The sequence below is a fragment of the Protopterus annectens genome, chromosome 1.part1, assembly GCF_019279795.1.
Source record: "Protopterus annectens isolate FY-2018-M chromosome 1.part1, PAN1.0, whole genome shotgun sequence".
Classification (NCBI taxonomy): domain Eukaryota; kingdom Metazoa; phylum Chordata; order Ceratodontiformes; family Protopteridae; genus Protopterus; species Protopterus annectens.
This window is the reverse complement of record NC_056726.1, coordinates 1,471,625,993-1,471,698,081: the sequence shown is the minus strand read 5'-3', so window position 1 is coordinate 1,471,698,081 and position 72,089 is coordinate 1,471,625,993.

Here is a 72,089-nt window from a genome sequence, read left to right as displayed (position 1 = left end):
TCTCTAATACTGAAAAGGATTAGCTATTGCTGTTATTTTGACAAGGATGAACTTTTGTCAGCATAGAAGTAGACGGAAGACATTCCCATCAGTTTTGCCAGTCATCGCCTGCATCTATCTCACTGGACTTTCACATACTATTTATGACTACCATAGTGCCTTTTTAGGCAATGTCAGTCGGTTCAGGCTTCTGACCTAGTAAATACAGATTCCAGGCTGTCAAATATCAGTGCAGCACTGTCCAACTAGAAGAAGAATACCTCCATTTAGGCCTTCCTAACTCTGGAAAATGTTGCTGGTTATATTATTACTACAGCCTAGTTCTCCAACACTGACAACACTTCCTACAAGGGCAGTAATGCTGGTGGTGGCATGTCTGTCTTTATCCGAAACACTGTCACCTCCAGAGTAATCAATCAGGATAATTACGTTAAACTCCTTTATGTCCCAGGATCAATAAACAAGAGCTCATATGGCATCCTGACCACTACAGAACCGAATCTGTGACACTCACAAATCAAGAAAATTATCTTAATAAAACAAAAGCACACTCCATTTACAAAAATACTACCTTTCTATGGGAATTCAACTACCTATCCATAAGCTTACTTCTCTACAAAAGCATATGCACAATGCTTCCTTGAATTTATCACTGTAACCTCCATCAGACACATAGGATATCATGGTATATCACAGTGGGGCCCTTAAATACTTAATTGTGCCCTGACAAACACAGTTCACATTTGCTTTTTTCCCATTGTCATACCCTCCCTGATCAAATCAAATTACTGTGCTGTGTTATTCATCATATGTTCCCAGTAGAGATCAACGAAAACAACAGCCATCGTTAGAGACTTCTCATATGCCAGTCTTCTTGCACTTCATCCATCCATCTATCTATCCATCAGTCAGTCCATCCATCCATCCATAACCCACTATTCCCACTTCTGTGCCTGGGGTAACTGTGTCACTTTATCAGTGGTAATCACCTACAGCCAGTGTTCACTTTACACTGTTGGGTGGATAGCCCTGCCACAGTTGTCCTTCCATATCTCTCTCTCACACACACACACACACACACACTCACACACACACACACACACACACACACACACACACACACACACACACACACACACACACACACACACACACGCACACACACACTATATGTGGCCAGTTTATAGTGTCCAGTCCACCTACTGCATGTCTTTTCGGAGTGGAAGGAAACCGAAGCATTCAGAGGAAACCCATGCAAACACAAGGTGGACATGCAGACTGCACTGAAGGCACCCCAGCTGAGAACTGAACCAAAGAAACTTTCTGTGAGGTGACAATGCTATGACAATTTGAAATGGTTCCAGAGTTCACTTCCACAGAAGACCCTTTACAGAAAATCGCACCATATACCAAATGTCTGCTCCCATCTCGAGTCTTGCACAGATGCTTATGTTCATATTAACCACAAGTAGAGAAGCTGATCCTTCTTGTAGTACTCTACTATAAAAAAACTCAACCCAAACATGCTCATAGCCCTAAAGAATAGGAAAAACGCAGTCCATTACCTAAATTATGGCAATAACACCTGTCTTGTATGCTCTAACACCCATTGTTTCTTATGTCAATATGACTTTTTTTGAGGAGGGGGGCTAGATTCCTTAATTAATTGACTTATCAATTAATAATAAGCAGCATAGGAAAGGGTGTGGGGTACAAAACAAATTTGCACAATGATTGTTCATCTGGGATGCACTAAAGTGACAACACTAACCATTATTTGACATTTCCTATTCATTATTTCATATTTACATTCATATTTTCATAACTGAGTGAGCTGCATGTAATTGAGGGACAAACTATGCAACATTATGGTATGGAACAGGAGACTACACTGTCCATGCATGATGCACTGTGCTACAGATATCTGTCCATGCATGATGCACTGAGCTACACATATCTGTCCATGCATGATGCACTGCACTACAGATATCTGTCCATACATGATGCACTGCGCTACAGATATCTGTCCATGCATGATGCACTGCGCTACAGATATCTGTCCATACATGATGCACTGTTGCAGATATCTGTCCATGCATGATGCACTGCACTATAGATATCTGTCCATACATGATGCACTGTGCTACAGATATCTGTCCATGCATGATGCACTGCGCTACAGGTATCTGTCCATGCATGATGCACTGCGCTACAGATATCTGTCCATGCATGATGCACTGCTCTACAGATATCTGTCAATGCATGATGTACTGCACTACAGATATCTGTCCATGCATGATGCACTGCATTACAGATATCTGTCCATGCATGGTGCACTGCACTACAGATATCTGTCCATGCATGATGCACTGCGCTACAGATATCTGTCCCTGTATGATGCACTGCACTACAGATATCTGTCCATACATGATGCACTGCGCTGCAGATATCTGTCCATGCATGATGCACTGCGCTACAGGTATCTGTCCATGCATGATGCACTGCGCTACAGATATCTGTCCATGCATGATGCACTGTGCTACAGATATCTGTCCATGCATGATGCACTGCACCACAGATGTCTGTCCATGCATGATGCACTGCGTTACAGATATCTGTCCATGCATGATGCACTGCGCTACAGATATCTGTCCATGCATGATGCACTGCGCTGCAGATATCTGTCCATGCATGATGCACTGCACTACCGATATCTGTCTATGCATGATGCACTGTGCTACAGATATCTGTCCATGCATGATGCACTGCGCTGCAGATATCTGTACATGCATGATGCACTGCGCTGCAGATATCTGTCCATGCATAATGCACTGTGCTACAGATATCTGTCCATGCATGATGCACTGCACTACCGATATCTGTCCATGCATGATGCACTGTGCTACAGATATTTTTAGATGATTGCAGATAGTTATGCAGATGTCCGAGATTTCCATATTTACATTAATACTAACAAATCTAACTGACTTACATGCTATACAATATTATTAAAAAAAGATCATTGCTACTGAAAAACAAGCACAGTAACTGGACAGCCCAACCAGTGAGCTTATTGTAACTACAGCATATACCAACAGAATAAAGTCCAGTCTTTCCACTGGAATTTGCACCGTAACACTATTTGAAAGATAAACTTAATTTCTCCTTGCCTCTATGCAAAGAATTCAAACTATCTTAAAAAAATCTAACACTCTACTCCACTGAGCAGTTTATAACAATATAACAGGAAAAGAACACTCACAGCTTTACATGTCTTCAACACTTGCATAATCAATTCCATGGCAAACCAGAACAGACAATCCCCCGGATTCACAAAACCTCCGCGTAAGACTTAATATGTCTTACTTGGAGGCTGCAAAAGAACGGTATGACGTCAGCGTGCCATGAATATTCATGACGGCACACTGACTAATCCGTAACTCTTACACGTACTGAGTACGCAAGCAGGGGGCGTGTCCGAATGCCGAGCAGTTTAAAAGCCCACGCCCCTGCAAGGTTTTAAAAGCATAATGTCAACAGGCAAGAGCGAGTCCACTCAAATGTACTTGCGCCCTACACCACACTCCCTGACACTGTAAACCCCCATCACAGTTATAAAACGTAAAATATTAATTTTATTTTTTTTTAAATCCACGATATAGCTGCCCGTATTTGCGCTTGTATGAGCGGGTGTGCCCATTGCTTAACCACAGTTAGCAATTGTGACATTGAAGAGCATATAAGAACTACTTATGCAAATAGCAATAGCGTAATGGTGGGGCATATGCACAAAAAAGAAGGCATTCATGGTTAGAGTCCCACCACTCCACTTCTTATTTATGTTTTAAATCAGTATTTGAAATAATACCAAACATATATGATTAAAATTTTATTAAAAGCAGTGACATGACCAATGTATCAGTGAACAAAATATATATTTTTAAAGGACCCAGATATATAATAGCCTGCTGTTAAGCAATGTTTTACACAGCTAAACACAGGTGCCCATAGTTTAATAGCACTTTACCCAGCTAAACAGAGTTGCCCATAGTTTAATAGTGCTTCACCCAGCTAAACAGAGTTGCCCATAGTGTAATAGCTCTTTACCCAGCACAATAGAGTTGCTCAAAGTTTAAAAGCGCTTTACCCAGTGCAATGTGTTTGCGCGGATGTGCACGCCGCACCAACCAGGGCACCGGGGAGTAATGTAGAGCTAAGTTGCTTAAACGCAGCCACACCCCCTAGCCTGTCTAGACAGTATTAAAATAAAAGAATGGCAAGTTTTGAACCCAGGACCCTTTGCATCATAATCAAAGTACAGAACCACTAAGCCATGACAACATAGGAGAAGCAGCCACTATTAACATTCATAAACTTACGAATGGTAGTTTAACCATTACTAAGCAGGTCTGCAGTCAGCTGAGAATTTTACAAAATGGCCAATCACAAAAAAGTGCAGGAAAAGTGGCATATTTAAGCCCCATAGGTGGGAATACATGCCATAACTGATTGTAGCTCACATTTGCAGTCAGAATGGCAGGTGCAGGAGAGGGTTCACGCTTCCGAGTGCAACGTTGGGGCATCGAGGAGTCCAAATACATGGTTTGGCTCCTTGTCCACCATCACGAGACAAGACTCCTGCAGGGCCAGTTCCAAGGGACGGAGTACAAGGCAGAGGCTTGGAACCGGTTAGCTCGTGACCTCACCAGTGCCACAGGTGTTCCTCGGACTGGTGAGCAGGTCCGTCACCACCATGCAGACCTGAAGAGACGAAAGCAGGACCACCTGAACCAGTGGATACAGGAGGCCTGTGGGATGCAGAATGCCCCACAACTGACTATGTAGCCATGGAATGCAGTATGTAAGAATTGATAATGGAGTATGTATAATGGATAGGTATGTCTTAATATCCCTTAAAGTACTTTACAGCTGCAGGTGACCATGCTGCGAATCAGCAAACCTATGCTGATAGGCTGCTAAGGTTGTGCCACCAGGCAGGTTAGTGATTATTCTGCATGCATTGTTATATAAAATATGGGAGGGAGCATGAAAGAATGTGTTGTAGTACAGTAAAACAGCCATAGAATTGCCTGAATAAGTCCTTTGCATGTACTGTCAGATAAAACATCAGAGAGGCAGAACAAGAGTGTAGTAACCCATTAAGAAAGGTAACATATGTCTGGAATAATATCCCTGCAGGCACTGTCATATAACATAAATGAGTGAGCCTGAAAAAAGAATCTAACCTATTAATAATGGTATAATATGTCTTGAACATGTCTGCCATAAACACCGTTAAAACAAATAAAGGAGTGAGCCTGTGGAAAAGTGTGCAATGTCATTAATAAAGGTCTAAAACCCAGAGCGTGCCTGTGTCACAGAGTCTGAAATGTTGCTGTACCTTTGCATTATACAAACAGTACTGTTTGAAAATGTGCTGGCAACCCAGAGTTATGCAGTCCCATATAAAGTGGGTGATGGCAGTGCTAGTAGCTGTGAAACATATATACAGTCCACAATAGTCAGTTACTGGCTGGCATGAATAAGTAAACCTGGCACATGTGTAGCATGTAATTATCCACCAGAAATGTGACTGTGTGTCAAGAAATGCAGGGTTCTGTACAAATCGAAGTGAAAATGTCATGTGAAAACATCCCAGATATGTAGATAAAGAAATATAAATGCAAACAAGAAATATGTAGCAGTAACATCTGCATCCTGGACAGTTAGTATGTCAGATATAGGTCAGGCATATATTGAACTAGCCAAACCCATGACACAACCTAATGTATGGTGGCAAGTGTAATAATACAGGTAGGGGATATACACTTGCAGTCACTGGGAATGTAGTGTAGACTAAAAGGTCATTATAAGATGTTAACCGAGGTTTTTTCTACACCCTACCGTATGTGCATAAACCATGCAATTCCACACCTCAATGGGTATGTGTAACCTTAAATATTTGTTGGTACATCTGTCCTATTGTTTTATAAATATTTGCATTGATGTTGATGCATGTGCCCTGTTCAAACACCACGTTCATGGTGGCCTGTTGCTACCAAACATCCATGCATGCTGTTGGAATATCCACTGTCGTTCAATATATGCATGTGTTATGTTTGCTGTTCAACTGTTGGAACCTTGGTGTGTTGGATTAATGGGAATATTACTGCATGCTGTTACAACTAATCTGGAATGCTGTTGTTTATGTTGTAATTAAACACACCTAATCACAGAACGTATGGGAAGGCCGGTCCAAGCGGACCCACCTGTCCCTCCTCAGTTGGTGGGTGCACCTGGCATCAGTAGCTCCAGTGCCCAGCCCCGGCTCCCCTCCTCCGTTGGTCCTGTGCCACCTTAGGGTGGAAGCACTGCAGTTGATGGGGCTTGTCCCCCCTGTGAAAGCATGGGTAGAGAAGGGCCACCTGTCACCCTTCAAAGGGTCCGGGCTGTGGTGCGTAGGGAGATCCAGCGTTCAGTCGCTGATCCCCTACGCCAGCTTGAGATGAGAGTGGCGCGTCTCTCGGGCGAGACTGCCCATCCTACTCAGCCCCCAGTACAGCATATATGTATATGTATGTATATATATATATATATATATATATATATATATATATATATATATATATATATATATATATATATATATATATATATATATATATATATATATATATGTGTATATGTATATATATATATATATATATATATATATATATATATATGTATATATGTATATATATATATATATATATATATATATATATATATAAATATATATATATATATGTATATATATATATATATATATATATATGTATATATAAATATATATATATATATACATATATATATATATATATATATATATATATATATATATATATATATATATATATATGTATATATATATATATATATATATATATATATATATATATATATATATACACATACATATATATATATATATATATATATATATATATATATATATATATATATATATATATATATATATATATATATATATATATATATATATATATATATATATATATATATATATATATATATATATATATATATATATATATATATATATATATATATATATATATATATATATATATATATATATATGTATATATAGTGAGAGAGGGAGACATGGGGTCAGACGTATTGCAAAAGGTGCCTGGTGACCAAGGTATGGACTGAACACCAGTGTTGATACTGCAGTGCCATAGCCCATTCCAAAACACTTTACCCACTAACTACCAGATAGGTGGTTGCCTGCCTAACACTGAAGGTGTCAGAAGGGAACATGGTACACAGGTGGACAGTAGCCTCCCCTTTGATATTCACAGTGCCACACTAGTCTTGTAATCTGTCTACATGGTACATGTCATCACAAACGTTGTGTCATGTACGGAAATATAGGTCAGTGTTCCCCTGTACTCATCACAATGCCCCATGTGGTATGTACCTCACATGACAACTATAGCAAGTGGAAAGGCCACAGACATACCTCACAAAGAGTAATACTGCTCTCAAACACATACCCTATGCAGACTGACATAACCACAGCTACAGTGCATTGCATACTGGCAACCCAGAGGTTACCTCTGCCGAACATACAGAGGTATGTCACACTCATAGCAGTCAGACAACCACTATGTCAACACCTCACAATCCCGCCAGGCTACACGGCCTAGGTCCCTAATCCCCACCACCTCACTAAACAGCACATGCTGGAGGGATAGGCTCCTATTGTCAAATATGCCATACTCTGGAGTAAATCACCCAGCATTAACAAACAAGGCTCCTCAGTAGCAGATGTCATACATACCCCAGATGATTGTCTGGGGGATAGGTAACATGCCCTGGGAATCACCTCTCTGTATCCGGTTGACAGGAGCAAGTGAAATCAAATTACATGTGTGTCAAAGGCCACGGTAGCATATGGCTAGGCTGCTGTAGGCCCTAGGGCCAATAGCGTATTACCTACCTATGACACAATGCACACACACATGTACTCAGTGCAATACCTGCTGTGTGAGGTAGAATGAGTCTGACAGTGAATGTGTGCAAGGTCTGTAACGGTGTGATAGCTTAGTGTGAGGTTATTTCCGTCATGGTCATTTGTGTCCTAGGTGTGAGACCAGAGAAAGATGTGCCTGTTATTGGGATGCAGACATAGTAGTATGGCATATGTTGTGACGTGTATGACTGTGGTGACCCATCATAGGCTGAAGCAATACATGTATGCTCAGTAAGTGGTACTGCTGGTGAATCCAGCTGACATTTGAACTGTTGTACTACCTGAAGCTGTAGGCCTAAACAGCACAGTATGGTGTATGTTCGCATTCCCTGGTAACACTGTCTTTTGTGTTTCCTGTAGTCTGCACAGATTACATACCTCAGGCATAGGTATCTGTAAGTAGGGGCACAGTACTGTAATGTACACAGGAAATGCTCATCTGTGTCAGCATACATTTGTGTGTTGTATGAATGTCTGATGTGTGTGTAATGATGCCTGTACCATGTCTGCAATCACATGTGTGTTGCAGGGTGTGCTTGTGTACCTAGCAACATGTATACTCTGTTACAGCAGTATGCCAGCTATATTAACAACTGTGCACATATGGTAGGTAGGGGTATGGCATCAACAACTAGGGTGGGTTATTGGTTATACTATAACTGTACTTCACATTCATTGCAATGGATGACATATTTATTCATGCATTAGCTTGATATGTACCCCCATGGTGAGGTTGGGCATTGGATCACAAACAGTGTGCCGAGTACTGGTGTATACTGGTTTGTTATATGGAGTGTGGCAGGCACTGTCAGCCAGTTGTGGGCTGAGCACTGATATGTGGTATTGAATGTGTGTATCCTCTGACAGACGAACAGATGCTATATATGGCAGTTAACTGATATCTGTACTGTATAATGTTAAGTGTGCCACATGAGTTGCTCACACATATCGTTTACTTGTCTTCCAGGCTTATGGCTTATCAAAGGAATCCCTCCTACACAGCTGCAGAAGAACAGGAAATCCACCACAGCCTGGTTCAGCACTATACCCTGCTGTTTTCCAGGGCCAGCCAGCACCAGCATGAGCGTACTGCACTGTGGCAAGAACTTGTTCATTGGGTAAATGACATAGGCATGCATAACCAGACATATGAGCAGGTACGCCATCACTGCAGTGATTTAATTAGACATGTCCGGCAGTGTGCATCTGATATCCATAGACAACAGCTGGACGCAAGTGGTGGGGTGGCCATACACCCCCCCCTCACCAGAGTGGGGGAACTGCTCCTAAGAGTGTTGGCTCCTGGCCTACAGCAGCAACAACATCACACATGTGTCATCATGGAGGCCGGAGCCACCCAGCATGGTGACATGGAGCATGCAGGCAACATGCCCTAGCTGTCGACTACTGTTACCTGTATTGTTAGATTATGCATATGTGAGATGTGTACTGTGTTTAGCAGTTGTGCTGCCTATTGTGTGCAATACTGATATTTTGAATAGTATCCATACACCTATGCCTGTTGTTCTACTATAGTTTAGCACACTCACAGTAGCAATGCCACAGTTGTGGCCACTGACAAACTGTGTCATATTCTTGTAGGTCCCTCTGGTGTGACAGTAGGGCAGACAATACATGCTGGTGAGTGTGTTAATACTTTAAAAGTGGTATTGAAATGTGCATGTCATAGGTGAGGTGTAGGCCATGTACACATAACACAACTACGCATAAGGCATGCTGTGAGACGTTAAACATCTCAGTAAAGTCAATAGCTGCCTCAATCACATGCAATGCACAGAGCACCAGACACAAATGTGGCAACACTGTACTGCACATTGGATAGGCATAGTTGACACACATGTACACAACATAACACGTTTGTCATACGCAGTACACCACAACATGCTACACATAGTGTAACCGGACACCCGCTGCCAGGTCACACATCAGTATTCCACATGTCATTCACACACCACACATAATATGCCTGAAGGGTAGGGGCCTAGCACGGGGCTGTGCAACACTCTTCAACACATAACACAGTCATGTTAGGCAATGCTCTCTATTGGGCACCTCGCACACCCTTGTGCAATGTGGCTGTGTAATTGCGAACTTAGCCATGGCACTGCGGTTCAGGTACAGCATGTGCTAGATGGTGGTCTAGCACACTTTAGTGGCCTTGAATGACCACATGATGCATGATGATGATGGCTAATGGTACTACACCCCATACAGTTACAGTGACCACAGTACTACACATAGCTGTCATTGCTTTGCACCTCAGTGTTGTGTGTGTGCACACATATGCACCTATACACATTATGCATAGCATGCTGTGTGTGTGCAAACATATCCATCTATACACAATATGCATAGCAGTCGCATTCTGTACAAAGTGACACATCTTTGTCCTGGAATGATATTGGGTATATAGGTCACATGACACACATTGGGTATGTGTGATGTTGAATGTTGCAGTCATGTACCATGCAATGTCATGGCTGCCACTGGCATTTCTGGAATATGACCAACACTCACCATAACCACTGTACAATGGCCATGTCCAGGATTGGTATTCCATCATCATTATTAGTAAAAAAATACGAGCACTCATAAAATCAACTAAGGCCAATTTTGAGAGAAAAATTGCCATGGATTCAAAGGACAATCATAAGGCCTTTTTCAGCTATGTTAGGAACCTGGGTGGAAACTCACAGATATGCTCAGAATTAGTCCAAAATGATACAAAAATCACTGAACCCACAGACATTGCCAACATACTGGCAGACAGGTTCAGTGCAAACTTCACCCCTCTCCCCTAAAGGAGAGATAACTATCCCAGCCGAGTGTAGCCTCCCGGACATCTCAAATGCAGGTGAAAGCTGCTCTCTAAAGCTAAAACACAGCATCAATGGGACGGATGGTGTCCCGGCTGTGTGCTACTGAGCTAAATGAGGAATTAAACCCGCATAAGGCAGCTGTTTAATCTCAGCCTTACCACAGGATACGTGCCCAAGGAGTGGCGACGGCAACTGTGGTCCCACTCCACAAAGGTGGCGCCTCTACGGACCCTGGTAATTACCGCCCCATAAGCTTAACAAGTCTAGTCTGCAAAGCCATGGAGAGGATCATAATGGAGCTCATAAACAAAGATATAGGGGACTTGCAGACATTGGACCCGACCCAGTTTGGCTTTGTCAAGGGAAGATCATGCCTTTTGAACTTGGTCGACTTCTTGAAATAGTCACCAAGGCCATTGATGAGGAAGGCAGTTCATACAGCCTACCTTGACCTTGCAAAGGCTTCGACACAATACCCCACTCGGGTATTGTAGAAAACTTACCAGCTTAAATGTAAACCCATATTTCACAAGATGGGTTGCAAACTGGCTTAAGGACAGAACCCACAGGGTTAGAGTTGCTGGCGCTGTGTCAGACTCCAAGCTGGTCACAAGTGGTGTCCCACAGGGCTCGGTCCTTGGCCCTATTGTTTGGCATCTACTTCTCAGAAGTACAGGCCAACATGGGAGGACTTTGGCTGACAAAGTTTGCAGATGACTGCAAACTGGGCCATAGTGGAAAGTGCATCGGACACTGATATCCTTCAGAAGGGACTCACGGAAACAGATAGCTGGTGCCAGAGCCATGGCCTGAAGTTAAGCCAAAAAATGTATAGTCATACCTTCCGGGAAAAACAAGGTAACCCCAAGCTACCATATAGGTGGCAATCCACTAAGCACAGAAGAGGTTATCAGGGACCTGGGGACCCAGGTTGACAGTGGCCTTTCTTTGACACTCACATTGCTAAAGTGGTTAGAAAGACCTTCTACATTGCCCACCTGATCATGAAGGGATTCACATCCAGATCTAGTGAGGTCATTGTTCCCCTGTACTCTTCACTTATCAGACCAATGATCGAGTACAATGCCCCATTCGGGATGTATCTCACCCGACATCTGCAGCAATTGGAGAGACCCCAAAAGTTCCTCACCAAAAGGATAAAGGGACTCCAAAATCTGTCATATGCTGCCAGATTGAAGAAACTCCAGCTCTATTCAGTCGCATACCGTCTGCTCAGAGGTGACATGTGCCTGACATACAAGGCCATGTCCAACCCGAATTAATGGACATGCTCCACCTCAAAAATCCAAATCCACCAAAACCACTAGAGCAAGCGACTTAAACCTTAGCACGGATATAAATAGGACGTGCTGGAGGGATAGATTTATCACTCAGAGACTCCCTATGCTGTGGAATAAAATCCCGGTCCATGTGAGGCAGAGCACCTCGCTGACTCTGTTCAAGAGAAATCTAGACCTGTGGATGGGAGATCGTAGGTTTACCCCGGGAATCATCTCTGGGTCACTGCTGGACAGAGGCACAACAAACTAATGGGCACAGTATTTTTTTCATATAAGGGGTGGCGTAAGCCACAATAATTTGGGCTAGGCTTATAAATGCCTTAGGGCAGATAGCCTAGTATAAACCTATGAACCTATGAACCTATGAACCTAATCATGTATACATGCACAACTCATCCTGTCTGTGTACATAGCATGCATGTGCTACACCTGTGTCCACAATTATCTGCTACAGACACAGACACTGCATTCAGACATGGAAATCCAGGTGACACACAGATAACACATGCAGCCATGGTATGTATACCTGTGAGTGATGGTGCACAGGACATTGCAGAGCTTATAATACTTGCACAGAAATGTCGTGTCCTTGTACACATTGTGTTCCAGTGTGTAGACAATCACTGAACATGTACACACATGCACCACAACCATGTACACTGTCATTAACTATGGCTGTCTGCACTCACACTGCATGGACTTGATCAACACATATTCTGCATGCTGACACATGTGATGTGACTGTTTACCTTGTGAGACTGTCACCCACCTTCAACCACTATTGAGTATGTTTTGGATTGCTGTTGTGTGTGTGTGTATTTGCTGTAGTGAGGAGTGTGCACGTGTTCCTGTGTGCATGTGTTCCTGTGTGCATGTGTGCATGTGCAGACCGTAAAGTGTGTTTCCTGTCTTCCTCTCACAGGTGCTGAGTTAGGGGTTGGAGAAACCAGCAGGTGACCTGAAGCCACTGCTACGAATAGTGGTGATGATGACACATGTATTTTGGCACAGGGAGATTTGACAGGGTCTGTCGTTGGTCCACCAATCGACAGTACACAGCGTTCAACCCCATCTATGCGCACACTCATACTGTCAATACATCCCTCACCACCAATGGCCATAGGCAAGGGACAGCATACAGTTGGCATTGACCAGGAGAGTGTGGTACCCATGGCATTTGCACCCCCTCACAGCAGCCATAGCCATAGACCCAGAACAGTACCACATAGGCAGAGGTCCAGGGGTTCTCAGGGGAGCATCACTGGTTGTATTGCCCCTGGCAGGTTTGCCCTCACAGGTCTTATGACAACCAGTATGTTCCGGACTGTAATGGAGGCTCAGGCATGTATGGAACAGTACACCAGGCAGGGACTTAGGGTGCAGAGGGCACATTACACCGCTATCAATGACAGCATCCGTGACCTAGCCGGTGCCATCCGGACTTACACCGAAGTCATTGATAAACGTTGGGGGGAGACAATAGATGCCCTCCACAACATGTCTTCCTTGAGCCAGGACCATGCGGGACGGTTGCAATGTCAATGCGGACAGCTAGCAGTGGTCGCGGATGACCCACAGTTCACAGCCGCTCCTGTAGTGGCAGCACCAGCCCCAGCCCCAGCAATGCTGGGGCTGGCCTATCCATTGACCATCCCAGTAGACCACGTGCACGTGGCTCTGGCCAGTCCCAGCAGGGACATGGGTCCAGTCATCATACCTCTGCCTCTGATGACAGTACCCAGTCAGGGTTGGTACCCGATACTGTCCATAGCACCCCTGCCAGGCACAGGTACTGTGTCCATGGCAGGAGACAGTGATTTGTACAGCCTAGCAGGTACAGTCTGTGGCTATCCCACAAACTACCGTATATGGCAGCCACATGGTGGAACTGTGTGCATGCAGACACACACACACACACACACACACACACACACACACACACACACACACACACACACACACACACACACATTAAGTAAACAACTAGGGCTCACACATACACACACACATTACATCGACATTGGCCCATGCTGTATTGTTGTCCCTCACACACACACACACACACACACACACACACACACACACACACACACACACACACACACACACACACACACACTCTCACACAGACATGTCGATTGGATGGGTCAGTGTCAGGCTCTGGCAAACAACAAAATGCCCTGTGCATATGATGATACATGTGCCGCCTCCTGTCATCTGCATTATTGATGGAGGGACAGGCTAACATGGTGCTGATGCACAGGGTGACACTATAGCAGTGTAACAATAATAGCAAGTTGTCAACAAGAAAGTGTAACTACATCCTTGTAGGTATATCTGAGCAGACATTATGCATCAAAGCTCTGATTGTCAATGTAGCATTGTTTACAACACTGTTAGGTCTGAGTATGTATTATCCACCCATGTGCCACTTGGCTGAAGTGTAATGTGTTGCCAGCATGTGTTAGTGAGTAGACAGTACATGTGTGATGTGTGCAGTACAGATTAGCAAGTGTACATCTGTGAACATGGTGAGTGTGCACTGTCTGGATGTACGTGCACAGTGGACACATGGGACATGTGGCATACCCTGTCGTACACATTGTTATCTCATAGCATCTTTCAATGGCCAGTATGCATTCTACTACAGTTATGTACTAACATGGGTAGACGTGTGTATGACATGGGTTGACACTATGCTGTGGGTGATACCATTAATATCTGACAATGATTTGTGGTCTGGTAGTATACACAACCTCAACAGCGTGACTATAAGCAATCTTTGGATGATGTCCTGACAAATGACACACAGTAGTAGGGAACCCAGTATCAATTGGATCCTTCCAGTGCTACACTATAACACTAACCAGTGGTAATGACCGCCACCCATTGCTGTCACTACACCTGTTTGTCAAATAGCCCCCTTAGGTACATGCAGACACACTAGGGATGTGTCCATCCAAATCTGGAAATGCATGGATTGGCCTACAATGCATTCCCTGGATGGGAAGCATATCCTACACAAGGGTATCATACAGACAGATACCTGTTGTCTGATACATGCTGTATAGCAGTAAGCCGACTATGGCATAGTCATCCTCATGTACTATACATACTATCCCATCAATACCACACAGGTGGTAGCCCTCAGCATGTATGTTGGGTACCATTGTGTACATACAGACCCATTTTATGTCATGTGTCCCTTGGTATCCACATATCCATAGGTATTGTGGAGTCCCAAGGTGTATCACGTAAGACATTAGAGGCCTGAGTGCATATCCACAAGGCAGTCGTACACTTATAAAGACTGTCCATTCTTGGCAGACTTTGTTGTGTATGACCATGTCTGACATATACCCCAGGCATATACCCTCACTCACACTACTCTTAAGTAACTGTCATGGGTGTGTGTGCCACAGAACATGACAGTGGACGGCCTTGTCACATACATACATATGTGACCTACGATCTGAGAAGCAGCGGCACAACCTGTCAATGGAAACAGATGTATTCATGTAGTATGCAGGCTTCACACCTATGTACTGATTGAGTGGACATGTACACATATATATTTGCCACGCAGATACCTGATGTATGCAATGCACTTACTGTTGTAATCATACTATGTCATACCATAGTAAAAGCAAAACCCACACCGCATTGACAAACAGTGACACACACACAGTCAGCATTTGCAGGATTCAAACCCCTACCTAACCATGTTATGATACTAGAGAGAGACTCATTAACAGGGTGCACTATTTGCCTTACTGGCTGGTTTCCCTTCTCCGGCTGTATTTGTAGGATGGTGACATCATCAGTCTCCAAAAAGGGGACACCTCTCAAAGGAAACTGCACACATACACACACCCCCCTACACACACACACACACACACACACACACACACACACACACACACACACACACACACACACACACTGTTTGCAGAATTCAAACCCCTATCTAACTATGTTATGATACTAGAGAGAGACACAATAACACGGCATGCTATTTGCTTTACTGGCTGGTTTCCCTTCTCTGGCTGTATTTGTAGGATGGTGACATCATCAGTCTTTCCAAAGAGGAATGTACCTCTTTTAGTGAGCTTTCCCAGTCTCCAAAAAGGGGACACCTCTCAAAGGAAACTGCATACCTACACACCCCCCCCCTACACACACACACACACACACACACACACACACACACACACACACACACACACACACACACACACACACACACTGTTTGCAGGATTCAAACCCCTACCTAATTATACTATGATAATACAAAGAGACGCATTAACACGGTACGCTATTTGCTTTATTGGCACGGTACGCTATTTGCTTTATTGGCTGGTTTCCCTTCTCCGGCTGTATTTGTAGGATGGTGACATCATCAGTCTTTCCAAAGAGGAATGTACCTCTTTTAGTGAGTTTTCCCAGTCTCCAAAATGGGGACACCTCTCAAAGGAAACTGCACACATACACACACACTGTTTGCAGGATTCAAACCTCTACCTAAATATGTTATGATACTAGAGAGAGATGCATTAACACGGAGCACTATTTGCTTTACTGGCTGGCTTATCTTCTCCGGCTGTATTTGTAGGATGGTGACATCATCAGACTGGACATGGTGATGTGTGTACACTTTGTTTTATGCCATTCCAGGAATGGACCATGTGGGTCAGCAGGTGTCAACAGCTTGCACACGACCTCAGAATCCTTACCTTGTGTGATCTATCTGTGGACACATTGACATTCCATCATATGTCAACACATATTTATGCACAGCTTGTTGGTTTTATGGATACTACATGTGTCTGAGATGTTGATAAAGGGCTATTCAAAGTCTATGTGACACATGTAGATGTGTTCATTGATGTATGTCCTGGGTGGCTGCCTTGCAAACAGTCTAGCATGTTTGGGAACCATGAGCCGCACATGAACATATCACGGTTGGTAGGGTTGTGTGTATGTCAGCTTCCAATAGCTCTGTTTATGACTGCAACCATGGTGGACTTCATGACCTTGCAGATCAGACTTCATAGGCGTACTGGACTTGACTTCCCATGGTGTGTTGTGCACCAACACTTGTGGGGAGTGCCATATGTAGCTGTGACACATTCAACGGTTCCACATCCTGTGTAGGGGTGAGGCTCAGCTGACTGTTCAGGTGCATGATCAGTTTGTTCTGTAGTTTGTGCATGACACATATTGGGAATCAATGTATTCCACTTGCTGCCATGCTTTTGGCAGTGGGGGTAGCCGTAGCTGCTCATCCATTCTACATGTGATATCTCCTGGTATGATGATGTGGACTATTGTCAGTGGGAGATGGGTATGTACATATGGGCCTGTCTGTCATGATGTTGGCATTGTCACTCAGGTACAGTTGGCCCTGACTCAGGACATATATGGGTGTACATTGCTATTTATGACATAGCTAAAAGAGGTGTCATGATTCAGTCTGGACTCCTTCTCAGCTACTCTTTACAAAACACGAATGAACATGAGCACTAATCCCTGTTATACTCTTTTACATGCTTAACACCCTACTGATCCTTTGTGATCAGGCTACAGAGCATGTCATGATAATATCCTGGCATGTCCAGGGGTCGGTTTCGTGTGTACTCTTCAGTCCAGCTGGTGGGTACTGTGATATTGACACAATGTCACATCTGCCTCATGTACACAGACAACCCTCTCCTCCTCCAGACAAACTCAGATATATGTGTGAGATGCACCTATATAGACACACAGGGTGCTGAACTCTCTCGACCCATGACTGGCACAGTCTATCAGGTGGTGAAGATAACCACACACACCACATATCAGTCTCACATATCCTCTAGCAACAGCACTCAAACCACATTCTCACACATAGACATACTTGGATGCTGTAAATGTACTCTACCTAAGCAGCAGAGACCTCCAAAGCAGACACACACACACCTGCTACCCCACTACAATACCTACATATCACATAGTTCACAATGTCAGTGTGCCACACAGTCACTGCCCGTCGGGCTTAACAACACACCTAATACACTTGTAATAGGCAACACTTATTGTCAGACACACTGACACACCACTCACCAGCCCTAACAAGGGAATAGTCACTTTGGGCTGTCTCCTGGGTGCCAGGATCTGCTGCATAAAACAGGCAGTCAGCTCACTCCAAAGCAAGTACAGGACTGGCACCATCATTTTCCATGCTGGTGTGTACAACCTCAGACGTTACTCCCTGGACCACATGACATGAAACATGGAGGAACACTCTGATCATGTAGCCCAGGCCAGTATGACCCTGACCTTGTCTAGCATCTTACACCCACGAAGTATGATGTCACAGTATATGGACACACATAACACATTTAACAGTTGCCTAACAAATTTGTTTAATTCATAGGGGATACAGTGTCTGTCAGTCTATGGTGACATGCTCAACATGCCACATAGCTTCACTATGGATAGCTTGCACCTGTCACCCTTGGACTTTGGAATGCTGGCTAAGGCTCTTGCTACCACCATAGTGCCTTTTTTAAGCAGGGCTCAGAAGACAAACACACCTCCATATACATTACAGGTTAAATGAAACTAAGGGTAATGCTGCTCAACAACAGTCGTGTTAACCTCATATTGCGGCCACTGAGGACTCTCCTCAGTATGGAGGATAGCGATATCTCTGCACTGACAGACGCCTGGTTCAGGCTCGCTTATGCACACCAGCACTACCAGGTTATGTTTCATAGCATGCTGTCTGACAACAAGACTTGGAACAGACAACACAACTAGGGGAAATATCCATATAAATCACAGATACACACACCTCCAGGTTAGTAGCACTGCAGAAAGCATCACAGACCATACATATACAACTACCATTGTGCAATACTGCCTTTCAGTTTATTGCCTGCTACAGAACACACTCCCAAACTCAGGGACCACTCTCGGCTTTCATGGGAACTATGGAGAATATGAAGGCCTCCACAGACACCATTATATTGTGTGTCTTCATATACACAAATATTGACTGGGGATACTACTCAAGCCCCGACACCCTCACCCAACAGTCACTACAATTTGTGGACTCATATGCTATGGCACAACCAGTCAGCACAGCCACAAGGGGGAATACATATTGGACCTGATCATCACCAACATGGGGACTCTATGTTCCACACCAGCAATATACCCCTCATTGGTAAGGTCAGAACATACATGTATCTCACTGGACATACATATACTCTCCACACACCCATCCTGGGTAATCTTGGTGAACTTCTCATGAGCCAACGTCTCACGTCACTGAAGCAAGGTGGTATCCTTCAGAGACCCTGAGACAGTGTCAAATACGGTTCACACTGCTGCATCCTTTACATATACATTCTATGGACACCTAGTGGACTGCATGGATTGTGCTATCCCAAATAACAACAGGACTCACTACTCCAATGGCTGGGGACCTGTGTGGTAGACCCCAGCCATTAGTAAGCTGTACAACATCATGATAAAGCACAATCCCAGACTGGGAAGGCATCTGTGATCTGTACTAGCAGACAGCTACGATCACTCATGAACTTTTCTAAGGGACGCTTCTACCAGACAATTGCAACAGACACATAGGACTATCACACGGCCTTCTTCAGTTATGTCAGGAACCTGGGTGGACACAAACTGATATGCTGTGAGTTACTGCATACTGACTAAACACACCTTGAACCCACTGGCATTGCCAACATCCTGGCAAACAGGTTCAGTGCAGATGTCTCCCACCCATCCCCCCTAAGGAGCAACTATCCATCCCAACAGAGTATAACCTCCCTGACATCACACAGTAACAGGTGAGTGCTGCCCTCTCCAAAGTGTACATCACAGTATCAATGTAACCAGATGGTGTCCCAGCCTGCATCTTACACGAGCATCAAAGACGCAACCCTCACATTACATCACTGTTCAATATCGGAGTTACCACAGGATATGTACCCAAGGAATGGCATACTGCAAGAGTGGTCCCACTCCACACAATTGGTGCCACAACGGACCACAGACAATATTGCCCTATAAGCCTAAGTAGCCTGTTCTGCAAAGCTATGGAGCGTATTGTCATGGGACTCATACACATAGACATTGGAAACCTACAGACACTGTGTCCTTTACATTTCAGCATTGTTGTGGGCAAATCTTGCCTCTTGAACCTGTTTGTATTCTTTAAATGGCTAACAGGTCCATCGACATAGGGACGGCTGTCCACACAGCCAACCTGAACCCTGCAAAACCCTTCAACACAATAACCCACTGGGCCATTATGCATAGGCTCACCAGCGTCGATATGGACACATATCTCACACGATGGATTGATACCTGGATCAGGGATAGCACCTACATAGTCAGAATTGCAGGTGCCATGTCTGTCTATACACCAGTTACACGTGGCATCCCATACGGCTCGGTCCTGGGACCTCTCTTGTTCAGTATATATTTGTCTGATGTACAGGCTACCACAGGGGGAATATGGCAGAACATGTTTGCACTTGACTGCAAACTGGGTGCCATGATCAACTGTCCAGCTGCCACATGCGTACTCAAACAGGTTCTCACAGAGATGGATGACTGGTGCCTGAGCCATGACCTACAGCTAAATGCCATTAGTTGCATAGTCATCCCCTTTGGGAATAACAACATGCCCACACATTACCACATAGGTAGTACTCCATTACATATGGTAGGAGCTGTTAGGGGTTTGGGGACATGACTTGTTCGTACTGTCGCCTTTGATATTCACGTTGCCAAAGTGGTTGGACACACCTTCTATGTGGACCACCTTATCCCATATGGTTTCACATCTAGATCGAGTGAGGTCATTGGCCCCTATACTCATCACATCCATGCTTGGTTACAATGCCACATTTGGGGTGTACCTTACCCGACACCTGCAGCAACTGTACTGGCCACAAAAGTTTCTCACCAAGCAGATCTAGGGACTCACACAGATGCCCTGCACAGTTCAGATGCAGTAACTCCAGCTCTACTCAGTCACTTAACACCTACTCGGATATGATGTGTGCCTGTTGTTTACAGATATACCCAACCCAGAATTACTGGACATGGTCCACCTCAGGATATCCGACTCCCTTGGAGCTACACACTCCAGGGACGTATACCTCAGCACAGATGTTAATAGGACATTGTGGTGGGACAGATTCTTATCCCAGAGGATCCACTCACTCCAAAATGAACTCCTAGTTTCACATAGGCAGAGCCACCCACTGACCATCTACTGGAGACAACTTGACGACTGTATGGGTGATCATATGTTTACCACTGGGATATCTTCTGTGTCCCTGCTAGACAGAGGCACACTAGCCTAAACGTACATGGGCTATCTTGTGTGACCTACTATTCACACACACAGTGTAGTAATCTGACAGGACTGCGAATGCCAAACACATTCTGGCTAGGCTTGTACATGCCCTAGGGCAGATAGCCTAGTATGGACCTCTGAACCTATGCTAATGTTCAAGATGCACAACGTTTATTGCTGATACTGTTTGCAGGTCTTTATCATGTTTGCTTTACCAGTTTCTATGGGCAACTTCAGTATCTGCAGAACATATTTGATTATGACAGGGTTCCACTATATTATAGATGTAACTGTTTTCATATGACTGTGTGCACAGGGCAGATTGCTGTATAGTGACAGGTTCCTGGGTTAACACATGCAACTGCCAGATATGCGTGGCCCACTGCTGTACTCAGACATGGCCTAAGTGTGTGAGCATGCCCAGTTCTGCCATTCCGTGTTTTGTTGCCTGACATTTGTCTCATTTATTCAAGTGTGGGAGCATGCCCAGTGTGACCCTTCAGTATGTTGCTATCTGAGGTCCACTACATTGGTTGATGTGTGCGAACATGACCAATATTAACATTTATACTGTGTGTGTTGGAAGTCGGGTTCTGTTCTCACTGCAGGACTCAACTTTGTGTCATAACTCGACAAGGATTATGCTGTACCTGCAGGGTTTCCATGAAATACTTTGCATAGACTTATCAACATTCCTTCACACAGGCTGACCACTGCAATACTGTCATGGTTTAGTGGTTCAGTACTTTGGCTATAGTGCACAGTATCCTGGGTTCGAGGCCTATCACTGCTTTATATTTTCATACTGAGCAGACCAGACTGCTTAAGGGCCCGTTAAGCAAAAATGAGCATGTTGGCTTTTTTTCAGCTATGCCCTACTTAGACCAGGCTTGTCCGACATTGCTCAATATTCACCAACATTGCTGGACGTTGCCCAATATTACTGAACATTGACCACAGTTGTGCTAGTTGGTGTGTGCAATTTTGTTTGCATATACTACATGGTGGTAAATGCTGTTTAGCACTGCTTTATATTGCTTAACACATGGCAATCTTACCTTAGGTGGTGCTGCAGAGCTACCTATGTCGGATGCACATACTACATCCCTGTACATGTTTGAAAGCAGGTAGTGTCAACTTAGGCATCCCTTTTACACTATGTGTGAATCGGAGAGAGGTTTCATTTCCAGGGTTCCTACTGAGCCAGTGTATGTGCTATGCGTTGTCTCTTTGCCAAGGCCAAAGCATACTGGGCACGCCTCCTTCTGCCTACTGGGGCAGGCTCAGGTTGTTCCTCCTCCGAGTCACGCTCTGCCTGTGATGGCCTTGGCAATGGTGGGGGGGCTGTTTGGCCCAGGCCTGTGCTGGTCCTGCTGCAGCTGTTTTTGCAGGATCATATTATGTAGCATAGCACATGCCATGACAATTTGGGTACATGTAGTTGGTGAGTACTGCAAGGCTCCACCAGATGTGTCCAGGCACCGGAACCGTGACTTGAGCAGCCCAAACACATGCTCTATTACATTGCGTGTTTGTGCGTGTGCCTCATTATGGCATTCCTGTTCAGGTGTGTGTGCATTTCTGATGGGTGTCATCAGCCATGGCTCCAGTGCATAGCCAGCATCCCCCACTAGGTGACCGTGTGGGATGTCCCCATTGGCAAATGTCTGGTGCAGCTGCATCAGATACCAGCTATGGGAATCATGGTAGCTTCCAGGGCAGCCTGCACACACATTCAGTATTATGCCCTGGGCATCACATATGACCTGGCAGTTGGTGGAGGGGAAACCCTTGTGGTTGAAGTAGACCCTACCCCACTCGCCGGATGGTTTTTTGATGCATATTGCATATATGCGTGCAGTCTATTGCACCCACTACCTTAGGGTATTCCGCTATTTGCTGGAAGAGACGCATATTGCTGGCCAATACCACATGGGAATTGGGGAAATATACATGATCACCGACATGTGCTGACATGGCATCCAGGAACTGGTGTAGTACCCTGGATGCTGATGCCTGTGATATCCCCATCATATCACCAGTTGGTCTCTGGAAGGTACCTGCTGCTAATATTCTTAGGCCAACACATACCTTGGTTTCCACTGAGATGGGTTCCCCTCTGTTGGTTCTGTGTATGAGGCGTGGCCTGCACAGCACAACAATTTGCTGCAGGAGGTCTCTGTCCACTCTATAGCGCTCCACTATCTCCAGCTCATGTAGCCCCTGGTAGGTTACCCTGGGCCTATACACTCTTCTCCGTCTCCTTACTGTGGGTTGTCCAGCAGCATTTCCATTGTCACCACCTTCAGCATGTTGCATATGTCGCCTTATAACAGCAATGGCAGTCCCGAACATTTCTTTGTCTCAGTAAAGCTTTTTCAGTTTTCACTTCTATTAGCTTGCTGCAGTGTCTGTTGTGAGAAACATAATGGACTGTTGTTTGTAGAGTTTTAAGTGCTAGGCTGGGCTGGGCTAGTGTACTGCCTGTGTAATTTTCTGATTCTGATTGTTTTCATCTCCTAGCTCTGCTAGTACTCCCTGGTAGCTTCCTACTATTTGTTGTTCTTCCTTTTTCCTTTCTGTTTCCTCAGGAGGGGGAGCAACGCGCACACAAGCGCAAACACGTGCACAGCAGCTAACATGCATGCACACATGCTTACACGGACTAAAACTTGCTTATTCGGGTTAAAACGAGTGCACACCAGTGCAAACACGCTTACAACTCTTTAAACAGCTTTATACATGCTTACTCCAGCTTAAACGCGCACACTCACGCTTACACACGCACACTCTGTCTTACTCGGGTTTACATGCGTACATACGCACGCATACCTGTTCAGCAAGAAACTTTGGTGTTATCCACAGCATACACCTTCCATTTCTTGGCTTTCCCTAGCCTACCTGTTGACACACCTCTTTCCATGTTGTATAAATTACAGCTGACCCATGCCACTCAGCTCCAATGAGCTTCACTTCTTTCATACATACCCCCCTCGTGATGTCACCTATCTTCTACTCTGTTACTCCCCATATCCTACTCCTACACTCCACTGACTGTGCTCATTTGCTATGTAAACTTGCGATTCACTATCCTAACACTCATTTACATAGGATTGCCTACTGATGCTTGGTTGCATGTCTTAGACTGAGCTTACCCCCTTAGCAACCTCTACTCGGTGGCCATGTTGTCTTCAGCCTGCCATTCCTTTGCATTGTACATTAACAATTTCAATAAAATCCACATTTGTGGGTTTTAATTTTTAGTATTCTGGGTTTTAGAGCGCAGCCCATTTGCACAGCGCTTTGCTACACTTAAACATCGGAAATCGGCGAAAAAAAATTATTTTTATTTTCATATTGCATCAGGAAACATTTCTAATGGCCATATATTTAGCCATTGGCATGCTTCCTGCACTGGATGCAACCTGTATTTGGAGCTGTCATGGCTCCGTTTTGCTATTTGCAGAACGGTACTCAGTTGTCAACTGAGTACATTTCTGCAAATAACACTGCTCTTACTCGGACAGGTTCGGGTTTCCTGAATCGCAAATCTACCTCATTTGCATGCCTTTTGCCTGCAATTGAGGTAATTTGCATATCCCAGCCCTGTCCGTGTAAGAGCCATTTTAGGAGCTCTCTTACACGCCCCTACATGCTGTTCCTGAATCGCTCGTCGGACATGATGGCTGCATGGAGTCTTACTCTACTCTAAGACTCCGTGCAAGCCCTCGTGAATCCGGCCCAATCTCTCTCTCTCTTCATTTACTGACTTTAGTCTTCAATGATTAGCCAGGAAAGCAATAATTTTATAAAAAGTCTTAAAATAAGAAATGATTACAGATTCTGCTAATATATAAATGTGGAGGGGCAGAAACTACAACATTATGTACAGCTATTCCAATATACATACAGATGGTTTGCAGTTCATCTATTGTGTGCTCCAGACTCTCAGAAGCTAGAGATATACTTTTTAAACATTGGCATTATTTAAAATATGTAATATTTTTTTATTTTTAAATAATGTCATTCTCTAATAGCAATAATCCATGACTGGATATATAGGTAATTTAAGATTTACCCATGGATGGCTTGGTTTAATCACTTGGGCTTTGCCCTCATGATCAAACCAAGCCAACCATGGGTAAATCCTGCATTACTCACACCCAATCACAGATTATTGGTAAAATATAAGGTTGAAACCTTAGGTACTAGGGAGAAAATTGTCACTGATACTTGTTCTATAAGTTGTACAACATGATTGATACCAAGTTTAACACCGTTAACAAAATGAAAATAGTTATCGTTTCATATTTCTGTAACTATGTCAACAAAAACACATACAAGCTTTTAGGTAATGTTAAGAAACTTTATTTACTAAATAATAGTTCTGTTGGCACTACGTATTTCACAAGATGTATCCTTTATTGCTAAAGAATTTAAGATTATGTGAAGGCTGCTGGACATATGACATTTCATTGCTACTAGGTGTTAATGAGTGAATCAGCCTCAAGGGGTTAATAATGATCTAAGGTACAAAAAATCCCGCAGATCTAATTCTGAAATAAGAATAGTTACATTGTAAAGCACCATAGGAATGATGCAAGCTAAGGGAGACAAAAACAATTGCTATATTAGAAAATTATGGCCACGACATTTCTAATGAACCCCAGAAATAATACCGAACATTGAATCAAACATACTTTTAAAGGCAACTACTCATACCCTGAGGATATAGCAGATACGTTGCCGATAACTTCATCTCTGATGTCTTATTGCTACCTACAAATATTTCACTATAAAATAACCAGACCATAACCATATCCCCATTAGTTACCTTGGAACAGACATTAAAAGCATATTTCAGCACTACAGATACCAGTACTGTGGGTTGAGATAACAAACTGAGCTATTTCCTGGTCAGTATGAAATACCACCTATCAGACCTTTTCCTAACATTTTCACCTATAGCAGTTCCCCATACATGGAGCCCCCGTAGGAATCCTGGCAACTGTAAGCTTATTGGCCACATCAGCGAGATTTGCATAATGAAGGAATGTATCAGCGATATTGGGAAAAGCAAGGTGCCCACAAATTACCACATAGGTGATAATCCATTAAGTACGGAAGAAGTAATTAGAGATTTGGGGAACAACATAGATAGTAATCTCTCCTTTGATAATCACGTTGCCAAAGTGGTTAGAAAGACCTTCTATATAGCCCACCTTATCACGAAAGGGTTCACATCTAGATCAAGAGAGGTCATTGTGCCCCTCTACTCGTCACTCATCAGGCCCATAATTGAATACAATGCCCCTTTTGGGATGTACCTTACCCGACACCTGCAGCAACTGGAGAGACCCCAAAAGTACCTCACCAAGAGGATCATGGGCTACAAACAGATGTCCTATGCAGCTCGACTAAAGAAACTCCAGCTCTACTCAGTTGCTTACCGCCTACTGAGAGGCGATCTATGCCTGACGTACAAAGCCATGTCAAACCCAGAATTAATGGACATGCTCCACCTCAAACAATCCAAGTCCCTTAGAGCTACAAGCTCCAGGGACCTAAACCTCAGCACAAAAATAAATAGGACATGCTGGAGGGACAGAATCATTTCCCAAAGGCTCCCCTCACTCTGGAATAGAATCCCAATTCATGTTAGACATAGCCCCTCGCTGACCCTCTTCAAGCAGAATTTGGATGCGTGGATGGGAAATCGCAAATTCACCCCTGGGATCTCTCCTGTGTCCCTGCTAGACAGAGAGACAGTAAACTAATCTTAAAAGGGTATCTTCTGTGACCTACTTTACAGAGGCACAGTAGGCTAATCTAATAGGGAGGTGGAAGCCAAATACACTCTGGCTAGGCTTATAAATGCCCTAGGGCAGATAGCCTAGTATCTACCTATGAACCTATGAACCTATGGATAATGAAGGAATGTATCTTTGTGGATTTCATAAACAGGGCATAAGGAAACCTACAGTCCATACAATGAAACCAGTCTGGATTGGTTGACAGCAACTCATGCCTAGTTGACTTCTTTGAAAACATGACAGAAGCAATGCATGAAGGTAACCCCTTGTACACAGCTTACCTTGGCTTAGCTAAGCCATTTTATACTACTACTCACTCTGGCATCATCAACAAAATTATCAAGCACAGAATAAATCCCTGTGTAACTCACTGGATTCCCAGTTGGCTCAATGACAGACACTGCTCTATTAGAGTAGATGTCACAGTACCCTTTAGTAGACTTGGCACTACTGCTGTACCCAGGGTACTGGTTTGTTGATGGTATAAGGCAGGTGTCTCATTAGCATAACAATAGTCTAACTTAGGAACCTCATTGCCATAATGGTAGTCAGGAAAATCATTAGCATACTAATGATGTAAATATGGTGTCTCATTAATATTAAGTATGTTGTAAATGCGGTCCCTAGCATGTTGTAGTACTTAGAAGACATATTTGGTGAGGCAGTAGTAAAAGTGGGGGACAAACTGCTCATCAACATGATGGCGGGAGTATTAGGAAATGGTCAAGTTGAAAAGAGAAGTGTTGGGTCACTGTAGCCACTATCATAAGGGAGCAGGTTTTAATGCGATTCTTATCAGGAGGAGTGCATCCTTAGAAGGGCATTCTGAACTCTCACAGTATCTGCATGACAGACTGCTGATAAGTGTGGGGAGGGGGAGCAGACAACTATTTGCATGACAGACTGTTGATAAGTGTGGGGAGGGGAAGCTGAGGACATTCACTGCTTTATGGGAAAAAGAGATCAGTAAACAGAGATCACCACCATACCACATAGAGGTACCCAAAACAGGGCATGCAGTGGTCATTGATAATTTGGGGGATGTTGATAGGTATCCTAATCAGTGATATAAGGAACATACGTTGGAGTCTGTATTTGTAAGCAGAATGCATGTGGGTTGGGAGCTAAACTGGATTCCTGACTTGGGTGTATATGCTGACATACTGCGGATAGTGAGATTTTTTTTTTTATAATTTTTTAATTGCTTAACCAGGAAAGTGAATCAGTGCATCTTGGAACCCTTTCAATCATGTATCTGTCCATAAGTGCAACAGTAAATGAAATATACATGAGCAGTATAGATTTCTCAATCATCGAACCAGAAAGACACCCACTCAAATTGGGGAGATCATGCAAATTCCACAGAGACACTGAAGTCAGAAATGAAGCCATGATCCTGGAGTTGTGAACTACTGTATTGTTCTCGGGCAAGATGGCCTAGTGCTTTTTTCACTCTTGGGTTTCCTGTCCTTCAGTAGCGGACATGATGGGGAGACTGCTGCAGGTAAGAAGCTGTCAAAGTGTTCTGTCCACCACTTTGGCCTGGCTTACTTGGCCAGCAGTGGTGATATCTATGAATGGCACACCTACATGTGTCATAGACACCTATGAATGCTTTAAATAGCCTTGGGGTACACCTGCCGTATACATTTAGAAATGCTTAAAATAGCCTTATGGTACACCTGTCATATACACTTAGAAATGCTTTAAATAGCCTTAGGATACACCTGTCACATACACTTAGAAATGCTTTTAATAGCCTTGGGGTACACCTGTCATATACACTTAGAAATACTTTAAACGACCTTGGGGTACACCTGTCATATACACTTAGAAATGCTTTAAATAGCCTTGGGGTGCACATATCATGTACACATAGAAATGCTTTAAACAACCTTGGGTTATACCTGTCATATGCACTTAGAAAAGCTTTAAATAACCTTGGGGTACACCTGTCATGTACACTTAGATATGATTTTAATAGCCTTGGGGTACACCTGTCATATACACTTACAAATGCTTTAAATAGCCTTGGGGTACACCTGTCATGTACACTTACAAATGCTTTAAATAGCCTTGGGGTACACCTGTCATATACACTTCTCTAAATTCTGGACCTGCACCTTCTCATCTCCAGGTTGACAAGCCATTTACTACATAACTCTCCTACCTCTTACCAAACTGACAGTCAGTCTTCTCCTACCTGGCCTTAGTCTCCCCTCCCGTCTTCACTCTACAATTCCATGTCTCCTTTCTTCTTTTACTCGTATATCACCTTTACTATTCTCTCAAATGGCACCTCTTCATGTATTCTCATATCTTCATATCTATCTCATGCTTATTGGGTGGTTCTACTAGGAACTTTCCTAAATTTGTAATTGTAGTTTAAATTGGGCGGCACAGTGGTGCAGTGGTTAACGTAGTCGCCTCACAGCAAGAGGTTCTCCGGTTCGATTCTCGGCTGGGGTGCCTTCTGTGTGGAGTTTGCATGTTCTCCCTGTGTTCGCGTGGGTTTCCTCCGGGTACTCCGGTTTCCTCCCACATTCCAAAGACATGCATTTGGAGCATTTCTCCCCGGGCCTCCGCTGAAAACAGGATCTGTGGAACCTAGTCGGACATTCCCGGTCAACAAATGTTAAATAAATAAATAAATAGTATTTAGTTCACTTTTGTACACGTTGAATGTATTTACTTTCCCTACAAATCTGATTTGTAATACTGTTTATATTGTTCTGCTAAAATGAAAAAGACATTTTATGCCTTTTGTAACTATCGTAACTATTAAATGTTGGAGCTTTTCTCCCCGAGCCACCACTGAAAATGGGTTCGCTTAGGCCCAGTGGGCTTTCCTGGTAAACAAATGTCAAATAAATAAATAAATACTTTAAATAGCCTTGGGGAACACCTGTCATGTACACTTAGAAATGCTTTAAACAACCTTGGGGTACACCTGTCATACACTTACAAATGCTTTAAACAACCTTGGGGTACACCTGCCATATACACTTACAAATGCTTTAAACAACCTTGGGGAACACCTGCCATATACACTTACAAATGCTTTAAACAATCTTGGGGTGCAACTATCATATACACTCAGAAAGGCTTTAAATATACTCGGGGTACAGCTGTCATATACACTTAGGCTTTAAATAGCCTTGGGGTACACCTGTCGTATGCACTTAGAAATGCTTCAAATACTCTTGGGGTACACCTGTCATATACCCTTGGAGTAGTGGCAGTGGAAAGGTGTAGTGGCATGAAGATGAGGCCTGTGAATAAGCCTTTCAGCCAATGAAGGGAGTTTTACATAAATAATCTGTGCCACAGCTGAGAAAGTTTTGCTCACACAGTATCCTGTATTCATGCTTAGTATTCTACACTTGCTCCAGATACTCCTAAACTCATGTACTTAACTCTCCCAATATCCACAGGAAATCTTTTCAACTGATTCCCCTTCATTCTTTAACAAAAAAAATCCTGTATTTTTGAACGATAATGTATTAGGCTACATAACATGTGCTGTTTTTGACCTATTCTTTATATCTACTAAGTAGAGTTTTCTACATACTGTTTTATCATAAGATTGTTGTTTGGTATATGATTAATGAGTTGTATATTTGGGAACTCTTAATATGATCCTCAGAACATTAAGAATTAAAATCAGGTTACAGAGAACAATATACCTAATTGCAAAATTGCTGTAGCTCAGAGGATTTTCATTTGTTTACTGGGGAAGTCCAACTTGCAACAAAGCCAATTTTCAGTGGAGGCCTGGGCATAAACACTCCAGACACATGTCTTTTAAACGTGGGAGGAAACCAGAGTACACAGAGAAAACCAGCACAAATGCAGGTTCCGCACAAAAGACACTCTAGCTGAGCTCTGTGGCATAGCAAGTTTGGAGTTTGTGTATATAAGTATAGACTGTGTGTTAATGATTCAGCCTCACACATTGGGGGATGCAGAGGGACTTCTCCCCTACAAAAAGTGCTTTTATAGATGTAATGGTGAGTTTGATACTTTGCTGTTATATTCTGAGGATCACACTTTTTGGGAGTTTCAAGAGACTCATTGAAGATTCTAAAATTCTAATAGGGTGGTTGGTACTTAGTGCAGATACAGACACTAAAAACTTGCCCAAAGATCTGATTTACAATGTACTCTAGGTAGCTCTGCTTATATCACAAGGAATAGTAACATGAACGACAAATTTGCACAAGTTAAAATGTTCTAAGTAATATAAACAAGAATATGCCTATGGCATATGGATTTATTTCGCTTTTTCACTGTGACAAATGAAGCGTCTTTAATAAGGCCTCCACTATGTATAAAACATAAGGACTGTAAGACATTTAAGGTCACCTAAAACGTGTGCATTCCAGTCGCACTCATACATATATATGCATGTATGACTGATGTTCATAATTTTGAACATGTTTAATGCCAGCGATCAAAGGTCATTGCTTCTGCCAGTGTTAAGTCTATAAAAGGTTGTGCACAATGAGGATCAGGGAATTTGCCCTTTCCCCACTGTAGGCAATTTCGGAGTTGGTATATTTAATTAGTGGGGCATGTGGGGAGTGCGGTATATCTGTTTTATTCTTTCAGTCATCTGGGATTGATTCTTAGCAGTTTGATTTTTGTACATTTTGACGTTTTGAAGTTCACCCATTATATGATGGCTCTGAGACTTAAGGTATTTAATTTGCTAAACTCAGAATGTGAATCTAGGTTATGGGACCACCATCTGTTTCTGAAGGATTACAGGAAATAAAATAAAGAATTCCTGCTGGGTGATTAAATATTTATTGTAAGCATTGTAAGTCTTCCCATCACAAAGCAGTACAGTACACTGTTCATGCAGGAAGAAAATCCTTTCTGACACTCTATAAAATAATAACAGTTTTCTCAACAGATTGAAAACTGAGGCTGCTGCCAAAGGTAGTCTCATGAGAAAACCAACATTAAAGTTTGATTTTTAAAACACTGTGTTATGTAGCCTGGATGTGGCAGTCCCATTAGAAATACTTTACTCTTTACCGAGTTATTTGTTTAAAGAAAATCACATATGGGATTTCCTGAACATTACACAGATTTACAAGACTTTTAAAACTACATTTTATATTTGATGAAGCAATTGAGTTTAATACATGCATGGCTTTCTCAATTTGTTCATAGAACAGTTTAAGGTTTCTCATATTTCTCATTGTGTCAAGTTGAGATTCTAGTTATTTTAAACAAAGTCAACCTGTTTTATCACAAGGCGCTTCTGCCAGCTTGCCATCCGGCAGTAACAGAGGATGGAGTTATTCCTCGCTCCTATAAAAATATGGTTTAAACAATGCACAGTTTCAAGTTAGCATTTAATATGTTGTATCATATAAAATTCATACCATAAGCTACTGTATTTCAAAGTCTAATGGAGGCCTAATAAGATACAGGAATGAATACATTTTTTTTAGTTTTTTTTTTTTTTTTTGTAAAAACATCATGAAAACAGAGGAAATGTACATAAAAGTGCCTTGTCAATGACAAAGCATTACCTGCAGTGGTTTTGGTACATATATATATTTTTTATACTGAACCACAGTTAAAACTGGAAACTTTTCTTTTACAGAAAACATAACTGTCATCACATTCATAGAGTTTTGTGAAAAAATGGGTATGTCAGAAGACTGGAGGGTATAACAGTTGGCTTGCTATAAAAAGTCTGAGCATTAGTCCAACAAAAATGCAGGATCTTGAGTAAGAAACATAGAAATCCACAGCACCAGATGGGTACAACACTGAAACTGTACTGAATTGCGAAACAGTCAACTCATATGAACACAGAAACAAGCACTGACATGGGTTCTGCAGGGGGGGGGGGGTCAAGTCTGGGATTCGATATTGTGGATTTCAGTATGATGGTGTTCAATGCCTACTATTCAGGATGCCGAATCTTCGACAGACTAATGCTCAGACTTTTGATAACTAGCTGAACAGTCATATAATGCAACCCATGTATGCCTGGTTCAATTTGTGGCTGAGGATTCTTCAGTATAAATTGTACATGGGTTTCCAATGTTCATGTGTTTTATTACTAGGTTTTCTGGTTGTATTCCATACTACAGAATATGTTAGCTGTTTGGCAATACTACATTATCTCTTGTATGTGCTTGCACTGTGATGGCTTGGCATTCCTATTATTCCTGTATCTGCCTTGAGACAACTGCCTGCTGCTATAGCCAGAAGATGCTGCAGCCCTATCTATCCTGAACTGGAAGAAAATATTTGAATGTCTAAGCATTAATCACAAGATCTATTATCTGTTTGACAAACTTACTAATACACCTCTTCAAATGTTCAATGTTCAGCATCTACAAAATACACGAGTATCTTTTATACTGTAATAGTTGCCTTTGTTTCTTATGAATGCAATCTAACTAACAGATCTATGTGCAATTATTTATGTATACTATTTAATGTTTGTTCATGCAATTACCAATTTTCTATTTAAAAAATGTTTGTAATATGTTGGAGCATTTCTCCCTGGGCCTCTGCTAAAAAAGGAGCTTTTGACTAAACCCAGTTGAGCAAACCTGGTAAACAAAAGCAAAAATAATAAAAAAAAAAAAAAAAAATATATATATATATATATATATATATATATATATATATATATAAAAAAAATAAGTTAAATGGGAACAAAACACTGATGGGTACTTTGATGTAAGACTGGTGTAAATTATTTCCTTCTTCCAAATAGGGTGGCACAGTGGTGCAGTGGCTAGTGTTATCACCTCACAAGAGGTCACTGGTTTGATTCTCATCTGGGGTGCCTTCTGTGCAGAGTTTGCATGTGTTCATGTGGGTTTCCTCCATGTGCTCCATTTTCCTCTCACATTCCAAAGACATGCATCTGAAGTCTTTCTCCCCAGACCTTTGCTGAAAATGGACTCTGTCCCAATCAGACTTTCCTGGTAAGGAAATCCTAAATAAATTCAATAAATGTTTTATAGCTAAATAAGACTTATCTCTTTTCCTGAACTACCCCAGGGTAAACTAGTCCCCCCCAGCACACTTCTTACCAGTTCTCTCTCTGAATATTACCTCATTCATATGTAAAGAACAGATATAATTTGCCTAGCCTATGTTATCTAGTCATCTCTCATCCAATTAGTGCACTCGTTATGTTTAATGTCATCTCCTTCAACTGCAACTTGTGAAATCTTTAACTTTTGACAATGTTTTTTTTTCAGCTTACCTCTGTCCAAATGTATGCACTCTATGTATAAACTCACACCATATGAAATGAAGTTGTCAGTGTTTTACTTAGTTAAATATGCTGTTTTTCTGTATTTAGGTTTTATAATAAGTATAGTTAACATTAATCTTATTTTGTTAATCTGGAACTTTTTTACCTGGGCCTACTCTAAAAATGATGTATTATCTCAGTTGGACTTTCCCTGTAAATAAATGTCAAATAAATAAACTGAGGCAATGTCTGATAAGTAGAATGCTGTTTGTTAACTTATTTCGCTCTAAATTTGCAAAATATTTGATTTGTGAGCCCAGTCTCAGGAAAACATATGGTAAAATATTTTTGACAGCAATAATTTTTGGGCTTTTTTATGACATAATTTATCAAATATATATATGGATAGATAAACAACATGAAGCAACAAGCACTTAAAGAAAGAGAGACATACACAAACACACACGGATACATATGTATGTGTGTGCGTGTGTGCGTGTGTGTGTGTGTGTGTGTGTGTGTGTGTGTGTGTGTGTGTGTGTGTGTGTGTGTGTGTGTGTGTGTTTGCATGTGAGTGTGTGTATGCTAACAACAATGTAACTTTATGTTGTCATCCATTATATTCATTGTATCACTTTTGCATACATTGCTATGGTTAATTGCAAATTTCGAACCAGATGCAAGAAGCTAAAACCTATAGGCATATAAATGCTGTTGATACTTCTTATAAGGATTTCTAAAATATTTAGACAACATTATTGTACATACTTTAAATATGGATAGAACAAGTATACATATAAAATAACTAATACTGAAGTTACGATGACAAAATGTAGAAGTCATAAAGAGAAAAGGAAAAAGGAAGGAAGGGTGAACTATAGGCTCACCTATAAACTTATTGAATAAGACAAAAATGAAAGAAACAAAAAAATACACACACTAATGTAGAGACACTAATGATCACCATGACATAACACGCATCTGAGGCACTGAATACATAGATTGAAATTTCCTTTCAGTTTTCTTGAATTTCCAATTTGCAGTCGGTACTGTGACTATTTCTTTTAAGTAATCATTCTTTACCCCCTGCACCAGGCAGCCTGGCATTCAGTCTTATAGATGATGTGGGCAATTTGCCAACATTCATACATTTTTGGGGAAATAGGACTCTCCGAGTGCCTTGTAATGCTTTTCTTAGCCACCAGTACTAATGTATGGAAGACACTAAACTTCAATAAACGATTGGCAAATCTGTAAATTGCTAAATTCTCTTTCTGTACTTCTAATATGAAACAAATTCTTCCCAGTTGTTCTCTAAATTCTCTCAAAAACACTAATTAAGATGCAATCAACACACTATGGTTACTGTTCATGAGAGAGATAATGCCAACAAACAGGGTCATTGATTTGAGAAAGAGAAAAAAATGAGTATGGGATAAAGAAGAGTTAGTTAACCATGCAATTATCCTCCTTTTTGAGGAGAATTTACTTGCTTTAGGTATAGACATTGTACAAGTATTTATGTTCTTCAAATTGTGGTTTAAATATATAGACAGATGTCCTTAAAGAGCAAACAAGCACAGAGGGATTAAGCCCTGACTAAGATCTAGGTGATGCAGGTTCAATTAGTGGGCATCTGAATGAGTGGGAGGGAGGGCTGGGAGTTACCATCCTGGGTGGGTGGTTTTGTGGGCGTCTCTTGTGACAATCCCTAATAGAGGATAGGGACATCACACCAGGTTATGTAGATTAAATGGTTAATGGGATGGGGGCAAGGTTATATTAGCAAGATGGCGGGGGTAATATGCCACACATCTCCATTGCATACCTACCCCACAGGATGTCAGGATGTACTATATAGAGTCAGGGAGGGCAGCAGATCATAAAACAGGAAAAAAGGCTAGAAGATGGAAAGCATGGACCCCCCCCCCCCAAGGACAACTGGATAACCTTAGGATCCTTGTTGGCCCAAGCTTAAAAAATTGAGGATTGAACCAGGTATGACTGGAGTGCCAGTAGACCGAGCAAAGACTACAGGAAAGAAAAGGGGAAAAAGAAGGGAAACTGTGCGCTTTATTGCAATTATTTCCTCCAATTATTTTTTTTGTAGAGCACATAAGCTAAGAGAATTATTTATTGAAAGGAATTGCAGAGTTGATTTATCACAGATTTTACATGAGGTTAAGGAAAACTGTGAAGAGCAGTTACTTGTTACCAGGTCCAGCAGTGTTAATGACAGTTCACTTCAAGAGGCAGATGACATTAGTTTTATAAGCATTGTGTTTATTACTTATAGGGTAAATATTCCTAGGATTAAGACATTTACTCCAGAGAACAGGAAAATTGTGATTCAACCCAGATTTTATTAAACCACTGGGTGAGGTTTCCCTTTTTGTGTAGAAATATATCATGAAGTGAAAAGATTTGTTACAAGGTAGAACAGGATCCTTTTCACCAGTTGGTTTTGTTTGCACTGCTAGTCACAACTTTGTCTGTTCCACTTGTACATTTCAAGATTATGTAACTTGTAATGCTTCCACTGCTGTTTGTAAAAAAATGGCTGTTCTAACACTGGTAAAGAGTTTGTAATTTGCCCAAATAGCTTTACTAAGAAGCTTACTAAAGTATTGTTCAGTCATTCTCACGGGTGTTCTTATTAAAAAAATATTTAGTAGATACTAGAATTTTAGGCATAGAAGGAGGGATCTCAACAAATTATTAAGGCAAAAAGGAATGCATTTGTAGTTCAGTTTGGATACCACTCAATGAAATAAAATAACAAAACTGCACGGCTGAACAATAAAACCAGCTAGGCCAGGATAAAATAAAAACAGCACTTTAGCGTAAAACAATATTTAATTTCCGCTTTTGTCAATACAGACTTCATCAGAAATATAAAACCTACTGAATAACACAGCATATAAATACTCTAAAAACAATTAAGTTCAATTAAAATCAATTAAACCACAATTATTAGATATAAACACTTAAAGGGATAGCACATTAGACATAGCCCGGGATTCATGAAGCTCGGCGCAAGGCCGGCGTTAGGCTTGCGCCAACCATGCGGTGTGTGTATATGGCGCAGTAGCGCCATATGCATATTAATTAAGTGAAGTAATGCACAAAAAAACAAAGACAAGCAAAGAATAATCCACGACCTTGAAGAAAGGAACCGGAACTCTGCTAAAGTCCACAAGGCTGTATTTTTATTTCTGAAGTATTCCAAAAGTCACAGATAAAATCACACAAGCGCTTTCGCTCAGGCAATCCTGAGCTTTATCAAGTGAAAACAAATTGCAGTGTGCAGTAACCTCCATTAAATAGCCTGGCAATTATACAATTAATTAATTAGTAAATCTAGTACTAAGGTGTGGTGCTTTAGAGTTGGGTGTTAAAAAAAGTTAGTCATTATATCAACCCAAAAAATGAAATGTTTGCAATAACATCTGCACTTAAATAAAAATGACTAACCATAAAAAACATTTTAAAATGCCAGTTTCCTAGGTTTCAGGACATAAAAGTCTGATGTCTGATTGGGGTTGTAGATTGTTAAAGAATATGCTTAAAGATGTGTTTAGATTGTCAGTGAATTGTTAAAAAATTTTTTTCCTTATTACTTTACACTGATAAAAACATGAAATAAAATATGCGTGAGATATTTTTAATGCCCATCCATATAACAATTCATATAGAATTTGATTTATTAGTCAGAATCCTGTAACCGTGGATGTTCAATAATTTAATATGCTGTGTGGGGATGCTGTGGTATGAAGGGGGTCAAGTGTGAGAGTTATAACCTAGCCCTCCTAAGCTTGAGGACCGGTTTAATGCTGATCATCCCATTCAGACCTGGTGGCTTCCCTGCATTCAGTCTCAACTGCCATAATAGTTCACGGTAGCCCAAGGTGGATTCCCAGTCACCACCTCTTGCATCTGGCTCAACCTGTTCCAGAACTAGAAACTGGATTTTGGGTTCTGGGCAGGAGAGTGAGTGTTTGTAGAAGGCGTTGGTTTCCTTCTTCCTGGTCATGTCATAAAGATGCTCGTAGATACGTTTTCTTAATTCCCTCTCAGTTTTGCCCACATAGAAACTTTGACATTTGGTGCACATCCCCAAGTATCGACCCTCTAGAGGCACAGGTGTAAAATCCAGTGGGGTGTATCTTGTAGTTCCTAGACGGGAGGTATGGTGCTGTTTCTTTGGATATGGCATGACATTGGGCACAGGCACCACATTTGAATGTGCCCAGCCTTGGTTGTTTTACCTTCATCTTTTTTCTTTGATTTCTTTCAAATAATTCCTTTAAATTAGCCCCTCTTTACGAACAAAACTGGGTTTAGGTGGTATGTAGTCCTTTAGTTCTTCAAAGAGGGTTAAAACCGCCAGTGATGTAAGATTGTTTCTTCCAATTCATAGGAATTTGATGAGTATGTGTGCAAAACTGTTAGTGTGAACAGTGTCCTTGTTTTGTGTATTGTTGGTCACTGGTACAAACCCCTAGTATTGGTTTGTAGAGGGAATGTCGTGCAGATTTTACCTCTGCTGCTAGAGTTAGAAATAGTTCCAGAGGGTAACCTCTCCAAGAAAAGGTTTTGAAAAATTCCACCTCAGAATCAAAATCTTTCTCCGTACTGCATATTCTACTTGCTCTGATGAGCTGCCCTTAATGATCCCCTCTTTTGATATGGTGGGTGGGCACTTTGAAGTGTAGCAAGGAGTTGGAAAATGTTGCCTTGCGATGTAGTTTGGAATGGAAAGTTTTCTGATTGTAGTCCTTGTAAAGAGTAATGTCCAGATAATGAAGTTCGTGCTGATCCACTATGTGTGTGAATTGTAGGAAATTCGTTGTTGAATTGATGTGTGTAAAGAATTCAGATAGGTTCCCTTCAGAGCCAGACCATAAAATACAGATGTCATCCAAATAACGTCTGTAGAAAAGAATGTGATCTATCCATGGGGGTATTAAAACGAATGTATGCTCCCACATGTGCAATACTACATTTGCGTAGAAGGATGCACAAGATGCCCCCATGGCAACCCCCTTGCGTTGCCGGTATAATTCACCATAAAAAAAGATGAAGTTGTTGGACAAAACCATCTCCATCATTTCGGTAAGCAAGTTGGACATTTTGTTACTAAGGGTTGTCTTCTGGCCTAGAAATTGGGCAAACCATTCCAAACCTTTTTGATGAGGGATGCTGGAAAACAGATCTTTGATGTCCACTGTGACCATTAAGGTGTCTGGGGAGTAGCAAGAGGTGGGAATGTCCCGGAGGAAGTGCCAAGAATCCTTGCAGACATGGGACAATAAAGACGTGTATTCTTTGGTCATGTAATCAATAAATTTTCCCAGGGGCTCAGTCACTCCACCTGCTCCTGATACAATTGGCCTAAATTGTAGTGGATTTATTCCTTTGTGGGTTTTAGGTATCCCAAAGATGACTGGTATTCTGGGCTTTTCCACATGTAAGTAGTTGTAGACCTTTTCATTGATGGCCTGTTGTAATAGAAGGTCACTAAGATAGTATTTAATCTCAGCAAAGGCTATATTGATCTCGTTTCGTGAAACCGTCTCGTATTGTTCGTCATTCTGCAACATAGTGTGCATGTGGGCTTCGTAGTCCTCTGAGAACATAAGGACAATCCCCCCTCCTTTATCAGGTTTCATGACCCTGATTTTTCTTCATGCAAGTGTTCAATAAAATTCATTTCTTGTTCAGAAAAATTTGGATGAAGTAGAATTTCTTGATTATTATATACTTTCCTGAAGTCGTTCTCCACTAACTTTTCAAAAAGAGGATTATTGGGTGTAGTGGGGGTTAAAGAGACTTGCAGCGTTGGGCCTGCTGCATTAAGTGTTTGCCCTTTAAAAATCAAATTTAAGTTTAAAGCTCTGGTAAACATTTTTAAATCTATCAAAGCTTGTGTTAAATTCTTGGGTTTAGTTGGGACAAAATGTAGCCCTCGAGTGAAAATATCAAAAGCATTTGTAGGAAGGTTCATGTCCGTGTAATTGTATATGGCAAAGTTGTTTCTCCTTAAAATAGTGCAGTTACCCTCAATATTAGTAGGGTTTTGATTGTGTAAACCCAAATTTGGGGCTTGGTGAGTTATAAGATCATCCAGGGATGTTAGGGTAGTTGGTGTATGGTGGTTTGTTAGTGAACAAAATTCCAAGACCTCGGTGCCTGTCTTTGTCTCTGTCCCCAAACCCCGGTCTGGCCGGGGTTCTGTTGAAAATCCTGGTTGTTAGTACCCCTTCTGTTCTTCTCTGCTAGCCTTTCACTTCTTCTAAGGGGTTCCTCTTGTCTGTCATATGTGTCACTAGCCCTATCTGTGTTTGTGGTGTTGTTTTTGGAAGAAGTTTTATTGTAACCATTGGGGCTAGGGTAGGCAAGGCCATCCCTGTATTCGATGAGATCACGTTCTAATTTTCTTAGTTTTCTGTTAAGAATCTTATCACAAAAAACATCAACATTATCAAAAACCTTGTCATAGTTTGGTTTAAAAGCACTAAAATTAGTACTAGATGTTAACTCATTGTTTAAAGTGTCTAGCTCATTCATTAATGTTTGTGCTTTCAGTTCATATTCCCCTACCATTACATGCAACATTTCCAATCCAGCTTTATCAAAAATCTCACACAAGTTAAAATAATAATCAGTACCATACTGGACATTGTTTGGAAATTTAAAAAAGCGTAGCCCTTCGGGACACGTTTACTCTCAGACATTCATTCAAGTAGTCTATCTCTAGCTGTGTACTCCTTAAGGAGTATAATTTGTCCTTGAACAAGTCCATGCTCTGATCAAAGTTAGAGAAATTGTTAGAATTGTTACTACCTTTAGAAAAGGTGAAGCGTTGTCCAGCCCATTTTGTAAAGTTTACATCTTTGTTTCTATGTTTCAAAGCAGGATTACTAGTTCCATTGGTCCCTAGTTGTACGTTAGTTTCAGGAGCTCTGGTAGCTTCATAGCGACGAGTAAAGTTGTTTCTTTTGGATCCGGCGCCAGACATGTCCGTGGAGGATATAGTGGAGCTTGTACCCTCTTCCGGGTCCGCAATTACCGGTAATCCAAAGTTATTTTGTAGTGCTTGCTGCTGGTTGCAAGCTAGCCCTGGTGAAGCAGCCGTAGTGGGTTTCAGCAAGTTAGTGAGCTCCTTGAGTGCAACCAGTACTTGGTTGAACTCCGCTCTGCTCACCGGAAGATCGTTTGTAGTGTTTTTCAGCATTTCAGGAGTTTCTCCTGGGTTAAAGGTTTCTTCTCTGTTGGCCATGGCAGACAAGATCAAGTGAAGTAATGCACAAAAAACCAAAGACAAGCAAAGAATAATCCACGACCTTGAAGAAAGGAACCGGAACTCTGCTAAAGTCCACAAGGCTGTATTTTTGTTTCTGAAGTATTCCAAAATTCACAGATAAAATCACACAAGCGCTTTCGCTCAGGCAATCCTGAGCTTTATCAAGTGAAAACAAATTGCAGTGTGCAGTAACCTCCATTAAATAGCCTGGCAATTATACAATTAATTAATTAGTAAATCTAGTACTAAGGCGTGGTGCTTTAGAGTTGGGTGTTAAAAAAAGTTAGTCATTATATCAACCCAAAAAATGAAATGTTTGCAATAACATCTGCACTTAAATAAAAATGACTAACCATAAAAAACATTTTAAAATGGGTTTCAGGACATAAAAGTCTGATGTCTGATTGGGGTTGTAGATTGTTAAAGAATATGCTTAAAGATGTGTTTAGATTGTCAGTGAATTGTTAAAAATTTTTTTTCCTTATTACTTTACACTGATAAAAACATGCAATAAAATATGCGTGAGATATTTTTAATGCCCATCCATATAACATTTCATATAGAATTTGATTTATTAGTCAGAATCCTGTAACCGTGGATGTTCAATAATTTAATATGCTGTGTGGGGATGCTGTGGTATGAAGGGGGTCAAGTGTGAGAGTTATAACCTAGCCCTCCTAAGCTTGAGGACCGGTTTAATGCTGATCATCCCATTCAGACCTGGTGGCTTCCTTGCATTCAGTCTCAACTGCCATAATAGTTCACGGTAGCCCAAGGTGGATTCCCAGTCACCACCTCTTGCATCTGGCTCAACCTGTTCCAGAACTAGAAACTGGATTTTGGGTTCTGGGCAGGAGAGTGAGTGTTTGTAGAGGGCGTTGGTTTCCTTCTTCCTGGTCATGTCATAAAGATGCTCGTAGATACGTTTTCTTAATTCCCTCTCAGTTTTGCCCACATAGAAACTTTGACATTTGGTGCACATCCCCAAGTATACGACCCCTCTAGAGGCACAGGTGTAAAATCCAGTGGGGTGTATCTTGTAGTTCCTAGACGGGAGGTATGGTGCTGTTTCTTTGGATATGGCATGACATTGGGCACAGGCACCACATTTGAATGTGCCCAGCCTTGGTTGTTTTACCTTCATCTTTTTTCTTTGATTTCTTTCAAATAATTCCTTTAAATTAGCCCCTCTTTTACGAACAAAACTGGGTTTAGGTGGTATGTAGTCCTTTAGTTCTTCAAAGAGGGTTAAAACCGGCCAGTGATGTAAGATTGTATGTAACACAGCATATTAAATTATTGAACATCCACGGTTACAGGATTCTGACTAATAAATCAAATTCTATATGAATTGTTATATGGATGGGCATTAAAAATATCTCACGCATATTTTATTTCATGTTTTTATCAGTGTAAAGTAATAAGGAAAAACATTTTTTAACAATTCACTGACAATCTAAACACATCTTTAAGCATATTCTTTAACAATCTACAACCCCAATCAGACATCAGACTTTTATGTCCTGAAACCTAGGAAACTGGCATTTTAAAATGTTTTTTATGGTTAGTCATTTTTATTTAAGTGCATATGTTATTGCAAACATTTCATTTTTTGAGTTGATATAATGACTAACTTTTCTAACACCCAACTCTAAAGCACCACACCTTAGTACTAGATTTACTAATTAATTAATTGTATAATTGCCAGGCTATTTAATGGAGGTTACTGCACACTGCAATTTGTTTTCACTTGATAAAGCTCAGGATTGCCTGAGCGAAAGCGCTTGTGTGATTTTATCTGTGACTTTTGGAATACTTCAGAAATAAAAATACAGCCTTGTGGACTTTAGTAGAGTTCCGGTTCCATATTAATTAAGGCACGCTGCCGCCACTGCCACGTGCATAGGAAATGAGCGTGAGTGCAAAGGGTGTGTCAAAGTGCCGCACAGAGGTGTGGAAATGTTGGCTGTCGATGAGCAATCTAAAATGCTTGAATATAACAATCTGCCTGCAATAGTAATCACACCTGTCAGTGTCCGTGGATATTGAAACGTATGCAAAGCATGCAAGACAGTTCTTGCGAACACAAAATTTAGAAGCAAACACAAATGCACAGTAGCGAATATCGAGTCTCCATCCCTCGAACAAATGACATTTAAAACCATGTGCCCATATTCTAACGCAGTGTAGATAGTTATACCAAGTGGAAGTGAAACGCATCATGTTAGCGCACTGCCAATAGCTATGTCTAGCCCAATGGTCAGGGTTACCACCTGTCCCTCATTGTGAGGGATAGTACACAGCTGGGCAGTTGTGTCCATACCAAAACCATTATAAATGTAAAATATCCAGCGACTGTATGACATAATTATATCCCACATCGCATGTAATAGTCACATACAGTAGGTATGTCCGTATGTAACATACCACATGTGACAAGAAATAGAATAAGCAAGAAAACGAAAGAGAAGGAGCATATAAACTGCTACAACAATAAGCTAACATGTAGGCAGAAAACAAAAGTATTATCCGTAGTACTGACCGTGGCTATATGCTGTCCTGTAAAATCTGATTTGTGTCTGAATATATCCCATCCTGGCCATATCAAAAGGTGGCAACCCTAACAATGGTCAGAGTATTCGGCCAAAATCTGCCCATATGCAGTCCAAGCCGTTCTTGTTAGGATGTGTCACAGTTGAACGGGTATTACCCGGGTGTACCTACCATGTCATGAAATTTAAGTATGCGCATGATGTACAGCATGTGGAAGGTGAAAATGCCAGGGTAGTCCACACAACCATACAGGTACCTGACATATGTAGTGTATGCAATGTGTTCCCTTGACCGAGTCATGGGCCATCAACCAAAGAAGGGATGGATGGAGTGTCAGGAATATGTGTGTGGGGGGATGGGTAATGGTATAATCCACAAAGGCGAGACTATGTTGGATGCACAATAGGTGAACTGGAGGTATATGAGGGAGCAGCGGGTGAATCAGAAAGAAACACAAAGAACAAGTATACACATCTGCAATACAACCTGACAGGCCATACTGTAGAACACAATCACACAAACATATGAATATTAAAATGTGCGATACACATATACAGAAATGTCACCGGCACATACCCACAGAATGGTCTGGATGGAACTGGCCCATCCAAATGCAACACACCTGGATGCATAATTGAATACCCATCATCCCCTCCACAGCACACAACCTGGCCCATACCTGAGCGCCCACCAAATCCAGCCATACTCGGGCTACTAGCTTGGTGCAGCCATATCTACACATAGTGACCACTACTCATATGTAGTAGGCAGTGTCAGGATTGCAAACTATGTATCCCTTGCATGTAAAACCCTAACACATTTTCGTAAAGCCAAAAGAATGGACGTTATTTGGCTTGTTCAATTTTTGGATATCCCTTATGGGATAAGTAACCTGTGTAAACATTAGAATGGGTATCAAGACACAAAGTCCAGTCCTGTAGACATCTGGACACAAGTTGAATGTGCAGTAGTGGTGCAAGTGACTGTTCAGCCTCTAGATGGTCATGCAGAACCTACTACCCAGGATCAAACACCTGCCCGTGTCGCACGTCTCCAGACATGAATAATTGAGTAAATATATTGTACACATTCGCATAGTGGCACTTGGAAATAGGGTGATTAAGGTGCTGATGTAAACAGGGTACCTCCTGACCCACTGTTTGAGGGACAGTCACTGTTTGGGTAGGTCTGTCCTGACCAAGAATGATACAATGGCAAATGTCCTGTGATTGTAGGAAATAACTATGTACCATACTGCATGTAACAGTTGTCTAAAGCAGTTATTTCTGGATATAAAATATGTAAATCGTACAAGAAACAGAATAAGCAACTAAAGTGCTAAAGGAATAGGCTCTCAGCTAGGAAAATATTGAATGTTCTAAACCCTGCACTGACCGTGGGTATGTGTTGGCCTAAACAATCTGGTGTCTCCAGAATATATCCCATCCTGTACATATGAAAATATGGCAACCCTACCAATGGTCAGAGCATTCACACAATAAATGGCCAACCTCTTAATCACTCACAAAGCCAGTGACCTTTGGAGGAAAGGTGTTGAATGAGAATGACTAATGACAATAATTAAGAGTAATAGATGCTTTTAACTGCAGAAAATAAGTATTAATACATATGTCTCCGAATCTGTCAACACGTTTTAAGTTAATAGCACTAATATTGTAGAAGTGTCCGTGATTGTCCCTGATTTGTCATTGCCTTGTCCCTGTCACTGTTGAAATTAGTCCCTGAGTATCACAGAGGTTAATACACATATGTACACCAAACAACTGTCACATTTGTTGACAGTACTATTGCATAGCTGTAGTGAATTCATAAGTGATATCCAGAATAATATTCATCGTATATATGAATTAATTAAATAGTCAAATGTGAAGGGAAACACCAGTGGAAACACCCCCCCACCCTTTATTATGTAGTGGAACCACCCGCCACCCTATATTATGTACTGCCAACCTAATAATGTGGTCAGAAGTGCCCAAATCTCTGAGCCTGTAAAAACAGGTAGAATGTTAAAATTGGGACCAAATCTGTCCATGTGCTACGTCTGACATTTGAACAGGTACAGGGCAGTTCCAGTCACCAGTCGGACAAACCAAAACCCAGACCAGCACATGAACACCCTGAAAATCAAACACACGTATGTGCCAGGACTATAAGTGTTGGAGTTCTGAATATCCTTGGAGTGAGTAAACATGCAGCACGGGTCCAGAGCAGAAGGGAATAGGGAATGTCGCATGTGTAGTACTGCGGTTTTCACAGTAGAAGAATGGATGCCTGCTGTGTAAGTGAAGTGGTGAGGTGTATGTTAGGGTAGCTATGAACCATGGGTATACATATAAATGAGGCAGAACACCAATAGTGTAGTGGTTAGAGCATCCGCCTAAGGTAAATGCATTCCTGGTTCAAGTATGACTATAGTACATATAATTTTTTGTGTAATGAATGCCTCTGTGCTATAAAGCCAACATATATATATATATATATATATATATATATATATATATATATAGATATGTGTGTATAGATTAATATCCACAGACATAAAAGAAATATGAAATTTTATATATATATATATATATATATATATATATATATATATATATATATATATCTAGAATGAACACCGAAAGACAAAAGCATACACAAGGGTTGTGAAGGGAATCTAGAGCAACTAAGGTATTATATAGTGCTTGCAGCATATGTCAGATAAAGCTGCACAAGAGTGAGTAGAGCACCGCTATTCACACCAGAGGCATGGTTATACCAGTGGCCATAATATCGTTGAAGTGCTACGTCAACATTACACACAGACAGAATGTAGTTCATGTTGTGACCACCTACACTTGTAACCTGCAAAACGTTCATAATCCATAACACCAGGAAAGGCACGTATGTGCAAATATAAATGGAGGGAGACCCTGTGAATACACGAGGTGGTACAAAATGTGTGTAGGGTCCCTAAAGCTCTGGAGGGGGCAATGTGTAAAGGTGTGTCATGGCTGCGATATCAGGTGGATAATGGCATGGAAACTCAACACGGGTGGGCTGGAGAAACTATGGCTGTGTGATTATGGACACAGGAGTGCCAGGGTTGGTTGTGCCAGTTGCAATGGAACAGCCCGTGTAGGTCAGCTAGTACGTAGGTGCAATTCCCAGCTAGAGCATCTTCCTGCGTGGAGACATGCGTGAATGGGCATACCTTCATTGAAGGTTGTGCGTCAGGGCTGGCATCTCGGCACATAAAACCTATCTGCCAATCATTAGCGGACCGGAGTTCTGCTGTGGTGACCCTTAACCGGGAAAAGCCGAAAGACACAACAACATGCAGACATCAATATGTTGACGTACATTTTCTGTAACACATGTGCTCCATTTATTAACATAAATAATATGAATGTGCACAGAAACAAATACAGTAGCAGGAATAATAGGCTGTGCAGATGAGAAATAAGTCAAATGACACTGTATCACATCACACTTATCACACAGACACACACACAGACAACCATGCATGTGATACAGCAAACGGCATGCAGCTCAGACATTAATAGTGTTAGTTAGATTACATCCCTGGGTTGCACACAACAACAAGCATGTGTCATAGCAGAAGCCATGCATTTCACACAATCACGGTAGTACGCATGCATCCCTGTGATACACCATGTGGACCAGCACAGGTTAACAGTACACATGGCTGATGTGAGGCATATGTCCTTGACATTAACATGTAGTATGACACGTAATCTGCTGATGTGTGCAGTGATATGCATACATGTTTGACACAATGATGTCCTGATACATGTACAGCAGTGTAATGGTGTCACATTACAGTGTTGTCTGTATGCCCTACAGATAGAATGCACTTTTAGCAGATGTGCATAACCATTGAAGGGTAGTATGAGGCGTCTATATTGCTATACAGTGTGAAGTACAGACACACTGCCATTGCATGGAATCATGAGGCATCTCTATTGCTATACAGTGTGGAATGCACATACAGTGCATAGTCATGACTGCGTGCATACACAACACATACATACTGTGGATTTTGACCCACGTTGCTGAGGTGTATACACACTAAACCATGCTGTGTCATGTGTGACAGGTCACCGGAAAACATACCGATGACACACCTGCACAACTGCTAACATTTCTTAGCTGCCTGGAAACCGTGTCCACACATGGCAGACTGGTAAATACGCCGTGTTCCACATGACATTTATGTACCACACACATGAGGTGCATGGCTGACAGTGATGTCTAACAGCAGCAAGGGAAATGTATGGTATCTCTGGTCTGATGTGGTAACTGTGTATGTATGTGGAAGCTGTACAGGTGACTACTTTCATGCTGTGACACAGTCATGATGTGCAACACATCTTATGTGGTCGTAGTAAGTGACACCTCCACAAGCCGTGCACAGGCTGTTAGGATGTCCAGTGTTCCACATCTACTATATAGCCATTCAACAAAGGCTATAGTTGGACCATGTGTAGACAATGTGCAACAGGGTCTACACACATACACATCACATCTACTGTGTGTTACTACATGTCTCTGGCCATCCTCCATGGCCATGTATGAACATGTGTTGGCCAGATGTGTGTGATGGCCGTCTATATCACATGTCTGTGTTGTCCCATATGACATGCACCCATAGATGTCAGATACTCCAGTGTCTACAGGGTTATACAGACAAAGGGTTGTATGTTTAGTATGTGGGGTATGTTTTATGGGATAGTGTGACAATGTTGTAGCCGGACCACTACATGTCTGGGACATGTCAGATGGCACATCACAATGTCGGCACTCATTGCAGGGGCACATTCCACAATTGTGAATCATGTGGGCTGCCCATATCCCAGCTCACTGTGTAGTACTGTCTGTGTACCCCACATGTGTTGTTCTGATGTATACCACATAATCCTACATTGAACAATGCCTCCACTGTTGTATGCACAGCTGTCCACACATCTAGTAATGGCAGTTACTGTAGTTTCATGTTGGTGTTTCATTTGGTTTGTATATATTGCACATGGGTAGCCAGTGTGATTGATGAAAGCTGCGACCTGTATATCATGACTGGACCATACATTATGTGTACATGTTTTAACTGGCCACATGGCAACTAGATCTGTGCATTCACATGCCTGATACTGATAACTGTCTCACCTGCAACGGACTGCTGTCTCTGTGGCACGCCAGAGGTACCTATATGGGGGTGACACAGCACTTTGATCATTATCCATGACTGTATGACAGCTACAGGGTGCACTTTGCATGTTAACACATTCGCCAGTACAATAGCATATACCATGGAGTATGCACATGTGTGCATACACAGGGTAGCATACTATAGCATGCGGCATGTGTGTAAACATACCTTGCATATGATGTTACATTACATAGTGTACAGTGACACATGCGACTAAATGGGATATAATATTTATATGTGCAGTAGTGACTTACCAGGCAACTCCAGGCTCTGTGGTTGGGAGACACCCACCTCCACGATGGCAGCTAGAGTTTGTGGATGCTGTTCTGATGGGGTTCCCAGGCTGGCCAGTAGCTCCTCGGAAGGTGTGAGTGGGGCAGGGTTGGTGGCCCACCACCTGTTCTACCTTGTTCCCTGGCGATTGCATTTTTACACTGTTTCGCATGTTGGATCAGGTCTGTGCAGTGTCTGCACACCTGCTGGTAGGTGCAGTTATGGCCACCCACATCATTAACCCTCCTGTGAAGTTCCTGCCACAGGTCATCACACTGCTGGGCATGCTGTGGCACATGGCTGAACAGTACATCATAGTTATCCTGGAGGTATGGTATGAGGGCATCATCCTCCAAGTGGCTATATGCCGGCAGTTATGATCGAGGCATTATCTGTAAGACGTAATGATGGAGACAGGTCACAGCATCTCAGAGATGCACAGAGATACAGATGCACATACATGTGTATTACATTTAGTACTTATGAACAGTTGTCTTTGCAAATCATCATGACACTGACACGACTGACACGTTTGTTTCACACACGTGTAAATCCCGATGAGGATTTGATATTATCACCATATACGTGTCACCTCATTACATTGCTCATACTCCATGTGAATGCTGTCTTGATGTGGGCATGTCTGTTTGCCTGTACTGGTGTTCTTACCTATCAGCACATGTCTGGATGTGTGCACATTAATGCTGTTGACCTTGATGCTGTGTATATGTCACATATCATCACATACACTGCCTTCATGGACATGGGCAGTGACAATGCAGACATGCGCACGGAAACCTTTACATGCATGTATTTTGCCCTATACATCTACATGGCACTGTACAGCAGTTCAACATCCTGCCACATATCACCTGTGTTGCACGTGTGATACACATGGGACAATGGCTAGCCGGATGGTATTCACAGGGATGGTTATCAACTATAGCATGTATGGCCAAGATCATGTAGTAGTGTGTATGCCCTGGGCCATGTATGGGCATAGGATGTAGGGTTTTCTAGCTGTATCCGACAGCCATGTTCCCACCGACAGGTGAATCAGTGCCACATTACTGATCCAGACAGTTAATGATACATCTACCATGTGGTCATCGCACCATGTATGACAGAGATGACATGTGCAGCGTTGCTGGACAGGGTTGCATGGTATGGCAGGAGTATGTGACATGTATGGCACAGGGATCTGTCCAGCATATGACGACCCTTGTACTAGGAAGGTGGCTGTCCATGACTTATGTCTTTCAGATCAGGATATGTACATGTAGCATGTTCAACCTCACAGTGTTGCACATGTCTTTATGCAGGGTTGGCAGCATGCTGCATAGTGGAGATGAGGATTGTGAAGGCTGGTTTCGCCCATCCAAGCATAGCCAATACCCCTTAAAGGTGATATGTGATCCGATATTGGTCACTTGAGTGCTGAGCATGGCTGTCCAATGATCTCCATGCTCATGGATGGCACCCTGTCATGACTTGGGTTGCCTCATATGAATACCTAATAGGCCTGGTGATGTCACTAGCTCAGGGAGGTAAACTGCACAGCACCATCCCTTACACAGTGTCCATAATGTTGACCACTGCCTAGGTGGTAGTTAATGGGTAAAGGGTTATTAACATAGTGGTGACAATGCAATAAGCAGCTGTCAGATTGTGCACATATGTCACGCACCTCACCCACATAGCCCATTCTATATGTTGTCCACAACAGTGAGCCAGCTATTGCTCCTAGGTCATGGCCATTCACATACTCACATAGGCAGATGCCTCCCATTTGTCTGTGTGGTATGGTCTACAATGACGGGGGAGTACAAAACATTAACCCTGTTTTTCTGTAGCTGCCACTGGTGTGATATGCACATGTCACTCAGACACCTTTTGTAGTATTGCTTCTGTGAACAGGCCACTGGTAGAACACTCCTGTGACATACGAAGGTACATGTAGTATACTGAGTGTAGGTGGTACACAGTATGGGTGATGATGTCCTATGACCTGTCACAGGTATGCTATGCAGTGTGAATTCATCAGTACTGTCATCTACATCTGTACTGCTAACAACATCTAAGTTGTTTAAGGTTCATAGACTTTCAGACCATACTCAGCAGGGTCATAGTGCTGTGCCTCCCATTATGAGTGGCGTCTCCACTTTGTGGGTTGTGATAACTGTTAGTGTGATCTATTCAGTATCTACACAGACTGCCATGAATCTATGTTTTACATGGAAGTGTATGTGTAGAGCAAACTGTTTTGCCATATGTGTATTATACGACCAGGGATTTGAACAGGTCACATGCAGCCTGAGTGCACCTTGTAATATCATAGTTATGGTTACAGGGGCTCTGTAGTGTTCATGGATATGTGATTGTGTACCTGTTGGTGGGGCAGTGAGTTTATATTATCCAACACCCTATCTGTATTGCTTATTCATGCTCAGCACTTGTTCAGAACATGTACGCACTTCATGAGCTACTAATTACTATAGCACTCAATCCTACTAATTTCCTACAGGTAAACACTGTTTGTCCTTACATTTCCAGCATGCTTACAGTACAACAGCTGTTGTACACACTTACCTCACATATCTTGTGAGAAATGGCTGAATATACAGGCATGTCCAAATGTCAATTACCAGTGTTATTGCCTGTCTATATGATGAATGTGGGCAACATGAGGCAATATAGCAATCGTCTCATGTACACAGTCAATGCTCACCTCCTAACATATGACACTACAGCCTGTGGGAGATGCACATATGTAGCCATGCTGGAGGTAATGCTCTCTCCAGCCCAGACTTAACCTGACAATCATGTGGGGATGTTAAACATTTGCAGCACACCCCACTCATCACAAAGTCTCACTAGATCTCCACCAGCACAGGCCACACATAGTAAGAGTACAACATTTGTGGAGCCTCTCCATACTACTCTGTGTAGGCAACAGAGGCAGCCCCCATCACCAAACACAACACCAATTACTTATAGCCCACAGACTCATGTATGTCCATCAACTACAGCCAATAGGGTGTTATAACATACCCGACACACTAGTCATAGGTGACTCTGTAGGCAGTCACACTGATGTCCCACTCAGCAGGCTACGCAAGGCGATAGTCACTGTCATCTGGCTGTTGGGTAACAGGATCCGCATAACCTTTGCACTCAGGTCACTCCCCAACAGGTACAATATGACTGTCATTCTCCACGTTACTGTGAATGCCCTGAGATGTAACTTCCTGGACTACATGTACAGGGACATGCAATAGCTCTCTGATCTTGTAGCCCAGGCAGGTATCGCCCAAGCCATGAGAAGCATTCTGCATTAGTCCAGACTGATGACACAGTACAACAACAGAATTATTCACTTCAACAGTTGCCTATGCTTCTGGTGTCATTCCAAGGGTATCCAGTATCTGTCTGCTTTGAATGACATGGTCGACAAACCACAATGCTTTGGCACAGATGGCCTACACCTGTCATCCCTAGGATTATGGATAACATCTAAGGCTCTTGCTGCTCTGATACTGCCTGTTTTAGACACATTTCAAATAACATATTCACCACCAGAACAGGTACAGGCAAGCAAAACCTGAGGGTAATGTTACTCAATGCTTGACATCTTCATCTCAAATGCACTCAGCTGAGGCACTCCTTATAATGGACCACTTCGATATCTCTGCAGTGACTGTGATCTGCTTCTAGGCTCTGGAGAGCACCCCTGCACTGACAGGCTATTACGCAGACCACACCTTTTAGTCATGTAGCCAGGACCAGAACACCCACGGCGGAGGTGTGTCCATATTTCACAGGGATGTACACACCTTCATGCTGGTTGCTTAACACAATGCATCAGAGGTAATCCAAGTGCAACTAACTGTGGCCAGAACTGCTATACAAATTGTAGCTTGCTACAGATTCCACACCATACCCCACGGTTAACAGCCCTCATTTCTTGGTGTACTGGAAAGTAGGGTTCAAACAGGAACTACTGATCTGAGACTGATACTACCCCACACTTAACTGTGATACCTAATCATGTACCGACACATTAGGCCAACACTTTCAGGGATTCATAAACTCCAGTCGGCTGGATCAACCTATACACACCACCACCAAGGCCGACAATATACTAGACCTGGACATTACCAACATGTGTGACTGGTGTTCCACACCTGGGGTTATCCCCTCATTGGCCAGTTCCGAACGTATGCTAATCACCTTGTTATCCACATCCCGGCACCACACCCTTCACGGAAAACACAGTACAGTATTTCTACAAAGCCAACTTCAGGCTTCATATGACAGAAGTAGTAAATGCCATGACATCCTTGCAGATGGACAATATAGTTACAAACGCAGAAACATTCACAACTGCACTTCATTAGCACTTACACGATGCATCAATCATGCTATCCCAAACAGAGCCATGACGGTACCCACCAGATAACGGACGCCACTCTGGGGGTCCATTGCCATGGACATAATGCATGACAAAAGGAGGAGGCTGTTGCAAAGTAAGGTACACTCCCATGGGTGGGGTAGCTCCCTGGTCAGCCTCAGTAGGAATCTGGGATCCCTTATCACATCCTCCAAAGCTAGCTATGTAAACATTACTTGGACACATTCCAAGGACTACCACTAAGCGTTATGGAGGTATGTCACTACTCTCGATGGCAATACCCATATCTGCTCTGACATACAATGGTTAGGCAGAAACATTACAGAACCAACTGATATTAGCAACATCCTGGCAGCTAACTTTACACCCCTCTCACACCCTAAAGGGCCCAAACCTATGCAGGATTAATGCAGAGTCCCTGCGGTCACAACTACGCAGTTCAACCCTGCTGTCTCTAAAGCCTGGAACACAAACTCCATGTGATCGTCCAACATCTCAGGCTGTGATTTACACAAACCTCAGAATGACATGGCTCCCCACTTGGGCACCAGATTCACTAATAGCCTTGTATCGGGCATTATGGACCCTGAATGGTGCACAGCAACAGTTACCACACTCCACAAAGGTGGTGCCACAATGGACCAGAGGAACTATTGCCCTATACGCCTGACTAGTCTGTTCTGCAAGGCTATGGAGAACGTCATCATGGAAGTCATTCACAGAGACATTGTTGGCCTCCAAACCTTTGATACCACCCAGGTTGGATTTGTTAGGGCCACACCATGGCTCTTACACCTGGTGGAGTCCTTTGAGACAGTTACCAAGGTAGTAGATGATGGTAAGGAGGTCCACACAGCCTACCTTGTCCTCTCATTGGCTTTCAACAACGTTCACCTTTCTGGTATTGTCAATATACACATCCACCTGCGCAGCGACCCATACGTCTTGAGATGTTATGCAAAGTGGCTCAGGGACAGGACACAAGCAGTGAGAGTAGCATACCATAGTTCCTACTGTACATCAGTTGCAATTGGTGTACCCCAGTCCTCGGTCATAGGGCCCCTCATGTTCATTATATGCTTCCCAGTCTAGCACAGAAAGACTTTCCCTGAATAAGTTTCCAGGCAATTGCAAACTAGGGGCCATGATTGATTCACCAGCTAATACACACACCCTCCATAAGGGTATCACTGTGATGGATACCTGGTGTAGGTAACATGGCCTCAAGCAGCATGCCACAAGGTGCATAGACATCCCCTTTGGATTACAACAATCACCTAGTGACTATCACATAGGTGGTAGTCCCCTACATACATAAGACTTTATAAGGGATCTTAGAACACATGTAGATAGCACCCACAATATTTATAACCTTATTGCCTAGGGAGCGTGGATATCCTTCTACATGGCCACCCTAATCTGTAATGGTTTTGTAGCCGGAACAAAGGCTGCCATTGTACCTTTATAGTCATGACTTATGAAATACATTCAAGGGTACAACACCCCATTCGGGGTGTACCTTACGAAACACCAATGACTTTAAATACCACAACATTAACACACCAACAGTATTAAGCCATTGTTAATTGGTTCCTATATAGCATGCAGGTGATGTTGATCCTTCAATCCCTCTGAAATACATCGATATGTAATGAAATGTTGCTACATGAAAGCTGTCTCGTGTATTTCTGTCACAGATATTTGCACTCATTGCAGTTGTGTTGGTGACTCAACCTCTTTGGCTTGAGTTGCCACCTTTTCAAATGGCCATAGTGGGACATTTGCAGGGCATACATCGGGGTTTAGAGGCTGATACATACCCACTGTCAGTACAAAGGATAGCACTTACTTTTGTCCTAAATAAAACCTTATTCTTGTAGCACTTTAGTTGTTTATTATGTTTCTTGTACAATTTACGTACTTTAGATACAGGAATAACTATTTAATGCAACTATTATTCAACACAATACCCCACTCAGGCATCATAGATACGCTCAACAGCTTAAAAGTAAACCCTTATGTCACTAGATGGGTTGCAAACTGGCTAAAGGACAGAACCCATAAAGTTAAAATCGCTGGAGCAATGTCAGACTCAAAGCCAGTCACAAGTGGTGTCCCACAGGGATCTGTCCTGGGTCTCCTCTTGTTTGGCATTTACTTCTCAGATGTTAAAGCAAACATGGGAGGGCTGTGGCTGACAAAGTTTGCAGATGACTGCAAACTAGGCGCCATAGTCGATACACCAGCAGACACACACATCCTACAAAAAGGCCTCACAGAAATGGACAACTGGTGCGAGTCACGCCTTAAACTAAATGCCAAAAAATGTATAGTCATCCCCTTTGGGAAAAACAAAGTACCCACAAATTATCACATAGACAGCAACCCACTGAGTACGGAAAAAGTAATCAGAGACCTAGGGACCCAAGTCGACAGCGACCTCTCATTTGACACCCACATTGCCAAAGTGGTTAGAAAAACATTCTACCTTGCACACCTCATCATGAAGGGATTCACATCCAGATCCAAGGATGTCATTGTACCCCTATATTCCTCCCTCATCAGACCCATGATTGAGTACAATGCCCCATTTGGTATTTACCTCACCCGACATTTGCAACAGCTGGAGAGACCACAAAAGTACCTCACCAAGAGGATCAAGGGTCTCCAACATATGTCTTATTCTGCCAGACTAAAGAAACTTCAGCTCTATTCAGTAGCATACCGCCTGCTCAGAGGTGATCTCTGCCTGACGTACAAGGCCATGTCCAATCAGGATTTGATGGACATGCTCCACCTCAAAAAAATCCAAATCCATCAGGACCACGAGAGCTAAAGACTTAAACCTCGGCACAAGTATGAATAGGACATGCTGGAGGGATAGATTCATAACCCAGAGGCTTCCCATGCTTTGGAACAGGATCCCAGTTCATATTAGGCAGAGCCCCTTACTGACTCTTTTCAAGAGAAATCTTGATGAGTGGATGGGAGATCGTAAGTTTATCCCAGGGGTCACATCTGTGTCACTACTAGACAGGGGCGCAGTAAACTAATTCTATTATATAAGGGGACCTTCATAGTGTCACTACTAGACAGAGGCACAGTATTCTAAATTTATTCTGTACAATTTTTGTACCATTTCATGGGGTGGCAAAAGCCACATCACTATGGCTAGGCTTACAAATGCCCCAGGGCAGATAGCCTAGTACTATACTATGAAACTATGAAACTATGAAACTATTACATAATATATGGGACATCATTATGTCCTACAATCTCGGTTCATTTGCCCTTTTTAATATTTGTTGTCAGGACACAACTGCCCAAAGAGGGACTGTCCCTCTCAAAGTGGGACAGGTGGTAACCGTATGCCTAAGGCTGGCTATGACCACAGCTACTGTAATAATCTACCTCCGAGTTAGCACGAACAGACACACTATGCAAACACACACACACACACACATTACAGTCCCACGGAAACACACACTGCACTCTCAACACGCACTTACACACACTACAACAATCGGAACCACACTTAACACAGTACCTACCTGGACCGCAGCACCAGCAGCAATAACTAAATGTCCCTTAACATCGTGATAATATTACTCGCGGTTATAGTGTTCCGGTACTGTGGTCTTTCAGTCTTTAAGCCTTGTGATTACACATGTCGGTATGTAAAGCATTCGGTAGTTGGCAGCATCCTATTTATTTGTACCTCCATGGTTGTGTACAAGTCGTTAACCTGTCTATATATTTGCAGATATATGTATATCCATATATATCGACATACATCTCTCTATCACCCTTTATATCCCTATTATATATATATATATATATATATATATATATATATATATATATATATATATATATATATGTATATAGACAGGGAGAGAGAGAGAGTGTACACAACTTTTGTTGGGTATACGGCGGTGTATACTGTTTGCTGAACTCCGCCCTTTTGTGTTTTAACCTGTCACAATACACACCTGCCGTTGGTACATCTCAGGTAGCTTAGTGGTAGGTGATTGTGTACATGGTTGCGTGTTCTACTCCTGCCAGTGGTCGTTTTACCTCTCAGAGCAGGCACTATTATTACAAGGGTGAATAATGCTGGTTTCACCTGTTCTGGACATCTTTGACCATGATCAGTGTGGAATTCGGCAAAGCTTAGACCTGTTTTGCGCATATCCGTGTAGTCATGTTTAAACGACGCTTACTGTCACTTGCCGCCACATAAACCCGCTAACATGTGCTTAAACGTGCTCTAATGACCTGCATCCGACATCCATTATTCGTGCCATCGGGATTACATAACGGACCTTGCAGGATGTGGAACTGGGTACATGCCCGTCACAGTCAGTGGCTTTACCACTTGGTCATCTGGGATTTGTACAAGTGTTATGGTGTTTTGTATGTGGACTATACTACGGCTGTTCCTCCATACTGCAATCAAATGTGTAATTCAGTTAGTTTACATATGGATGATACCAATTAATGGTATGTCCAAATGATGTTTAATGGATGTGCTCCAGCATTGGGAATCTATGTCACAGTGAGCCACACACTGTAATGTGCTACACCTTGACACAACCATAACTGGAGAATGCTGGGGTGGCAGTTACCTGTCATGGGTACTCTCCATGCTTTGGCACTACATCCCTGATTACATTATATGGAGGCCCTCATTAACACACTGGGGAATCCATGCAGAGTAGCTGGAGAACAGTGGTTACACACATGGATCCCAAAATTGGCTCTGCTCCACAGAGGGACAGTTGGTTAATCGATGGGGTGGCGATAGCAGACACATTTTGCCTAGGCTGATGAATGGCCCCTGACAATCGGGCATGTACCTACCGATGTACCTAGGAACCTATACATACAGTATCAACATATGCTGTTAGCTTCGTTTACTGTTCAGGTGTTGACTTTCCTTGTTCCAATAGCTGTTGTGTGTGCAATAGTTGAGGGCTGTCTATGTAGGATTCACACAGTAGGCCACCTATACATTACAATTTGCAGGTGGTCGTGTGTGTGTGCCATCTGTTTTACTGTGTGTGCAGGTGGAGAAGTGTGTTAGTCTGTAGGGGCCTACACTGTCAGTGTATGTGCTATACGTTCCCTCTTTGCCAAGGTGTGGGCATATTGGGCACACCTCCGTCTGCCTACTGGGGCTGGCACAGGGTGTTCGTGGTCTGAATCCCTCTGTGCCTGTGATGGCCTTGGCAATTGCAGTGGGCTGGGAGGGCCTTCACCATTATGTCCCTGCTGCAGCTGTTTCCGCAGGATCATATTATGTAACATGGCACATACTATAAAGATGTGGGCACATGTGACTGGAGAGTACTGCAAGGCTCCACCAGATATGTCCAAGCAACGGAACTGTGATTTCAGCATCCCAAACACACACTCTATGATGATTCTGGTTTGTGCATGTGCCTCATTATGGCGTTCTTGCATAGGTGTGTGTGCATTTCTGATGGGAGTCATCATCCACGGCTCCAGTGCATGGCCAGTATCCCCCACAAGGTGGCCATATGGGATGTCCCACCTGACAAATACCTGATACAGCTGTGAGGCATGCCAGATGTGGGAGTCATGGTAGCTTCCAGGGTTGCCAGCACACACATCCGTGATAATGCCCTGGGCATTGCACATGACCTGGCAGTTGATGGAGTGGTATCCCTTGTGGTTTATGTAGCGCCTACCATGCTCACCGGGTGGTGACTTGATATGCATGCGCGTGCAGTCTATTGCACCCAGTACCTCCAGGTAGTGTGCCACATGGTGGAAGAGACGCATATTGCTGGCCAATTCCTCCTGAGTTCGGGGGAAGTATATATGCTCACTGGCATGTGGTAACATGGCATCCAGGAACTGGTGGAGTACTCTGGATGCTGATGCCTGTGAGATCCCCATGATATCTCCAGTTGGCCTTTGAAAGGTACCTGTGGCTAGTATTCTCAAGCTTACACATACCTTCGTGTCCACTGGGATGGGTTCCCCTCTGTTGTTTCTGGATCTCAGGCGTGGCCAGCACAGCTCAACTATTTGCTGTATAATGTCCCTGTCCACCCTGTAATGCTCTATCTCCAGATCATGTAGCCCCTGGTAGGTTACCCTTGGTCTGAACACTCTTCTCCTCCTCTGGGGCCTGAGATGGTTGTCAGCATCATCCTCAACAACACCTTCAGTCTCCAACACATGCTGATGAATCACAGCTATGGCAGCTCCCAACAAGTACATTGTAAAAGTTCCCCATCTGTTTACACCGATGGTGCAGTGTTTGGGAATACACAAGTGTGTGTGAGGTGCCTTCACACGTTATACTATTGTGCTTTGAACACTGATGATGTCATAGGGTGTGTGAATGTACATTCGGAGCTGCAGGGTATCTTATGTGTTTTACCACAGGTACTGCTATTGTGCTGCCTTTGGTGTTGAATTACATTTAGCTGCCATGGATTACCTCTTGCCCTTGCCTCAACTTTTCTTAATGATTCCCCTCCCATTGTCTGGCATGCATCCAGCAGCCTGCTTTCTTGTTTTATACTTTCCCAAACCAGGATTGTCTTGCGAAATGTTTCTATAGCTGATCTACTGCAGATTTGCTTTGCTCTGTGGTTACAGTTCTCTTTTCTTTGCAATCCGACACCTCCCCTATCCTGTTCTGCAGGTTGCTGCTAGCAGCCTAGTTAGCTGCCGCCAATGGCCCACTGTGAGTTAATAGGTGTTAATTGCTCAGTTGTACTCCAATTACCCTACTGCGGCATTTCCTTATTGTCTTCCCCTAAACTTCCTTTTGGGCTGTGGTGCATGGAGCTTGCGTCCGCTTACTGGGTTTCGGGCATGTTTTCATCCATGTACACATGTGCTTTCGGGCACCATGTGTGCTCTTAGCTAAGCAAAGCTATACCTACATCCATGCCCCTGTCCTGTGGCTTTGCTTAGCAATGGGCAGCCCGGATTTGCATTGCTCCAATGTGCTTACAGCTGCAGTGGCACACCCCACTGCTGATGTCATGTATTCCTCCAGACCACTCCTCGGTGTTGTAGCGCTGCACCGTATGGTACATTCTTAGGCCGTCGGGACGTTTGCAATTCACTATTACTTGCCTCATTTGCATGGCATTGACTACTAATTCATAGTTACCGTGCCGAACACTGTCACAGGCCCTTAGCAACCCTTACAGCTTGGTTGTGGTGTAGCATGCATACCATTGAATATTATGGTGAAATCATGATTTGTGTTACATTGCTATTTTATGACATTTGTATATATTTTCCTTGTGCTCCCATTTGCGCACACATGCCCTACAGTTGTACTTTGCGTTACTGTGGCCATGACATTAAATGTTATTTTTTATGTGTTGTGCATCTTTTCTTATGCCATTGGCTGTATATTTTAGCCATTGGCATATGTTAACTTTGTAATACATGAGTCTGGTCTGCTTTCATGGCTCTGATGTTCTGTTTGTCAAAATGTAAACAGTTTATTTTTGGTTTACATTTCTGTAGGCTTACGCTACGCCTACACAACTTCATGAATCACTATGTACCTTCATTTGCATGCTGCAGTACTGCGCATGGCATGATTTGCATACCTGCGCTGAGAGCTGCGCAGATCTGGCATACGCTGGTAGTGCACGTGGAATTGGATCGTACCTGAATTGCTTGGCGGACATATTTGGTGTTATACCACCTACGCTACACCTGGCGCAAGCTTCATGAATCCTGGGGATAGTTTAAACTAGTTTTGTTGGCATACACCCTGCGATCTTTTATTAAGCATTTAATGTTAGTTGCATCATTCAAACCTGGAGGCTGGTCGGCTTTTAGTTGAATCTGCCACCTGGTTTCTTTCTTTTCTAAATCATTCTTAAAATTGCCACCTCTCAAATTTAAGTGACCTTGTTCTAAAATAGAGAACAAAAACTTCTTAAAATTGTGACAAATTATACTATGTCTATATAATGCATTATTAGAATCTTTATTTTTAATATCATACTGGGGATGCACAAGCCAGTGCATTACTTCGTGCTGGTCCGAAGCCCGGATAAATGGGGAGGGTTGCATCAGGAAGGGCATCCAGCGTAAAACATCTGCCAAATGAGATATGTGTAAATCAATACAGACTTACATACCGGATCGGTCGAGGCCCGGGTTAACAACGACCACCACCAGTACTGTTAGCCGACAGGGTGCTGGCAGAAATTGGGCTACTGTTGGCCAAAGGAGAAGAGAAGGGGGAAGGCATGCCCAAAGACAGGAAGAGAGGAGAAAGGTTAGGAGTGTAGTAGTGAGGGTAGGAACTTTGAATGTTGGCAGCATGACTGGTATAGGGAGAGAGCTAGCTGATATGATGGGACAGAAGGAAGGTTGGTATGTTGTGTGTACAAGAGACCAGGTGGAAGGGAAGTAAGGCCAGGTGTATTGGAGGTGGATTCAAATTGTCCTATCATGGTGTGGATGGGAGGAGAAATGGAGTAGGGTTTATTCTGAAGGAACGGTATACCAAGAGTGTTTTGGAGGTAAAAAGAATGTCGGATAGAGTGATGTTTATGAAGCTGGAATTTGATGGTGTAATGATGAATGTTGTCAGTGCATATGCTCCACAAGTTGGGTGTGCGATGGATGAGAAAGAAAAATTTTGGAGTGAGTTGGATAAAGTGGTGATGACTGTACCCAAGGGTGAGACACTGGTGATTGGAGCAGATTTCAATGGGCATATTGGTGAAGAGAAGATGGGAGATGAGGAAGTGATGGGTAGGTATGGTGTTAAGGAAAGGAATGCAGAAGGTCGGATGGCAGTGGATTTTTCAAAAAGGATGGACATGGCTGTGGTGAATACATATTTTAACAAGAGGAAGGAGCATAGGGTGACATACAAGAGTGGAGGGAGATCCACACAGATGGATTATATCCTAGGCAGGAGGGCCAGTTTGAAGGAGATTGGAGACTGTTAAATGGTGACGGGGAAAGTGTAGTTAGGCAGCATAGAATGGTGGTTTGTAGAATGACATTGGTAATCAAGAAGAGGAGTGTGAGAGCAGCACCAAGGATCAAATGGTGGAAATTGAAAAAGGGTGATTGTGAGGTGGAGTTCAGGGCAGAGTTAAGACAGGCACTGTGTGGCAGTGAAGTGTTACTGAATAGCTGGGTAACTGCAGCAGAGCTAGTAAGAAAGACTGCTAGAAAGGTTCTTGGTGTGACATCTGGACAGAGGAAGGAGGACAAGGAGACCTGGTGGTGGAATGAGAAAGTACAGGAGAGTATACAGAGAAAGAGGTTGGCGAAGAAGTGGGATTGTCAAAGAGATGAAGAAAGTAGACAGGAGAGGTGCATGGCAAAGAGAGAGGTGGCGAAGGCTAAGGATAAGGCATATAGACAGTTGTATGAAAGGTTGGACACTAAGGAGGGAGAAAAGGACCTGTACCGATTGGCTAGACAGAGGGACCGAGCTGGTAAAGATATGCAGCAGGTAAGGGTGATAAAGGATAATGAGGGAAACATACTCACTAGTGAGGATAATGTGTTGAACAGATGGAAGGAGAACTTTGAGGGGCTGACGAATGAAGAGAATGAGAGAGAGAGAAGGCTGGATGATGTGGGGATAGTGAATCAGGAAGTGCAATGGATTAGCAAGGAGGAAGTAAGGATAGCTATGAAGAATGGAAAGGCTGTTGGTCCAGATGACATACCTGTGGACACTTTGAGGTGTTTAGGAGAAATGGCAGTGGAATTTTTAACCAGATTGTTTAATGAAATCTTGGAAAGTGAGAGGATGCCTGAGGAGTGGAGAAAAAGTGTTTTGGTACCGATTTTTAAGAATAAGGGTGATATGCAGAGATGTAGTAACTACAGAGGGATAAAACTGATCAGTCACAGCATGAAATCATGAGAAAGAGTAGTGGAAGCTATGTTAAGAAGGGAGGTGATGATTAGTGATCAGCAGCATAGTTTCATGCCAGGAAAGAGCACTACAGATGCAATGTTTGCTCTGAGAGTGTTGATGGAGAAGTACAGAGAAGGTCAGAAGGAGATGCATTGTGTCTTTGTGGACTTAGAGAAAGCATATGATAGGGTGCCTAGAGAGGAGTTGTGGTATTGTATGAGAAAGTTGGGAGTGGCAGAGAAGTATGTAAGAGTGGTACAGGATATGTACAAGGGTAGTGTGACAGCGGTGAGATCTGCAGTGGGAGTGACAGATGCTTTTAAGGTGGAGGTGGGATTACATCAAGGATCAGCTCTGAGCCATTTCTTATTTGAACTGGTGATGGACAGGTTGACAGACGAGATCAGACAGGAGTCCCCGTGGACGATGATGTTTGCAAATGACATTGCAATCTGTAATGAGAGTAGGCAACAGGTGGAGATGACCCTGGAGAGATGGAAATATGCTCTAGAGAGAAGAGGAATGAAGGTCAACAGGACTGAGACAGAATATATGTGTGTGCATGAGAGGGAGGATAGAGGAATGGTGAGGATGCAAGGAGTAGAGGTGGCGAAGGTGGATGAGTTTAAATACTTGGGATCAATAGTTCAGAGTAATGGTGAGTGTGGAAGAGAGGTGAAGAAGAGAGTACAGGCAGGATGGAGTGGGTGGAGAAGAGTGTCAGGAGTGATTTGTGACAGACGAGTACCAGTAAGAGTGAAAGGGAAGGTCTACAAGAGGGTAGTGAGACCAGCTATGTTATATGGGTTGGAGGCAGTGGCATTGACAAAAAGGCAGGAGTTTGAGCTGGATGTGGCAGAATTAAAGATGTTAAGATTTGCACTGGGGTTGATGAGGGTGGACAGGATTATGAATAAGAATATTAGAGGGTCAGCCCAGGTTGGAAGATTTGTTGACAAAGCCAGAGAGGGAAGATTACGTTGGTTTGGACATGTGCTGAGGAGGGATGCTGAGTATACTGGGAAAAAGATGCTAAGGATGAAGCTACCAGGTAACAGGAAAAGAGGAAGGCCTAAGATAAGGTTTATGGATGTGGTGAGAGAGGGCATGCAGGTAGTTGATGTGACAGAGCAAGATGCAGAGGACAGGAAGAAATGGAAACAGATGATCCACTGTGGCGACCCCTAACAGGAACAGCCGAAAGAAGATGATGATGATGATGATAATGATCATCATAGCTTTGAGTGCTGTTTGATTAAGCCTGACATGTTGTGTGTGGATGAAGCTGTGTCTGGCAGCTGTTGTATGTTGCCATTTTCGTCTCTGGGAAGCTGTGGGTTGTGGCTTGTGATCGAGATTTACTGATGCTTGTGTATTAGGAAGATACATTTGGTGTTTTAGCCTGGATTCAGGGGAAGGGGGTCGATAAAACTGTGATTTTGGATATTTTGTCAGAGAATAGTTTGTTTATATATCTGCTGAGTGAGAGGTAGGAAGGCTTGAATAATTTGTTATCTCTTGTTGAGGCAGTTTGTTGGGAGGTTTTCTTTTTTTTTTATCTGTTTGCTCTCCGTTCTTTTCCTGGATGCTGGCTTGCTGAAAGGGAAGGAATTTAAGCTTGAAGTTGCAGTGAAGTGAAGCTTTGCTTCAGGTGCATCACAAGCCTCTGGTATGCAGTACACAGACACAGTAACAGAAACAGATGCTCCCAGGCTGCTATGGTAACAGAGACAGAGTGACAATAATGCTTAATGGCTCTGAGGAGCCTCCTAGATGATATATATATATATATATATATATATATATATATATATATATATATATATATATATATATAATAAAAAGGCTGTTTTAAACCACATGTACAGATATTGATGGTCTCCCAACACTTCGTTTAGCTCATTAAGTTGATTCTTGATTAAAAAAATATTAATAATAAGCGCAATTTTATATTTAAAATGTAGTTTGGCCCAAAATCATTAAGGACTTACATAAGACTGGAAGTCTGATTTATTGTGAAAGATTAAGAACCCTTGGTCTTGTGCACAACCCTTTGCAGTGGCCTGGGAGGTAAGCTTGCTTGGAAGTGTTGGGCATATGGGGATAGCTGATTCTAGGGGTGTTTGTGGTTGCCGGGAAGTGCTAGAGAGTCAACAAATTTCCTTTGTGGAAATATCTGTAGGAATGGAAAGTGTGTTGAGTGGTGTACTGGCAGAGTGGCCACTGCATGGAACAGGCTGGTAAAATGAACAGGACAAATATTGGTTTGGATATTTTAAAAGCAGCCTGGAAACACACCACATGAACTAGTGAATGGTATTCTGGCAAAACTGGATGGGTATTGTTGCCCGTGTTTGAAGTACTGATATGTGTGTATGTAAGGATGGAAATATGCTTATAAGAAACTAGAAGGGTCTCATAATTTAAACTCTATGGACTACATAAACATGCTTGGAAACAGCTAATAATAAGCATTACAGCCTGTGGTCTCTCAAATGACTAAGCAACAGCCAAAAAATAAAAATAAAACTCACACACAATAGTTATGTAATGTATAATTTTTAGTAAATCTGGACATAGAATATATAATCATCATATAAGATGAAGCAGTCTGCTGAATTTAGATATTAAAGACAGGATTTAATAACATGGGCTTGTGCATAATGACACTACTGTCTTAAGTTGTCAAATGACATTCACTACATTGAAAATCAAGGGTAAGCGTGATGATTTTCTTATATAAGTAAATATGCATAACAAGTCATGCAATTCCTTTAACTTGAATTGTAGTTTTTGTAACCCATCTTGACCATATATAATAATTAAGTGGTTACCAAGGTAACTAATGTTTATACATGACATCAAACTGGCAAAGTTGTTCAAGAGAAACAATAGAAGCCTGAACTTGAAATGTCACAGAATGTAACAATCATATTCTGAACAGATAGTATTAAATTGACAATAGACACTCAGTTTAATAACATGGGCTTGTGTATAATAACACTACTATTTTAACTTGTCATAAATGACATATACTATATTAAACATCAAGGGGAAGCATGATGATTTCCTCATAAAATTAAATGTGCATAACAAGTCATATAATTGCTTTAACTTGAATTGTGGTTTTGTAACCCATCTTGACCATACATAATACTTAATCTGGTGCCAAGGTAACTAATGTTTTATACATGACATCAAACTGACAAAGTTGTTCAAGGGAAACAATAGAAACCTGAACTAGGAATGTCACAGAATGTAACAATCACATAAATAGTATTAAATTAACAATAATCACTCAAGTTAACCTTTGCTGATTATACAAAATATAATGTTGTCATTTAAATCTAAAAACTTTCAGTATATGCCATAAAATGGCAATTTATGAATATGGAAAGGGAACTTGCGATCATTAATCACAATAAGTAAATTTGTTATTTTGGTACTTTTCCGTTAAGCCCCAACCACGCGTCTTGCTTTCCCCAGAGCTTCGTATTGGCATCATGCTCGGTCTGTCATGGACCTTTATCTAAACTAGTTGAGTTAGGCTGCCCACTGCCCAACAAAATATTTTCTGTTTTGGAGCCCCTCCACACGGCCCCAAAAAGGAATATTTTCGCTCGAGCTATATCTCTGTTAATGGTAGCATTCTTAGCTGTCTGCCTTCCCTATGCAAAAAAAGTGGAAAAGTACTTTCTATATACCTCCCAACTATATTGTAAGGTTATGTTTCAACTCTTTTCGTATTGCCATAGTATCTTAAATGTTTAAAGTGGAAAACTTTTAATTCCAGTACAAAACACCCCCACAACTAGTGCAAAATAGTGTGCATAGCTTTGATACCAAAATAAAGCTTCCTTTTGATTTAACTTGGCAGCTTTGTATCCTATTATGATATTTTTAATTCCTAACGATTGGCAACTGCAAATACTGGAAACTCAGAAAATACTCTCTTCAAAGAATTTAGCACTATAATTGCTCAAATCAAACTCCCCTGCATAATGAGACTGGTGATAACAATTGGGTGGCTCCCCATTTCCTCACAAACTCCCCATTTCCTTAAACACCTATTTATAGAGCTGCTTATAACTTTAACAAGATTTCACGTATACAGCTGTGAAATAAGCCGCAGTTGTTGAAGTCAGTTTCGTTACTTCACTCGGGCCTGGTTTGTCAGAGATGCAAACCACAGTTGTGAGATGGAGTGAAGCTGTTCTCTTCTTGCGTTAAATGAATGGTCTTGAAATTGCACTTACTCTTCTTGTACCCGGCTACTGAGGTTTAATTTTTTGATGGCCAAGAAATCCTCTGCTGGCATGACACGAATTTACACCTCAGGAACCCATTGGCCCCATGCCGCCATGTAACACTTTCTCCCCTAAAATCGGGGGCTGCCCCACACTGCCAGTGCACAGCTGAGCAAATCCAGTCCACGGGTCTGAAGGATCTGCACTGCTCGATGAGGAATAAGGTGAGACCCACCGATCTGGCACTGAACACACGTAGTAGGGGTTTAATGGAAAAGTACCGTTATTTTAACCTATAATTTCACTCATTTTATAATAAGAAATGACAGATATGAAAATCCTCATGCGTAGGAAGTGGGGGGAAGAGGGATGCACTGATAACTAAAATGCACTAACTTTCATCAATGTTCACATCAAACAAACTTGATGCTTTAAGTAATTTAGCAACAAAGTGATTACTTAAATGCTGGCAAACAATAAAATATAACTTCTGATACATTTAGCAAAATACATTATATTATAAACATTAGGTATAAATATTATTACCATCTATTTATATTAAGTAATAGGTTTTGAAAAGCTTCATCAATAAGGGTGAATATGTTAAATAACTGTGTGCTATAATCTTTTACTGAGGTTTTATATATGATACATCCTATTTTACTATGATTGAATTGCTTGTCGTCTATCTTTCATGTAAATATTAATTGCTTATACAATAAGTAGACATTTATATTGCATTCAAATTCCTTATAATCTACAATAGTACAATATCTATTCAAAATAATATAAATATTGCTTATTCCTATTACAAATATTCTCCATATGATCATTCAATTTATGGAGCTCAGATGTTCTGGATTGTCAAGGTATGAGTGATAATCTAATGGACTTAGGTTTATCCATCAGGTTAGGAATGATTTTCATTCCATGGCTAGTGCGGATTTTAGTTTTGTTAACATTTATTAATTTAAATTTATTTCACAAAAACATTTTTAGCATGCCTGACCAAAACATTACTTTATCGGTAAACACTGAAAGTATAAAGCTGATAATTTCCTTTAAAAGCTCAAACATATATTTTATAGTTATGAGAGGAAAATGTTTAATAGTCACAATAAAACAAAAAATACTTAGTCTAAATAACCTAAGATGGATTTAACTTTATTATCTTTAAACATAAATGGCTTAAACAATCCTAGCAAGAGATCAAACCTACTGAAATATTTAAAATTGAACAAAGCACAAATTGTCTTCCTTCAAGAAACTCATTTCAAAACAAATGACAATTACAAATGTAATCATAAGGAATATATGTTATTGCGCAATCCACTTATAAGACAAAGGCAAAAGGGGTAACAATTTTATGGAAAACAAATGTGATTAACCCAGAAATCATTTATAAATATGAAGATAAAGAAGGCCTTATGGCATTAGTAATAGCTAAATATAATAGAATATGGACCCTAGCCAATCAATACTGGTTCCCAGGCATTGGAACAGGAACTGTTAAAAAACACTTGGATTTCATTTCTAATAATTATAAAGGCAACTTAATGTTAGGAGATTTTAACTGTGCATTTGATATTTCTGAAACTACAATTAAATGACCGCTGTGCACATCTGCTGTATCAAAAGCTTTAAACAAGTGGGTAGAATCAATTCATCTTGTAGATATTTCACATTTAAAGAAGATAAATCTTTGTTTTCCCATCAAGATCACAGATTTGGTACCTAAACTAGAATATATAAAATATTTGCTGCATGTGACTTATACTGTAAAATCATTAATTTCTCAATCACTCCCTGCCTCTTTTCATACCACAATTCATTGATACTAAAACTTCAAAATGGGTACAAACCATCAATCTTTAACTCCAGAATTCCAGCATATATAACTAAAATGAAAGATTTCAAACCCTAGTTATTATCTGAATTACAGTTCATCTTAGATATTAATTACACCACAGAGATAAAATGATGATAAGGGACTCATTAAAAGCTTACATATATGGTAAAACCCTAACTTGGTATATAAAAAATCAGAGAATGGGATTCTGAATTATTAGATCTACAATCCAAACTTTTGTCAGTAAAAGCTGAAAGAATCAAAATCATTTGGAGATGAAAAAAAAGTAGAAGTATTAAACGATAAATACAATGAAATTCTAACACATAAAACTAGTTTCGCTTTAGAAAAAATAAAAATTAATACCATGACCACTTCTCCCAAATATCTACATAATTTATCCACAAGAATCAAAATACAATCAAAAGCTAATAACATTAAAAATATCTTCAATGAAAAGAAAGGGAAAAATTCTCAGATATAGGTGACATTCTTGATGCCTGTAGAAATCACTATATGGAACATTTCAAAAAAGAAAATATACACATCGATCAATTAAATCTAGATGAAAAATGTTTTAATATAAAAAAATACCAGAAAAATTAAAACTAGATCTGCAAGGACCCATATCCTAAAAGCAATGAAAGTCAATAGTGTAGCCACTCTGAATTAACTCCCTCTCACACCAACGAACAAATTTTCTTCAGTAAAATGAAACAGAGGAAGAAACACGTCAGAAATAATATAAAAACTTTAATACAGTTAGCGCTTTCACATCACAGATACTTCTTCAGACCATGAACAAACTCTACAACAAAAGGAGGAAGCTACTACAAGATAGAGCAAAATCCTTAAAAGGTAAGACACCCTTGATCACTATAAGTAAAAAACTAAGAGCTCTCATAAAATCATCCAAAACAAATTTTGAGAGAAAAATAGCTAAAGACTCAAAAGACAATCATAAGGCCTTCTTTAGATATGTTAGAAACCTGGGAGGAAACTCCAAGATATGTTCAGAACTAGTTCAAAATGATGTGAAGATTACTGATCCTACAGACATTGCCAACATACTGGCTGACAGGTTCAGTGCAAACTTCTCCCCCACCTCCACAACAAAAGGAGAGATATCTATACCAAGCGATTGCAGCCCCCCAAACATCTCCAACGCCCAAGTGAGAACTGCTCTCTCCAAAGCAAAAAACACAGCATCCATGGGACCTGATGGTGTCCCAGGCTGTCTGCTCCACGAACTCAACGAGGAATTAAACCCACAGCTAGGACAGCTGTTTAATCATAGTCTTACCTCTGGATCGTGCCCAGGAGTGGCGCACTGCAACTGTGGTCCCACTTCACAAAGGCGGTGCCTCCACCGACCCTGGAAATTACCGGCCCATTAGCTTGACAAGCCTTATCTGCAAAGCCATGGAGAGGATCATAATGGACCTCATAAATAAAGACATAGGGAATTTGCAGACTTTGGATCCATCCCAGTTTGGCTTTGTCAAAGGCAGATCATGCCTTCTAAACTTGGTTGACTTTTGAAACAGTCACCAAAGCCATTGATGAGGAAAGGCAGTCCATACAGCCTACCTCGATCTGGCAAAGGCCTTGATACAATACCCCACTCGGGTATCATTGAAAAACTCATCAGCTTAAATGTTAACCCATACATCACAAGATGGGTTGCAAACTGGCTGAGTGACAGAACCCA